This window comes from Centropristis striata, chromosome 6, assembly GCF_030273125.1.
Source record: "Centropristis striata isolate RG_2023a ecotype Rhode Island chromosome 6, C.striata_1.0, whole genome shotgun sequence".
NCBI lineage: Eukaryota > Metazoa > Chordata > Actinopteri > Perciformes > Serranidae > Centropristis > Centropristis striata.
The window spans coordinates 22,045,667-22,117,755 of record NC_081522.1 but is presented as its reverse complement, the minus strand read 5'-3'; the positions used below and the strand labels follow the sequence as shown (position 1 = coordinate 22,117,755).

The window sequence follows — 72,089 nt, the reverse complement described above, 5'->3', positions numbered from 1 at the left end:
CAGATAACCACAATGACGTTAAAGGACAATGTTCTTAAGTAGGATATACATTTCTTAAATTACCTAAGTGTTGTTAAACCTGATTTGGCTTCATTTTCACGGCTGGCTGCCATCCATGCGACACCACAAGCTGCCAAACACAGTTTCATCTCTAATAAAAGCTTTGTAAGTGATTGATTCAACAGCTGTTCTGTATGATCCACTTTGAAGAAATACACAGAATCTGTTATGTTTTACCAACATGCACCAATTTCCACAATGCACTCTACAGTCTGCACAATAGCTGAGCTCAGACACAATACATTCTCAGCAGGAATCGATGCATAATTCCCACTTCACTCTGGGGAGGGATCATAGGGGAAGATGGGGAGGGTGGAGCGCCACAGGGTAAGAGGAGGGGGATGGTGGGCTCATGGTGCACCGAAAAAAGGGAGCAACACCAGCTCATGGGATATTGATTTTGCTCCTCCATCCGTGTTTACTGCCCTCCTTCAAACTAATGTAAAAGAGGAGCATGCAGGAGGAGAAGGAGGAGAAGTGGGGAGAGAAAACTGTAATGTATCCTTTCTCCTCAGATTGATTTACAACCACAGCTGCTCTCTTTCCTGATTGTTATCCCTGAATTGGAGACCTGGTCAAACACACCAGGGTGAACTGAGCATTTTTTTTTTAAAGTTAATAAATGTTAAAAGAGTATTCAAGCTTTGCTAATCCTTTTATTCAATGTTGATTCACCACCTCAAAGAAAAACACAAGATGTGTTCTGACTAACACACGGAGAAGAATGTATGGTAAATGTAGCTGGAGGTGTCACTCCTCAGCTCCAACACTGTAAAAAAGCCATCTTGTATTTTTTGGCCTAAAACAGTGATTTAAGTTGGTAAAACTGGGAAATATAAATTATTGACATTTAGGGCAATAATGTAAGTTAGCACAACAAAGGAAGCCAGTTGTCTGCTCAAAAACAAGTTTGTGAGTTGTTGTTACTTATATCTTTAAGTTGGGGTTCAAAACAAGGGACAAACTCTTATTTCTTTGTTGTGAAATGCGGGAAATTGGTGAAATTCAGTCATTAGCGAAAGCTAGCGGCTAACTGATGCCAGCGGCTAACTGATGCTAGCGGCTAACTGATGCTAGCGGCGCTGCTTGTTACAGCTACAACAGTAGCCATTAGCGTATCAATGCTAACTCAAAATTGTGGTGGCAACATTAGCTGACATTTCATAGCGGTGTTACAATTGTGCCAATTCAGCACATTGCAGAAGTTAGCAGAAGAAAGGATTAAAAGTTATTACAATGTGTAAATTATAAATTAGTACAACTTACAGTTGAGTTGGCAGAAATCTGAATTCAGAGTTAAGCAAACTCAAAAACAAAACTGTAAATATTTAGTTTAATTGTCCAACTTAAAATTTTATCAAAGTTTGTTGCCTTGAAATTTTGAGTTCACCCAACTTTTCTTTTTTTGCAGTGAATATATTCTGGTTGCGCTGTTTCTTACTGTATAAGACACAGGAAGGTTGACAACCAGTGTGACTTTGACAGGTCGTTCAATGGTCCTCATAATTCACTCTGAAGGAGGTCAAGTAAAGCAACAGCTTCACACCCTCATCACTGGTGCCTGATGACCGAGTGGTCACATGGTATTAACTTAATTTATGCAGAAACAGTGTAGAAAATCCCAAAGGAAATGGACTGACAGCAGATCAATCATCTAGAGGAGAGTCAAAGTGTGATGTTGCTACTTGTGAATTTGACGGCTGGCTCTTGAGAATAAGGATCTTCAGGGCATTTTTTTTGTGCACTAGACCAAACTGTCGGCAAGCAAAAAACAATTTCAGCGTTATCTGGTTCCATTTTTCCAAGTGTCTGCTTTTGCCATGATCTTGTAATATGTTATTGGCTTAGTTTCATACCTTTAAAGGTATACTATGCAGGGTTTTTCTAATAACAATTTATAGACATATACAAAAAGACAAAAAGACTGGAAGCAGGGGCAGACAACTGGTCTTACTCTGTCTATAGGTGAAAAAATCCACCTACCAGAAACTCTGCAACTCATGAGTTATATCAAGTTTATTGTTTATTATGCTAAGCTATGATAAATTAAGGTAAGCTAATAGAGAGTAGTGTCGATCTTCCCAGCTAACTCTCAGCAAGAGAGTGAATAAATGTAATTCCTAAAATGATAAACACTTAAATGGAAAGATTAGCAATTAAGACAAACAACAACACTATGTGGGATTATTTCCTGTTACAAAATGCACACATTAATATTAAATCACTTAACTGGAGGCTAACAAAATGAAATCAGATTTCAGAGAAATGTTAAGTGTTCCTACACCGCAAAAAAAGAAAAGTTGGGTGAACTCAAAATTTCAAGGCAACAAACTTTGATAAAAATTGTAAGTTGGACAATTAAACTAAATATTTAAAGTTTTGTTTTTGAGTTTGCTCAACTCTGAATTCAGATTTTACAATTACAATTTTACATTGTAATAACTTTTAATCCTTACTTCTGCTAACTTCTGCAATGTGCTGAATTGGCACGATTGTAACGCCGCTCTGAAATGTCAGCTAATGTTGCGACCACAATTTTGAGTTAGCATTGATACGCTAATGGCTACTCTTGTAGCTGTAACAAGCAGCGCCGCTAGCATCAGTTAGCCACTAGCTTTCGCTAATGAATTTCACCGCTTTCCTGCATTTCACAACAAAGAAATAAGAGTTAGCAGAACTATTGTCCCTTGTTGTGAACCCCAACTTAAAGATATAAACAACTCACAAACTTGTTTTTGAGCAGACAACTGGCTTCCTTTGTTGTGCTAACTTACATTATTGCCCTAAATGTCAATAATTTATATTTCCAAGTTTTACCAACTTAAATCACTGTTTTAGGCAAAAAAATACAAATGGGCTTTTTTGCAGTGTAGTGCTTGGTGCATGTCCCAGTAATCACTTTTCTGATTCTGGGTATTTGCCTGGTGGATGTAAGGGAACAATGGTTCCTGGATGAAGGGGTTGCATTAATCCAGGAGTAGCTGAACCACTATGGGTGACAATGACAGTGACACTACTTCAGGAGTGCTGAAATGTGATTATGTATAAAATGTGCTAGCTATCAAAAATAATTTGAATAATTTTTCCATGTGAATTGCTGACAACAATTAGTCCGATTGCTAAACAAAGTCACAGCACATCCTGTTTACTTCATTGGCTATGTACAGCTAGTTCAATGGAAGCAAATACTGTGAGTCATGAATGCGGAAAGTGTGCAGACACTACCAAGAACAGCGATGACTGCACAGCTGCAGGGAACATAAAAACACAGTCTTGAAGATTCATGCTGACCTGATGCATCATGACTGAATCTTTCTTTTCAGGTATTTCAAGTTACAATGAGAAGAACTTGATGTAAATTTCTTTTGGCATCTTTTTTATCCTAAAGCCTTGAGAAGAGAACAGAACTGACCTGCGAACTGCCTATTCTCAACTTCATCATGAATGTCAATTCTTCTGCAGCCTTGTCTTTTAAAAGAACTCAACGGATGAGTCACCACAGTAGCTAGAATGACTAACTTATTTTTCACACTCCTCTTCAAATCTGTGAGATGTGGAGATATTCAAATAAAAAAAACCTTTATTCTTTGTATGGGACACTCAATAGCCTCATTAATTAGAGAGACTAAGAGAGATTAGAGTCTAAGACATAATAATTAGTGAGTCCGTTTCAAGAAAAATGATTTAATGGAACAAAAGAAATAATCCTAGCATAAAATGACTTTACGACTAATAGGCTGTTCTTCAAGTACTCTAAATCTACCCTGCTGTCAGTGTGATGAAAACATGACATGTAAGCCATATGAACACCCTGCTCTTCCCACTCTGGAGTGGAGGCATTCTCTTCCTTCAGCCTCCCACTGTGTCCTATGTGAGGTTGATCTGCCCAGAGACAGCACTAACAAGCCAGAACCACGGGGTAATGGTGTCTCCGTCACTGCTTAGGCAGCTATCCAGAGACATACAGTGCATACACACACAGGGATTCAAGGAATGAGAGAGTGATGGGGCCAGCAGGCAGAAAGAGAGAGAGAGAGAGAGAGAGAGAGAGAGAGAGAGAGAGAGAGACGGGTATGGAGGCTGAGTAAAAGAGCTGGGTGAAGGGAAAATATACACTGCAAAAAAGCCAACTTGTATTTTTTGGCTTAAAAACAGTGATTTAAGTTGGTAAAACTTGGAAATATAAATTATTGATATTTAGGGCAATAATGTAAGTTAGCACAACAAAGGAAGCCAGTTGTCTGCTCAAAAACAAGTTGGTGAGTTGTTGTTACTTATATCTTAAAGTTGGGGTTCCCAACAAGGGACAATAGTTCTGCTAACTCTTATTTCTTTGTTGTGAAATTCGGTCATTAGCGAAAGCTAGTGGCTAACTGATGTTAGCGGCTAACTGATGCTAGCGGCGCTGCTTGTTCCAGCTACAAGAGTAGCCATTAGCGTATCAATGCTAACTCAAAATTGTGGTCGCAACATTAGCTGACATTTCATAGCGGCGTTACAATCGTGCCAATTCAGCACATTGCAGAAGTAAGGATTAAAAGTTATTATAATGTTAAATTATAAGTTAGTACAACTTACAGTTGAGTTGACAAAAATCTGAATTCAGAGTTGAGCAAACTCAAAAACAAAACTTAAAATATTTAGTCTAATTGTCCAACTTAAAATTTTATCACGCTTTAACACGCTCTTGGCATCCAATATCTTCTTGGGCCCGGCAGATATATGCAGCTTCTCCTGAAGAATGCAATGTGCAAATCATAAGAGAAACATTGCACTGATAAACAGCACCGCCTTTAAATTTACTTGCAAAAGGTTAAGGATCAACAAGAAATCAACTCATATTAAGGCAATTTGAGTTTCCAGTTGGAGTTTTGGTCTACACCATTGATAAATGAACATTTTAATGTAAAAATATGTATATCATTTTTTATGTCTCAGCCACGGGGAGCTCCTGCAGGCAGCCTAAAGAGCCACATGAGGCTCTGGAGCCACAGGTTGGTCACCCCTGCCCTATACAGACATTTTTGGGGTTTGTGTGTGTGTGTGTGTGTGTGTGTGTGTGTGTGTGTGTGCTCCCTACTAGTCTAGTTCCCCACCAGCTGGGACTTGGACTGAGGGCAGATAACCAGTTCATATGGAACATATGTGTATCCACAGAACATATGCAAACACTGCAGAAATACACAAGCAAATCTGGCCAACTTGCATATACACACCTGCACACATTAGCATAAAGAAATCAATGACAAATACATGCTAAACTCAATATCTGGTAAAACAAATTAGGTTAAGGTTTTTGAGAAAAATAAACACTGACTGGATGAAACAGATGATACAATCTCCTCTAATCTACTGTGGTTAGATTGTAATAGATGTTTGGTCTTTTACAAGAATACCAAGAGTTAGCCAGAGATGCTTTGGCCACTCAGTCCCAGAAGCAATTTCAATTTCCATTTGTAGTTCCCATGGCCTTTCATAATGCAACTCTCAATTGTACACAGCTGGACTAGATGTGATGTTATTATTGTGGCAGGTTTGCGCTCTGCCATTCAGTCTCATATTCATAAAAGTACGACAGAGAGATAGGAGGCAGGACGGTGTGTTTTTCTGTGGAAGTAATATCACCTCCGGAAAATGTTCCCTCTGTCAAGCGAAAGCAAGGACAGAGAGACAGAAAGATGGACAGACAGGCAGGTGGGGAAGCAGAGAATACAATGGGTCTAGATGTTAACTAATGACAGATGACAAACAAGAGCACTACTAATGAAACAGTTGACACTTTTAGTGCTATGAAAATTAAAGTTTTACTACACAGGATTTACAAATTTTAATAACGAGGCACAAAGCACCATACTGTATGTTAGGTGACTACATGATCCAGATCCATGATCTGATACTAAAAAGATCCAGCTACTGGTATAGCATGCACCTCCACCCTCCTGGTTATAGTGATATACACTACCGGTCAAAAGAACACCCCAATTTTTCCAGTTTTTTATTGAAATTCAAGCAGTTCAAGTCAAATGAACAGCTTGAAAGGGTACAAATGTAAGTGGTGAACTGCCAGAGGTAAATAAAAAAGGTAAGCTTAACCAAAACTGAAAAATAATGTACATTTCAGAATTATACAAGTAGGCCTTTTTCAGGGAACAAGAAATGGGTTAACAACTTAACTCTATGGAGTCTCGGGCTATTTTGTCCATTTTTGAATTATTTTCATGTCTTTGTAAGTAATTTTGTGTCTTTTTTTGGTCATTTTGTGTCTTTTTTAGTCATTTTGTGTATTTTGGTGTCTTTTTTTAGTCCTTTAGTCCAACATGAAATGTGATTTTGAATCTTTTTTTACTTTCAAAACACTATCATGCTCAATAAAGATTTGTAAATGTTGCAAATGTGCATTCATTTCAGAGTACACTGAGACATTAAACTGCATAATTTTCAGTTAAATTCTGGAAAAGTTGGTGTGTTCTAAAACTTTTGACCAGTAGTGTATATAGTGATATATAGGTCTGTATCTCAAAGTTTATAGGGAATATGATTTGTCCTTTGGAGTCTAAATACTTTGTTTTTTATCACACTTTCTCCCTAATTCCCTCTCCTACACAGCCCATATTTTCTGCTTCTTTCTCTTCTCTGTCTCATCATATTCCTCCCCATCATCCGCCACATCACGCATCATCCAGTAATCCATAAGTGTGAGGTATCAGCTGGACAGTGCTCTGCTGCCGGCTGTATGAGGCTGTCGCTTTCTTTTAACATGCTGCTGTGAGCCGCATAAAGATCATTCTGATTCTGCATGCAAGTCAAAACAAAATGCTCAACTAGTCAAGCAGTGGAATAAAAGGGCATGAGGAAGAAAGTGGGAGATGCAAATATATAGCCATGCATGCATAATGCATCATAGGCTGAGTATGTCGTGTAATCACGTTTTTTTTATTTTGTGTATTTGGCTATACATAATGAGCCAACTGTTCAAGAAATGCCTGCTGATGGAGTCCAATGTTAGATCTCTGACATGACTTAAAATGGGAATTAATCTTTTCCCACACTGTAACAAATTGCTGTAAGAAAACAGCCAAATTGTGACAGTAACATACTGTTTTCCATTAAAAAATTATACTGTAGAAAACAATGCATTCTGGGCAATATTTGTAGGTAGCTTGCCGGTTCCCATAAAATATATGATATATATATATATGTGATATTTTCTAATTCTCTTCTTGTACACATTTTTTAATGGCTGCATTTTACTTAACTAACTCATTCAGTATATGATATATTAAAATTACTGAGGTTACAGTGAAGACAGCGCTTAATTCGTAGTAATTGGCTTTCAGACAGTAATATGCTCTATTTACAAAAAATGACTGCATTGTATACTGCAACAATATTGCAACTAGCTTCAGCACTATACTGTGTTTTAGTCTACTGTAAAAATAAATGAAATGCAGGATTTTACTGTAATTCAGTATGTGGTTTTATCACAGTACCATAGTGTAAAGTAGATAACAGTAAGGGAACTATAAAATTAACAGTAGAATACTGGCAACCCTGCTGCCAGTATTTTACTGTTAATGTACAAGACAATTGTTTACAGTGCATTTTTTGTAAAGCAAAGATTATGAATACAAGTTAAGTTTTTTCTAATGCATTATGTATTGTTTTTTTTCTTTATTTTACATATTGCATATACATGGTTAACGCGAAACGGTTAAAGTGTTAAAGTCAAAACTACATCAAGTTAACCTATGTAACATATGTGTTAATATAAGTTAATTACGTTACATAACTAAAAACAACAACAACAACAACAACAACTTTTGGGGTGCATTCCAATACACTACCATACTATTTAGTATGCCAGGAAAATATTTACTTTGTCCCAATACATATTGTCAAATGCAGTATGTCAAATATACCAGTGTGTCCGACTGTACATTTTGCAGCACGTAAGCTAGTATTCTTTTTTGGCAATTCTGACCGTCAATCCTCTGCACAGCATATACGAGAATATGAGCTAGAAGGTCAGAGTTCCTGGCACAGTCTTATAAGGAAGTAGTTCTCAACCTTTTTTGAGTCGCGACCCCCAATTTAACATGCATGTTGTCCGCGACCCCCGCTCACTGAACAGAATCTCACCTGCACAGTTCAGATCACCCAAAAAAAGAAACAAAATGACCACTAAAGACACAAAATGACCAAAAAAGACACAAAATGACCAGAAAAAGGAAACAAAATGACCAAACAAGACTCATAATGACCAAAAAAGACACAAAATGACCATAAAAAGGAAACAAAATGACCAAAAAAAGACTCAAAATGACCAAAAAAGACACAAAATGACCAAGAAGACACAAAATGACCCAAAAAAGACAAAAAATTACAAAAAAACAGACACAAAATGACAAAAAAAACAACACAAAATGACCAAAAATGTTGTGTTCAAAATGATTTGGCGACCCCCAGAAATCATCTCACGACCCCAATTGGGGTCCCAACCCCAAGGTTGAGAATAGCTGTTATAAGGAAGTAGAATGTTCCAGTTTTATGCATACTGTATACAACAGTACAAACTTTGTAAGGGCAGCATTACGTACTTAAAGCAAAAGGATGTATGCTTCTCTGCACATAGAGTTTGTCACTCTTTATACTAAGTCACCTGAATTCTCCCTTGCTTTGGTCATAATAACTACCACTAGGGGTCGCAGCCTAAAAGTAAATGTAGATCGATGTTGTATGGAGTTGTATTTTGGGAGAGGACAGTCTCATTATTGGATATGGTTGCACTCTTGAACTCAATAAATAAAAACAACTTAAACACATACCCAGAATATTCAAGAGATTATTAACCCTTTATCAGGCGAAGAACCGTATTTGGTAACTTCAGTTTATATCCAAAATGGTAATATTTCGAGAAAAAGGTTTCAAATTTACTAGATTAAAGTGGCAAATCTACGAGAAAAAAAGTCGCAGATTTAAGAGATTTAAAGTGGCGGAAAAAAACAACTTTTTTCTTGCAGATTCACCACCAAATCTCATAAATCTGTGCATTTTTTTCTCGTAGATTTGCCACTTTAATCTCATACATTTTTTTCTCAAAATATTACCCCCCTCTACACATTCCACAGTCCACATTCTGGCAGTATGTAATATTCTCCAATATTCTCTAGGGTTGAAATTTAGAATTTGCAAGTATTTCAATGAGTGCCCTAATAAGGGTTAAAGAATGACAATACTCCTTTCCTTAATTTAATTAATACGTTTTTTCCGACATGGAATTAGACATGGCTTAGAAGAGGAAAAACAATATATTTTATAACCTCTCAAGTATTTTCTTGAAACTGACCGACTTTTCTATTATACCAATCTGCCTTTGGGCTATGATTAGAGATGACCCTGTGTAATAAATGATGAGAATGACAGTTGATGAAAGTTGGCAGCAAGGATCAAATGTCCCTCACACACATGTGCAAAAACGTAGCCTTCAGCTCCTTCTCTTGACTCTAGCATTTCCATAAGCGACCTTGAGTTCTGAGCCCTGTCAGCATCCGCCTCTTGTTACAATGCATGCATTAATCACTGAATGTATAAACACAGCCAGTATGTATTATTCCGGCTTGATCACACAGCACCATTTTCCGCTTTAAATCTTTGGCATGCTTACTTCCAAAGTTGTCAATACACAGATAATGCATCCAACTGCACAGATACAGGAGTAGATATGTGCATAATTTAAAAATCTCCATATTTACAGTAAGTATTCATGTCCTTGTATCTTTAGAAATTCTTCCCTGAAATCCTTATCTTGATATTTAAATCAGTGGACAACTGAGCGAGCCACCACACGAACTGTTGTGGACAACTCTGAAGATCCAATTACTTAGAGATTTCTGAGAAAAATATCTTGGCAAAACACCAAGACTCCCAGAAGAGTTCCCTGAAAGTAATGACTGTTGCTATGCACACACAGGGTAGGAATCTTGAAACAATGAAAGCCAGTGGTGTGGGAGGTGGAGTGGGGTGTTATTGTGAAGGCTACTTGCAGAGTCCTGAGCTTGCAAAACAGATATTTGCCATATCCAGTGCTGTTTCCTACAGATTCACTGCACGTTAACAGCATAAATTATTCACTTTTAATGATAACTTATTCATGCCATGGAACCTATAGAATTATCGGAATAGGCACCGTTATACACCCACAACTAGAGGATTTAAACTAAATTACATTAAATAGGCTATATATTAAACTATGCCGGGTACCCTGAAGACCACACACCAACCCCTGCTGGTTCCCACTCCCCAATCTGACCCCACAGATACCCGCTGTGTGCATATTAACGCAACAAACAAGCGAAAACTCGTTCAGCGTAATTAGAGGGACACGCGCTGTGGCGATGCAGCTGATACACCTGCCCGCAGTGCGCTTGCCACGCCGAAGTGTGCAAAAAGCAACAGAAGCCCGTTGTCTCACCTCCTGTAATTGCTCCAACTCCTTCCTGAGAGTGTCCTGCTCGATCTCCAGGTCTGCATACCTCTGCTTCAGCGCCTGGTTCTCCTCCAGGACAACAAGACCGCACTCCGCAGCCCTGATCTTCTCCCGGTTCGCCTCGGCCAGTTCTTGGGTGAGCCGCTCCACCTCGGCCCGGTACTGATCCACCGATTCCCCGCAGACTCCATCGGCGGCCATCGCCCCTGTCTCTCTGACTCTCAGCCTGTCCCCCTGGTCGGTCTGCGGTTCCCCCCACCGTCTCTCCACCGGTTTGGACGGAGCCAAAAAGGCGGGCGGAGGCTGAGAGATGCTGGATATCCGCCCCCCTCTCCTGAGAGAGCCACAGCAGTCAGGAAACACAAAATCAAAATACGGATAATTAGATTTCTCTCCACAGCAACCTAACAACAGATATCACTGAAAGGTCCATGTAGATAGATGATAGATGAAGCCCTGCGACTTCAAATCAGGTCAGTGTCTTCTGTGTGACACTCAGCAAAACAGAGAGCAGCATTTCTGCTTATTCATGGGTGCAAGGGCGCCACCTGTCCTCTGATGTGAGACATAACATGCAAACCCCCCCTTCCCCCCCTCCATAGACACCTGCATTTGTGCAAGATAGACGGTCCTGCCTACTTTTTTTTTTTTTAAGTATACACTACTGGTCAAAAGTTTTAGAACACACCAACTTTTATTGGAAAGATAAAATTTAATTGAAAATGATGCAGTTTAATGTCTCAGTCTACTCTGAAATTAATGCACATTTAAAATTCTTTATTGAGCATGATAGTGTTTTGAAAATAAAAAAAAAAATTCAAAAACACATTTTATGTTGAACTAAAGGACCAAAAAAAGACACAAAATGACAAAAAAGGACACCAAAATCCACAAAATGACTTACAAAGACATGAAAAGAATTCAAAAATGGACAAAATAGCCCAAGACTCCATAGAGTTAAGTTATTAACCCATTTCTTGTTCCCTGAAAAAAGGCCTACTTGTATCATTCTGAAATGTACATTATCTTTCAGTTTTGGTTAACCTTACCTTTTTTTATTTACCTCTGGCAGTTCACCACTTACCTTTGTACCCTTTCAAGTTGTTCATTTGACTTGAACTGCTTGAATTTCAATAAAAAATGGAAAAATTGGGGTGTTCTTTTGACCGGTAGTGTATCTTTATTAGTAATTATGTTTCACAACTTATTCACATACAACATTTTCTCTTTTTTTGAACTCTTTGACTTTCCAAATGGACTTTATTACTGTGCAATATTTCTTGGCAGTGTGCAATAATTTGTGCAATAAATTGTCCTTCAATGTGCAATATATTTATGAACACTAAAATAGCATCATGGCAAATTGAATTGAAGACTGTGCACCTTACCTCCCTTTCTTGCCTATGTTTACATTATATCTACATTTACTTGCCTAAGTAGGTGTATGTTTATGTTTATATTGTATATCTTTTATGTATTTTATTTATTGTCACACTGCTTTCTGGAGTCAGCTCTTAAATTGATTGATTGATTGATTGATTGATTGATTGTCTTTATTTCGAACATGCAGGCAATAAAAAAACAAGTTTAAATATTAATAGATGAATAAATAAAAAACAAAACAAAAAGCAAAAAAATTGAAAAAAAACCCCAGACACTTTCTGCAAGCTCCAAGGGGGTAGGAAGAAGTAAAAAAAAACGTATCTAGTCCTACCCCTTAACGGGTCAGTATAAACATATATGAATAATCGATATAGTCACATACAAATATTATAAATAATTATATATATACATATACTATAAACAATTTATCTTACACTGTGAATACCTATACATGTATATTGTGAATTACTATATATATATAAATATTATAAACATAAATACAATTACAATGTATATTACAAAATTACAGTCTACATATGTCCATGCTACAGAGGCTTTTCTAAATTTCTGTACTTTGTAAAGATGATGTCTTTATATTTGTTTTTAAACTGTCTTATGTACATGTGTATAGTGACAATAAAGGCATTCTATTCTATTCTATTCTATTCTATTTTTTGTTTAAACATGTATCCCCCATTAGTAATGACAATAATAAGTAATAATATAAAATGGAGCAACAAGTATACATTATAATAATTAAAAAATGATATAGAAAATAAAATAAGAAATAAAAAGAGCAAAACAGACAGCAAAACCTCTCCTTTAACTTTCAATTGTTATGCCTTGCTCTGGGAAGCACCTTCACCGAAAAATATGTTAGATATTCTAGGTCCAACATAATTGAGAAATGGGGTCCATATATGATAAAATAAACCAATTTTCCCCTGGATCAGTGTGTCAAATATTCCATGGGTAAGAGGTCAAATATTACCTTATGCCAATCTAAAACTGTAGGTGGCTTATTTGAAATCCAGTTCAGCAGTATAGTTTTACGTGCAGCATATGTTAAGACATTCCACAATTTTTGACAATGTGATGATTTTATTTGTGGGTGTGGTAATCCCAACAACAGACACACTGGGTCCAGATCCAAGTCCTTATTAAAAACCAAATCTAATTTCATGTCCTGCCTACTTTTAGTATCCACACAGCAATCCACATAGCTGAAATGATTGCTTTACACACAATGATTGATATATGTATCATATAGATATCATAATAATAATAATTGTCAGTGGAAGAGGGAAAAAGAGGGATGTTTTTACTTTGCATGTACACTGCAAAAAAGCCAACTTGTATTTTTTGGCCTAAAACAGTGATTTAAGTTGGTAAAACTTGGAAATATAAATTATTGACATTTAGGGCAATAATTTAGTTAGTTAGCACAACAAAGGAAGCCAGTTGTCTGCTCAAAAACAAGTTTGTGAGTTGTTGTTACTTATATCTTTAAGTTGGGGTTCACAACAAGGGACAATAGTTCTGCTAACTCTTATTTCTTTGTTGTGAAATGGGGGAAAGCGGTGAAATTCGGTCATTAGCAAAAGCTAGCGGTTAACTGATGCTAGCGGCTAACCGATGCTAGCAGCTAACCGATGCTAACGGCACTGCTTGTTACAGCTACAAGAGTAGCCATTAGTGTATCAATGCTAACTCAAAATTTTAGTCGCAACATTAGCTGACATTTCATAGCGGCGTTACAATCGTGCCAATTCAGCACATTGCAAAAGTTAGCAGAAGTAAGGATTAAAAGTTATTATAACTTATAATGTAAAATTATAAGTTAGTACAACTCACAGTTGAGTTGACAAAAATCTGAATTCAGAGTTGAGCAAACTCAAAAACAAAACTTAAAATATTTAGTTTATTTGTCCAACTTAAAATTTTATCGAAGTTTGTTGCCTTGAAATTTTGAGTTCACCCAACTTTTCTTTTTTTGCAGTGTACAGTTTGATGCCTTTATAAATTCAATGTCAACTTTCCTTTTCATACAATTTAAAAGTGTGATATAAAACTTTATTTTAAAAGTTCAACTTCTGCTGTCTACTAGCTTGGCATGGTGTATAGCTGGTTAGCTGGTTAGCTTTTATGTTTGCATTGCATTGCTTTTAATAGAAGCTCATGCAAATGTTAATGAATAAATATGTTATAAAATTCTACATTAATTAATTCAATTTATTTACAATAAAATACATTTATGTTGAGAAATGTAATTGATTCACAATGAAAGTAAATGCAACACCAATCAATCAAAAGGTCAAACATCTTATTCCTTCAGTACGACTTTCTCTGTCAGAATATAACATACTTATATTGTACATGCACTGTAAAATGTCTGAATGCATTACTGACAGACTGGCAGTCACACAGCAAATACTTTGAACTCTCTCTTGAAACAGAATTCATTTCATAGAAGTCAGTTTTCTTTTAACTGAGCTGATAAAGGCACAGCCTTAGATAAAGACTTCCATTGTGTCACTGTTAGATAGACATCTGGGTCAGGAATCGTTGACAATGGAGTCGATTAATTCTAGTTTACTACACTGTAAAAAAAAGATAAACAATAGCTACTCAATAAAATTGAGGCAACAGATTGCACACAATATTATTTATTAAATCTAACTACGCTACAAGTTGAGTTAATAACTTAACAGGAAGTGCCTGTCAATTAAAACTAGACTAATTCTATTGTGTTGGATTCATTCAAAACTCTCTTGATTTAGAATTGCATACACATAAAGATTATATTTAATGTGATCAAAATAAGTAGATTCTATCTCAAACATTTTTCTATTAAAGTTACTTAAACAACTGCCTCAAAATCAAAAACGCATTTATATTTAATACATTTTATCCAATATATTAAGTAAAATAAATGACTACAGAATAATTTATTACAGTGTATATGCGTACATTGTATACTGGAATTTCAATTCCTGTTTAAGTTTTTAACAAATTGTTGCTGCATTTAAACATTTTACACTTGAATTTTGATTAATGTCAATTTTAAAGATAAAAATGTTACATGTATGAAGTTGGTGGTGTGAAATTTATGAATTCAATAATACGAAAAGTACGGAAAGCAATGTTTAAGTCAAGCCTGACACATAAAGTATTGATCCCAGTCACTTCCACAAAGTGAGGCATGCAGATTATTAACTACCACTAACAGCTTAACTCTGGCATCTGATCAGTTCTCTATCAGCCAATGTGTCCATATCAGTATCAGGACAAAAGTTGAATCGGTGCAAGTAACATTTTTATTGTATTAGTCCAAGGAAACTGAAATATTTGGGTTTTGGCCAAAACATATGATCCAGATGAAATTAATGTCTAGCAGTTCACTTTTCCATGTACACAGCAAAATCTGTAGTGTTGTTTTTCCAGTGTTAATAATTTTGAGTTAGTGGGTGTTGATTTTGGAGTTGTTTTAACACTTTAACACAAGCGAGTTACATGTTAACACCTGAGTTAGATTCACTTCAGTTGGAGTTGATTTTCAGATTTTGTCACTTGTATGTTCGGCTAAAGACAGAATACACTTTTAATGTATTGTAAAACAAAACAATGAATGTTAATTATCACATTAGTGAAAGGAAATAACATGATTTTAGGGTTATGTTAAAAATTAACACTCACAGTGAAAAGGAATAACACAATTTTAGTGTTGAAAATACACTTTAATGTGACATAAAATAACACGATAAAATTAACACTCACAGTGAAACACTTTAAATTAACACACGATTTGGAGTATTTAACACTATTAAAGAGTTAAAATATTAACACTTTTCAAAGTGTAATTTTAACTCGGAATCCGTGAGAACTATATAAACTCAGAAGAAGTGTTAAATTTAACACTCTGTGAGTTGAATTAACACTCCAGATTTTGCTGTGTACCCATCTGATATTTCTTAAAGGCCAATTTATAATCTCAGTAGCATAACCCACATATTGATATAACTGAGGTTACACAAGTGGGCTCAAGGTTTTTTTTTTTGATTGATTAATTCCCTCCACCCCGTCAGCCAGTAGAACAGCAAACACATGCAATAAAAATAGATATGATGGGGGTGAAACGTTCAACAGCTCACAGAGGCTTGTTAAATGTAATCAGTTATGGTTCTGTCAAGTGAGTTATGGTATTGATAATGAAGGTGATGCTGCATTATCTTTCTTATAATTGATAATTATTTGAAAAATGGCCAAGATAACACTTCTTGGAACAAAGGGGATGAAGCGGTTCATGTCATTGTTGAACCCTTTTCACAGAACAATATCCCTCTCCAGGTTCCACAGGGACAGCTGAAGTACAAGTGATTACATTATTTCAGGGAAGGAAGGGTTGTGAAATACATTTATAGTAGCCCGATGTGTAATATTGGTTTAACAAAATAAACAAAGATTAATAAAGGCAGCAATATCCACATTTTTGGTGCTTTTTAAACACATAAGTCCCCATTATTAATATACATCTACAGCATCAATACACAGTGAGTGTTTTTTTACCCCCAGGTGGTATTTCCCCTTTGATTCTAAACAACAAGTTCCCTAAATCACCCGAGCTGACCTGTCAATAACCCCGACTTACGAGCCCAAATTAAGATAAGGGCAGGTTGTCAGAAAGTCAAACAGATGAACTGTTTATGGTGGCGCCATATCTTATCTCAAGACAAGGAAGTGTGGTGTCATGAAGAAATCTAAATGCTCTCCTGCACAATAACACAGGACAATACAGCTCTCTACCAAGAAGCTTGTTGCTGTAGCAAGTGTCCTCAAACCTTGACTTGTACGAATACATCAGGACAGACTTATCACAAGGTTGTTTATTATTCTACTTCTTAAAGAATTTTCACTAGCACTTATTGATGCACTAATAGCTCTTTTTGCACAATACCTTGATTGTTTGTTTTTATTCTTCCTGAAAGTCGCTTTGGATAAAAGCGTCTGCTAAATCAGCTATTCTCAACCTTGGGGTCGGGACCCCAGTTGGGGTCGCGAGATGATTTCTGGGGGTCGCCAAATCATTTTGGAAGTCAGCTCTGTCTCCACTGTGTTAAAGTGTTCATGTGGTTTAGTCTTTTAGGTCATGTTGTGTCTTTTTTTTGGGGAATTTTGTTTCCTTTTTTTTGTCATTTTGTGTCTTTTTTTTGTCATTTTGTGTCTGTTTTGGTAATTTTGTGTCTTTTTTTGGTCATTTTGTGTCTTTTTTTAATCATTTTGTGGTCAATTTGTGTCTTTTTTTTTTGTCTTTTTTCGTAATTTTTTGATCACTTTGTATCTTTTTTTCGTCATTTTGTTTCTTTTTTTCGTCATTTTGTGTCTTTTTTGGTCAATTTGTGTCTTTTTTTGGGTCATTTTGTGTCTTTTTTTAGTCATTTTGTGTATTTTTGTGGTCATTTTGTTTCTTTTTTGGCTGATCTGAACTGTGCGTGTAAGATTGTGTTCAGTGAGCGGGGGCTGCGGACAACATGCATGTTAAATTGGGGGTCACGACTCAAAAAGGTTGAGAACTACTGTGCTAAATGACTTAATGTAAATGTAAATGTTTATTTCAAAGAAAGTAAACTGTTTTCAATAGCCAGCCAGGATATTCATTGGATATTCATTGTGAATGTCAACTTTATTGAAAAACAAGTTAAGTTATATGAACAACTTATTTCAGGTTATCAGCACAGTAACACATCTTACAATAAAAGATAATCAATTAACCCTTTGATGCACAACATGGGTCTAAAAGTGACCCAACAGAGTTTTTATGTTCTATATCTTTACAATAAATTATTTTCATCATTCAGTATTCCAGGTTTTCCTCAATTAGTTTGTTTTTGATCACCATACATCCTAATTTTATTATTTTTTCAATAAAATCATTTTTGGGTCACTACTCTTCTAATGCACAACATGGGTGAAAAATGACCCATATCCATTTTTTTTAGCAAAGTAGCTTGCTAAGCTAACTGCTTAGCTAACTTCTTGGCTAAGTAGCTTGCTATGCTAACTGCTTAGCTAACTTCTTGGCTAAGTAGCTTGCTATGCTAACTGCTTAGCTAACTTCTTGGCTAATTAGCTTGCTATGCTAACTACTTAGCTAACTTCTTGGCTATGTAGTTAGCTTAGCAAGCTACTTAGCCAAGTAGTTAGCTGTGTAATAATACAAAAAGTTTTTCTTCATAAAGTATGAGAAGCAAAATGGAAATAATGATAATAATAATAATAATAATAATAATAATGATTCAATCATAAAATAAGTTGATATCAAAAGATCACAAGAGCACAGAAACACACAGCAGCATTAAATAACATGAGATATTAATGCATTAGAAGGGGGGTCAATATGTTGTGCATCAAAGGGTTAAACAGTTATTAGAGTTTATAGATTACAGTCATATTACCAGAACTGAATCATGATCTTTGTACCACATGTCATTTAAAAAACACAGTAGTTTCATCATTTGTGAGAGGACAGACTGTGCTATCTGTCTGCTCCCAGTGGGTCAAAATACAGAGTCCTGTGATCTTGGGAATGTGTGTTGGTCAGCACTGCTGGTGTTGATGTGGCTCTGAGGAACAGCTTAGGTTGAAGAGGTTTAGGGACGCAGCATGGCAGCCAGCACACTGCCTGGAGCTGGGGCTTCGGTAAGAGCTGGGAGAGCAGCAACAAAGAAATATCAATCAGAAATCAGTGATAATCATACAGTATGATCACTTTTGATCAGATACATCATTAACCCTTTATCAGGCAAAGAACTATATTTGGTAACTTCAGGTACACTGCAAAAAAAGAAAAGTTGGGTGAACTCAAAATTTCAAGGCAACAAACTTCGATAAAATTTTAAGTTGGACAATTAAACTAAATATTTTAAGTTTTGTTTTGGAGTTTGCTCAACTCTGAATTCTGATTTTTGTCAACTCAACTGTAAGTTGTACCAACTTATAATTTTACATTGTAATAACTTTTAATCCTTACTTCTGCTAACTTCTGCAATGTGCTGAATTGGCACGGTTGTAACGCCGCTATGAAATGTCAGCTAATGTTGCGACCACAATTTTGAGTTAGCATTGATACGCTAATGGCTACTCTTGTAGCTGTAACAAGCAGTGCCGCTAGCATCAGTTAGCCGCTAGCATCAGTTTGCCGCTAGCTTTCGCTAATGAATTTCACCGCTTTCCCGCATTTCACAACAAAGAAATAAGAGTTAGCAGAACTATTGTCTCTTGTTTTGAACCCCAATTTAAAGATATAAGTAACAACAACTCACCAACTTGTTTTTGAGCAGACAACTGGCTTCCTTTGTTGTGCTACATTATTGCCCTAAATGTCAATAGTTTATATTTCCAAGTTTTACCAACTTAAATCACTGTTTTTAGGCCAAAAAATACAAGTTGGCTTTTTTGCAGTGTATTTCAAGAAAAAAGTTGCAAATTTACTAGATTAAAGTGGCAGATCTACAAGAAAAAAAGTCACAGATTTACGAGAAAAAAACTGGGGAAAAAAGCAACTTTTTTCTTACAGATTCACCACTTTAAATCTCATAAATCTGTGCATTTTTTTCTCGTAGATTTGCCACTTTAATCTCGTAAACTTTTTTCTCAAAATATTATTTTCGGCTGTTTTTTTACACATTCTGGCAGTATGTAATATTCTCCAATATTCTCCAGGGTTAAAATTTGGAATTTGCAGTGCCCTTTTAAGGGTAAGGTTAATTTCAGTATCATATCATATTATTGTATTTTTGAAAAAAAAAAAAAATACTGCATCTCATAACAATACAAAACTTAAAAAAAATAAAATAATTTTATGTAAGTTTAGTATATAATTATGGAAACAACTGCCTGATTACATTTGTTAATATGATGAACTTTGTGTGGATGAAATGGAAATCACATTAAGCAAAGTGCTTTAGTATTGACAGTTGGTTAAAAGACTTGATAGTTATTGTCAGTGGAAACTGCATGGGGATGATGGACCCTGAATCCTTATGAGATCATAAATTGAAAATAATCTTTATGATTGAATTGTACGGTAATTGTTCAGCACCGCACCATCCCCCCTTGTCTGTTTTGATCTGTACAGTTCATGGTCTTGTACACTATTGTTTCATGTGAAGATTGTTTATCATTGTCTAACGTATGATGTATGTTAGTGTTTTGTCCCCCGTCATTTACACGATCACCCATAAAGTTGGAATAAAATATATATATATATATATATATATATATTTTTTTTTTTGCCTCTTTTCATACATAACTTTTTGATTGGCTGAGATTCCATTTCTTGTGTCTTGTGTCTTATTTATGTCTTGTGATGTATTCTTGACAGATAAAGTTTATATCTTCTCAATCATTATTAAATTGATCTCTTCCAAACATATCACAATGAAAATGAAACCACAATGAACAGAGGGTTGTGTCTGAAAAATTATTCCAACTTCATGGGTGACCGTGTATTCGAATGCTAGAGCTACCAATATATATATATATATAAATGTATTGCTCTGTTGTTCCACAGTATTGAAATGTTTACTGTTTATATATATATTATATATATCCGCAATTCCGACTCCCTCCACGCCTTCAAAAACCAACTCAAAACAATACCTGAACTCATAATCTCTCATCTCTGTTTAGTTGTTTTCTTCTGCATTTTGTGTTTGTGTGTGTCTAATTTCCTGTCATGTAAAGCAACTTTGAGTACCTTTAAAAGCGCTATAAAAATGTAATGTATTATTATTATTATTAATATATATATATATATATATATATATATATACTTTGTATATATACATAGATCATATTTATTTATTTTTTCTTTGAAGAGTAGTTGTTATTGTGACTGGTATATGTACATGTACAAATTTTCATAATTTATTTTTGCTTTCATTTATATTAAATATTAGACTATAATTAAGATGGACCAATATTTTGTGTGGTGTTACCTCATAGTAAAGCAGCTGATGATTGGCTGGCTGTATGTGCTGGTTTGCCATCAGTTCTATATCCTTCAGTGTTTCAGCCTTCCTCCATTTGGCTCTGCGGTTCTGAAACCAGATCTGAAGCACAAATGACACATGTCAAATACATTCAGCTAGAATAACATATACTCACAATTTAGCCACATATATGTAAACAAAGTTAAGACCTATTTTGTTTTGTTTTTTGAGAACTAATCATCATCAATGATTGATACACATTTTTCCCTGTAATGTGTTACTGTGTGTGCCATTAGTTTTCTTTTGTTTAGAAATAAATATAGGAATAAATGAATATGTAAGTAAATAATAAATAATAAATGTGCCATGTAAGCAGCTGTCCAAAGACCATTACTGTTGTTTCATGCATGACTATTTAGTGTAATCACTATTCTTTAAGAACATTCACTGATTGGATTGGTAGATACCCCAGTTTGACTTATTGACTTTTTTACAACTAAAAAGAAATGCCTGCAATAATAAGCTTGCAAAAAATAATAAAATAATGTGGCCATTATTGATTGATTGACCAAACCTAACTATAAAAGGAATAAAACAACACAGGTTCGCCCAGGAAAATCAAATTCTTGCTAATGTGCAAATTGAAATGTTTAATAATAATAAATTCACATTATAAAATATTGCAATACATTAAATTTTACATGAATTAATATGTTAGTATTCCCATGGTGAAAGTATAACAAAAACTGTGACTTATGGACATCAGTGTGCATACTTGCTAATTTCTAAAGACTATTTACAAATGATACTAATTTCTAAAGACTCACAAAGATAATAAAAGTCAAACAAATAATCTCAAGTTAATTATGAGCTGATGAGCTGTATTTCCTACCTGTATTCGGCCTTCAGTCAGGTGCAGGCGGGAGGCGAGCTGGTCTCTGCTGTTGACGTCTGGGTAGTGACTCAGCTGGAAGACTTTCTCCAGCTCCTGCACCTGGAACGGTGTGAACGTTACCCTGGTTTGCCTCTTTTTCCTCTGACCTGTAAACAAAAACATTGTCAACAACACATTCCTCATGAACCATCATTCAAGTCAAGTCAAAGTTTATTTATAGAGCACATTTAAAAACAACCTCAGTTGACCAAAGTGCTGTACAGTTATTAAAATAGAAAAAATCATACACAACTGGGTATAAATAAAAACAATAAAAAGAATAAAATACTGAAAACAGTAAAACAATAAAATAAAATAGAATAAATCATACACAACTGGGTATAAATAAAAACAATAAAAAGAATAAAATGCTAAAAACAGTAAAACAATAAAATAAAATAGAATAAAATAGTAATAAAAACTCAATCCAAAACAGAGTTAGAGATAATTCAAACATTCTTCTTACTTCTATTTAATATGTTAATACTCACTCATGCAGTCTGTGGCAGCTTTTGGAGCCTCTTCAAGTAGTCTAATTTGTGGCGTTTCTGTGGACACAGAAAGAAATCTTTTTTTGTAATAATATTTTAACCGTAACTATGGCGATAAAACATAATAAAAACGTTAATAAAAACATACCTGAATCTAAGAGTTGATTAGATTTTCTGGTGTTCTCTTTGATGACAGACCAGTTACGATGAACTCTTTTCTCTTTCCGGACACACATTGGCCTCCGCAGAATTTCTTCAATCGAATGGGATAATTTTTTGTGTGGCTGAGATTCCATTTCTTGATCCATGCAGGACTCTTTTTCTGAATCTCCTCTATTCCACATTCCCATCAGTTTAAGCACCTCCGTCATCAGATGTTTCTTTATAGAACAGACTTAATTCACCAGTATTCAGGAACTCAAAATATCCCAAGCAGAACACCTCTCTCGTGCTCTGACTTCTTCTTCTTCTTCTTCTCTGGTTTCTTTGTTGCACTCTACCAGGTGAGGACAGTCAGCCTGTGTTTGACCTGCATCACATGGTCATGATGAGGGAGGAGCAACAGGCAGTATGTAACAGCATACTTCTAGGAAAGGGTTTTTTTTTCTTCTTTTTTTCTTCTTCTATCAGTGTCTCTTAATAAATTATAATTCAAGGCGTGCTCATTGTAAATATGTAATCTTGATATTATTATCTGCCCTTATCGCTCTTTCACACACAGTTTTTACTGCTTTCAGTGTAAGCACACTGTAATAAATTGCTGTAAGAAAACAGCCAAATTGTGACAGTAACATACTGTTTTCCATTAAAAAGTTATTATACTGTAGAAAACAATGCATTCTGGGCAATATTTATAGGTAGCTTGCCGGTTCCCATAAAATATATGATATATGAACTGTAGATGATATTTTCTAAGTCTCTCCTTGTACACATTTTTAATGGCTGTATTTTATTTAATAACTCATTCAGTATATGGTATATTAAAATTACTGAGGTGACAGTGAAGACAGCGCTTAATTCGTAGTAATTGGCTTTCAGACAGTAATATGCTCTATTTACAAAAAATGATCAAACAAACAATATTGCAACTAGCTTCAGCACTATACTGTGTTTTAGTCTACTGTAAAAATCAATGAAATGAAGGATTTTACTTTAATTCAGTATGTGGTTTTATCACAGTAACATAGTGTAAAGTAGATAACAGTAAGGGAACTTTAAAATTAACAGTAGAATGCTGGCAACCCTGCTGCCAGTATTTTACTGTTAATTTACAAGACAATTGTTTACAGTGCAGCATGAAAACAATTTCTTGCATTGTTGGGCAAAAACTCTCAGACATAATCTCTGTGGTTCTGTAGATTGATTAACACCTGCATAATATTAACTGTAAAACATATTTTAACTGTCGCTTCTCTTTCTTATCATCAGATTTATTGAAAGGCGTATCTTTATCACCTTGGCCTCAATATGCCCTCTCACACTTAGTTCACCTTCCAGACACAGTGGGAACACAAGCTGGTGGTGTGTCAAGTCATGTCATGTGTTTAGTATGTCTCCATCTAGTGCTGGGAGCTCTTCACTGCAGTCCTCTTTAACTCCCTGATAAGAATGTCACTTTATGTGTTTCAGGCTGAGTATGCTCCCTCTGCAGGGTACACTGTAAAAAAACAAAAACAATAGCTACTCAATAAAATTTAGGCAACAGATTGCACACAATATTATTAATCTAATAATACTATATAATAATACCACTATAAATCTAACCACGTTACATGTTGAGTTAATAACAACTTAACAGGAAGTGCCTGTCAGTTAAAAACAGACTTATTCTATTGTGTTGGATTCATTCAAAATTCTCTTGATTTAGAATTACATACACATACATATTATATTTACTGTGATCAAAATAAGTAGATTCTATCTCAAACATTTTTATATTAAAGTTACTTAAAAAACTGCCTCAAAATCAAGGACGCATTTATATTTAATACATTTTATCAAATATATTAAGTGAAATGAAATGACTACAGAATCATTTATTACAGTGTAAGGTTACAAAATTCTGGGAATTTTCGAAGTTGGAAACAGGAATTTATGGGAATCAACAGGAATAAACAGGGAATTTTCAAAATTTAAGGTTGTCCCTTAACAAAGAACTTACATATAGTTAGAGAGGAGAATATATTATAGTATAATCTTGACTAAAACAACCAAATTCCATGCAAATACACTTGAATATCTCGGTAACGCTTTATATTAAGGTCCTTGTAATAACCATTAATTAACAAGTAATAAGGCCCTTGTAAGTCCTTACAAGATGCTTATTAACATTATTGTGTGTTTATAAGCTTATATAAGTGTTAATAATGGCATTACAAACACCCATGACCCACCCATTATGTCTTTGCCATGCCTTTATTAATCTTATTTTGTTTGCTTATTGATATTAAAATATACTTTATTGCTCATCTATTATAAGTTAACTATAAGTTAACTATGCTTTTTGCAACTACTGGATCTAAAGCGAGAACAATGCCTTATTACTTGTTAATTAATGGTTATTAAGGACCTTATTATAAAGCGTTACCCAAAATTCTGGGAATTTTCAAATTTGGAAAACAGGAATTTATGGGAATCAACAGGAATAAACAGGGAATTTTCAAGATTGAAGGTTGGCCCTTAACAAAGAACTTACATATAGTTGGGGAGAATATATTATAGTATAATCTTGACTAAAACAACCAAATTCCATGCAAAAACACTTGAATATCTCTGCTATTCCTCAATCACATGCACATAGCACACTGCTTATTGCAGGGCTACTGAGACCACGCCCCTAACGAGGCCACGCCCCCAACGAAGCCACGTAATTAGACCACGCCCCCTACATGCACTGGGCATTCCTCCATCACATGTTCAATTCAACATTTACATGTTTAATGGGACTTTATTGACACTTTTCCTTTTTTTTAATTTAACACTTTGAATGTGACTTTTTTTTTTTAATGGGTGGGGTTGAGTCAGGGGGGTGAGTAATATTTAACTCAACATTCATGTTTTTGTTGTTAAATGAAATAATTGATTGTTTAATAAAATAATTAAAATTTGATGAAAAGTTCTACTTACAAATAAATCTGTTGAATGTCATGTATTTTTTAAATTTGGAATACTTCCAAAATTCCCCAGCTTAACTTCCCACACACACACACACACACACACACACACACACACACACACACATGAAGTTAAAAATGATTGAACTAAACATTATTGACAGATGCATAGTAGATACATTTTCAAATATGGTAATACATTTTTTAAAAGTTTTTTATTTTATTTTGTCTTACACAATGCACAGCTATAGAAACACTCATGCAATCATTTATTGGTTTAATACAGCAGAATTTCACTTTCACCATGTAGGTGGTGCTGCTTTCTACCTCTTCAGTCACTCATGAGTCAAAATGTGACCAATATGTGTCTTTTGTGGTCTGGTTGTAATATAATGTGTGTGGAGTCATGGGTATAAACGTAACACAATATGGTGAAAAATAAACATTTGCTGAATGAAGGTTTAATTTACTGTCATAGATGTGTGTGGAAACAAAGGTTCAGCTTATTGTTAGAGGTTTTTTAAATGTACCCAAAGCTCCATTCTTTGTAAAAATTAGCAGGGTCACAAGATGCAATAAGTCACTGGATCAGAAGAAACCACATTTGAAGAGCTAAAAACTTTTGACTAAGGCAGTACACTGCAAAAAAAAGAAAAGTTGGGTGAACTCAAAATTTCAAGGCAACAAACTTCGATAAAATTTTAAGTTGGACAATTAAACAAAATATTTTAAGTTTTGTTTTTGAGTTTGCTCAACTCTGAATTCAGATTTTTATCAACTCAACTGTAAGTTGTACTAACTTATAATTTTACATTGTAATAACTTTTACCTTACTTCTGCTAACTTCTGCAATGTGCTGAATTGGCACGATTGTAATGCCACTATGAAATGTCAATTTTGAGTTAGCATCGATACGCTAATGGCTACTCATGTAGCTGTTACAAGCAGCGCCGCTAGCATCAGTTAGCCGCTTTCGCTAATGAATTTCACCGCTTTCCCGCATTTCACAACAAAGAAATAAGAGTTAGCAGAACTATTGTCCCTTGTTGTGAACCCCAACTTAAAGATATAAACAACTCACAAACTTGTTTTTGAGCAGACAACTGGCTTCCTTTATTGTGCTAACTTACATTATTGCCCTAAATGTCAATGATTTATATTTCCAAGTTTTACCAACTTAAATCACTGTTTTAGGCCAAAAAATACAAGTTGGCTTTTTTTGCAGTGTATTTTGTAGTATGTCATTTCATTGTTTTGCTGATATTTGACTGTGTTTTTGTGCCGTATCTATTTCAGTCTTATTTCTATCACTGTATAGTGCCAAGTTAACCCGGTCTGTTACAGGACAAAGGATCATGTTTAATGTGGAATTCCCATTGACAAAGAAGGGGCATACTCCAGTTAATCAGTGACAACTTCTACCTCTAAGGTCATTGATTCTTTATGTTCCATATTTATTATACAATCTTAATGTGATGTAATGTAAACCTTGAGACAATGCTGTCTCATCTGTGCAGTATTACTGTAGCAGAATCTTATCAGGTCTTATTTAAAAGTGCATGTGCCGGGCTGTGCAGAGATATTTAGAGAGGCAAGAGCTCTAAGTATATATATATAAAAAAATCCTGCTTTAATAATGGATCTACTTGTAGTGCTTTTACGTGTAGTGCATTTCCAATTATTATTGTGAAAACTTAAATCATCTCCAATTGAAGTTGAATCAACATATTCAACTATGAATGTAACTAAAGTTAAACACACAATGATATAAGTTATTATTTTGGATAATAAAGCATACTTTTTTTTTAACCTCTCTCAAACCAGCAGATCCTGTTCAGTACTTTGCCCTCTTGTTGTGTAAAAGATGCAGTACTCTTAATATGGGATAATATAAATTATAAGTCTGTTTGATGTAATTAGAGGTCGAAGTCAAGTCAAAGTTTATTTATAGAGCACATTTAAAAACAACCTCAGTTGACCAAAGTGCTGTACAGTTATTAAAATAGAATAAAATCATACACAAATAGGTATAAATAAAAACAATGAAAACAATAAAATACTAAAAACAGTAAAACCATTAAATAGTAATAAATAGTAAAAACTCAATCCAAAATCAGAGTTAGACATAAAAAAGTCAAATAAAAGGGTAAAAAATTCAAAAGAAAGCCAAGGATTCTTGCCTAGCTGGGACTGAACGCCAAGGAGAATAAATAGGTTTTTAATAATGTTTTAAAGTGCTCAACAGACTGTGCAGCTCTGACCTGGAGAGGTCGGCTGTTCCATATAGGCAATGCAACACTTTACCTCCCTGCACTACATTGATAGACTCTAAAGTCACTTAGAGCAGTAGTTCTCAACCTTTTTGAGTCACGACCCCCAATTTAACATGCATGTTGTCCGCGACCCCCGCTAACTGAACACAATCTCACACGCACACTTCCGATCATACAAACTCAGTTGATATGACAAACTTTGGACAAATAATGAAGCAGACAACAACTAAAACATCTCTCTGTCTGTGCATTCATGTATTTTTTTATATTTTATTGTTACTTTTAATGTAAGTGCTTTGCTATAAGTTTAAAGGTCCATTCTGACCTCCTGAGTTGGTAACAGTCAGCTTCAAGCCAGAGACTCCTTGGAGTAGTAACTTGGTACTTTGGGATTTGTCAGAAAAGACACAAAATTACCCAAAAAAGAACCAAATTGACCAAAAATTACATAAAATTAAGCAAACAAGGACTCAAATTGACCAAAAAATGACCACAAAAAGACACAAAATGGCCCAAAAAAAGACACAAAATGACCAAAAAAAGGGAACAAAATGACCAAAAAAAAAAGACACAAAATGGCCCAAAAAAGAAACAAAATGACCAAAAAAGACACAATATTACGGAAAAAAAATTGACCACAAAATGACCAAAAAAGACACAAAATGACAAAAAAACCCACACAAAATTACCAAAAAAAGACACAAAATTACCAAAAAAGACACAAAATGACCATAAAAACATTAAATGAACAAAAAGACTAAAACACATTAACACATGAACACTTTAACACAGTGGAGACAGAGCTGACTTCCAGGTTGAGAATAACTGCCTTAGAGAGGCAGAGGTAAAAAGTGAGTGTGGTGGCAATTTCTGGTGAATAAAGCACAGAGTCAAACAGCTGTCCTCTTAAATTGAATGTTAGCTCTGCAGAGGACTCAAAGCACACCACAAGAATGAAATGGGCAATAAGCCCCAATTATCAAGGATAACCAATCAGAACAATAGATTAGTTGTTCAGTCTATAAGAGGAGCCCATGTAAAGTGTCATATGTCATTATCATTATCATTATGTTCCAACCCACAACGTCCATCACAAGACGTGACAGAGGCCCATCAGCTTCCTCAGGACAGGACATTGTGTTTAGTCATGATTAAATGAGAATATGTGGTCATCAGCTGTAATCATATTGGAAATTCATTCAAGAAATATAAAATGAGAAATCATATGAGACATGTAAGCAAAAATTTGAAATTTGCAGTCCACGAGTTATTCAATTACAGATTTGAATGATATCCTGAACATACAAACCTGATCTCAGATATAGTAGACTGCATTCTCCTTAGTCAAATAGATATAAAAACAAGTGACAGTGTGAAAAAACACCGAAACACATAAATTAGAAAAAAACTGAATTGATTCATCATAAGATTCACATATCATAGGCACATGACTTAGCCTATACATGTTTCTAATTTATATTCTTAGTGTACAGTAATACAAAAATTTAGAATTACATACACATAAATATTATATTTAATGTGATCAAAATAAGTAGATTCTATCTCAAACATTTTTATATTAAAGTTACTTAAACAACTGCCTCAAAATCAATGACGCATTTATATTTAATAAATTTTATCAAATATATTAAGTAAAATGAAATGACTACAGAATAATTTATTACAGCAACGAGTTGATTACAGCTGAAGCGTCACTATGAGAGCTACGTATTGAGAACCAGCAGTCAGGACAATAACATTATGTTGCGTGATGGACGATTTGAAGGTGACGCTGAGTTACGCTAAATTATGTCAATATAACATGTCAATCAGTCTCAAAAAACTCACCATGTAAACGTTCCCGCTGTGTGTGTCTGCAGCATCACTGAATGACCTTTGACCTGCCGCAGGTCATCATGTGACGTAAATGAGGGCAACAATGTTGTTTTATTTATAACTAAATTATTAATCAGCATAAATATTCGGTAAGGCTTTATAATAAGGTCCTTAATAACCATTAATTAACAAGTAATAAGGCATTGTTCTCGCTTTAGATCCGGTAGTTGCAAAAAGCATAGTTAACTTATAGTTAACTTATAATAGATGAGCAATAAAGTATATTTTAATATCAATAAGCAAACAAAATAAGATTAATAAAGGCATGGCAAAGACATAATGGGTGGGTCATGGGTGTTTGTAATGCCATTATTAACACTTATATAAGCTTATAAACACACAATAATGTTAATAAGCCTCTTGTAAGGACTTACAAGGGCCTTATTACTTGTTAATTAATGGTTATTACAAGGACCTTAATATACAGCGTTACCAAATATTCTTACTTATTCTTACTTAAATAATTAATACTTAAATACTAAAAATTACAGTTTTTTTTTAAATAAAATAATTTTCTATTTTGTAGCACTGTAAAAAATATATTTGTTTGTTTAATTCCGTTTATGGGACATATTGAATTCTGAAGATTTCTGCAACTTTCATGTTTCGTTATAAAATAAATATTGATTCACAAGCTCTTATATTTGAAATATTATATTTGTCATCAAATCTCAAAAATATTTATACTGTTCTCATTTAACCCTTTATCAGGCAAAGAACTATATTTGGTAACTTCAGGTAATCTTTCGAGAAAAAATATATTACATACAGCCAGAATGTGTAAAAAAATTAAAAAAAACATATGAAAATAATATTTTGAGAAAAAAGTTTACTAGATTAAAGTGGCAAATCTACTAGAAAAAAAGTCGCAGATTTAAGAGATTTAAGTGGCAAATCTGCGCGAAAAAACTCACAGATTTACGAAAAAAAAGTGGGAAAAAAGCAACTTTTTTTCTCACAGATTCACCACTTTAAATCTCATAAATCTATGCATTTTTTTCTCGTAGATATGCCCCTTTAATCTCGTAAACTTTTTTCTCAAAATATTATTTTCATATGTTTTTTTTTTTTTTTTTACACATTCTGGCTGTATGTAATATCCTCCAATATTCTCTAGGGTTGAAATTTGGAATTTGCAAGTATTTCAATGGATTTAAAGGAGCTGAAAACTAGTTTTGAGACGGAGAAAATGCCTTTTTAGATTTTAGCTTTTAGTTCACCTATTCATTATCTGCTTTCAATTTCAACATGTGCAACAGATTACTCTGTAAAACATCCCCTTTCCACACAGCGACTGCTCCTGTTCCAATTAGATTATGGAAAGTCACTCAGACACACATTTTAAAAGTACACTGTCTCTGGCTTAATGTGATCATGTGCGTCTGAGCTTGACGCAAAACTCAGATGTGACTGCCGTTCATTCCAGGCAGCAAGAAACAAAGAAAGAAAAGAATGTTTTTTTCTTTATAGTATTGGCTCTGCTTTAGTGATTGGACACAGATGAATTATGTTAGGGTCAGGCTCTGATTAGCAGTTCAATGAGGAGATCACAACAATAGCTATGCTTATTACCCAAAGTTCAACCGCTGTGAGTTCAGTGAGTTGATGACTCACATGAAATATACACATGCATAATATCATTCTGAGCCATCAGAAAGTGATATCAATACTGGAGCAAATCCCAGCCTTTCACTACCTGACATGTGATGGATCCTTGTACCGTATACTGCTCACTGTCACATGCACACCGAGCGGAAGACCTCATGATGTCCCTGCGTGGCTTCTATCTGTGCTCTGTAAGTTTCATGTGAGCTCAATTTCCTTCATCTATTCTATTTGGTGCATTTTTGAACCTATTCATTCTATTTCATCAGTCCATAACTGTAAAAACAACTCTTTTTTTTAGGGTATATGCTGTAAATTAAAACTGCTTCATGAAGCCTGAGCAAACTGTATGAAAAGAGCATTAAATAACCTTGTAAAAATACTTTTAGTTTTCTACTGTAGATTAGTTTCATGTGGAGATGATTTGCTTTATTTAAGAATATTTGATTAGTTTCTGTGCTAGTGGCATCACTCTACACTGCAAAAAAGCCAACTTGTATTTTTTGGCCTAAAACAGTGATTTAAGTTGGTTTAACTTGGAAATATAAATTATTGACATTTAGGGCAATAATGTAAGTTAGCACAACAAAGGAAGCCAGTTGTCTGCTCAAAAACAGGTTGGTGAGTTGTTGTTACATATATGTTTAAGTTGGGGTTCACAACAAGGGACAATAGTTCTGCTAACTCTTATTTCTTTGTTGTGAAATGCGGGAAAGCGGTGAAATTTGGTCATTAGCGAAAGCTAGCGGCTAACTGATGCTAGCAGCTAACTGATGCTAGCAGCTAACTGATGCTAGCGGCTAACTGATGCTAGCGGCGCTGCTTGTTACAGCTACAAGAGTAGCCATTAGCGTATCAATGCTAACTCAAAATTGTGGTCGCAACATTAGCTGACATTTCATAGCGGCGTTACAATCGTGCCAATTCAGCACATTGAAGAAGTTAGCAGAAGTAAGGATAAAAAGTGATTACAATGTGAAATTATAAGTTAGTACAACTTACAGTTGAGTTGACAAAAATCTGAATTCAGAGTTGAGCAAACTCAAAAACAAAACTTAAAATATTTAGTTTAATTGTCCAACTTATAATTTTATCGAAGTTTGTTGCCTTGAAATTTTGAGTTCACCCAACTTTTCTTTTTCTGCAGTGTAGGGATGGCAATGAGTTAGCTGCTTAGTTCAGACTGAACTATTAGATGGGTTACCCTGAAATTCACTACAGACATTCAGATGTCCCTGTGGTTATCCATGAATTTTCCCCTAGTACCACCATGTGGGTGATTTGTAGTTTTGATCGAAATGATCTCAACATTGTGTAGTACTTGGTTAATGAGGAAACCTTAATAAAAGGCATTCCCATCAGCCTCACTTGCTGCACATTGTGTTAAATGCTAATCAGGAGATGCTAGCATGCTAACACACTAAATGAAGATGGCGAACATGGTTTACACCTGTAGTGGAAAAAGTATTCAGATCTATTATTTGGGTAAAAGTTCTAATACCACACTGCACTACAAGTAAGAGTCCTGCATTCAAAACTTACTCAACTAAAAATACAAACGTATCAGCATAAAAATGTCAAAAGTATCAAAACCAGAGTTAGGGTTATGCAGAATGTACCCATTAGATTGTTATTCTAAATATACTATTAGATATTTTGTACTGCATTTACGTAGGCAGCATTTTTGTAGAGATAGGGTTCATTTTAACAATTTAATATACTGTTATGAGTTTGAATAACAATCTAATCACTTTAAATCATATTTTTTTTATGAATTTCGACCTGAAAAGTAAATAAAGCTGTCAGCTAAATGTAGTGGAGTAGAAGTATAAAGTTACATAAAATGAAAATACTCAAGTAAAGTACGAGTACCTCAAAATTGTACTTAAGTACAGTACTTGGGTAAATGTACGTAGTTTCATTCCACCATTGGTAAATACTAGACCTGCTTAACATTGACATATTAGCCCCCGACATTGTGAGCATGCTAGCATGCTGACATTAGCATTTAGCTCACCCTTACAGAGCTGTTAGCATGGTGGGAGATAGTCTGGTTTTAGACAAACAAGAATAAAATCTCAGCAATCTCAATGTCTCATTTAGTTTACAATGCGTGTCTCGATAATAAGTAATGGAATACATAATTCATTTGTTTTATTTATGTTTTTCTTATTTTCTGTTGGAGTGGGGTACAAGGTAAGGATGGTTGACAACTTCATCGTACATGTTTTTGTCACTTTTATTTATTTATTTATTTGTTTATTTAAATTTGCCAGTAATAGGTGCTTCGGTACAGTGTGTGTCTTAAAAACAAATACACAAACAAACAAATATTACAATTTATAAAAACTATATTTCCTCATATCCATAAGTTTTTTTTATTAGGTTATTTATTTTTAAGATCATTGAGATGATATATACTGATTTAAGATAAGATAAATAAGATAAGAAATACTTTATTCATCCCAGCAGAGAAATGTAGGTGTTCCAGCAGCCAACATACACACAACACAACACAACACAACACAACACAACACAACACAACACAACACAACACAACACATGTATACATACATATGCCACCTATACAGAACATGAGCCCACAATAAATAGCCTAGTATAGAAGAAGTGGAATGGATGGTCCATGTGCATTAATAGCTGTTACTCATAGATAACAGTTACAGCAAGTGTGCAAATATACAGGTGTGTAAATAAATAAACAGGTGTGCAAAAAAACGTGCAAAAATACAGTTTGGTAAATAAATGGTAAATTTACAGAGGACTGATGCAACAAAACAGATGAAAAACAATTAAATTAATGTGAGGTGCATTATACAGCCGAGGCATACACTTTCCATGTATAAAAGTATTAAAAATTCAAGAAATTGCAGAGGTAATAGAAAAATTGTACTTGGTATTGTCCAGATATCATGTGAAATAGCATTAAAGAGGCAACTGAAGGATGTGTCACAGATAGCGTCACACTATCTGTGAACTGTATCTCCACTTTGAAACAAAACGAGCCGACCACAATCTTGTGACCTGAAAACACACTTACATCCAGATACCAATAGTGTGAGAATCTAAGCTTCCTCTGCTGCCTTATTATGACCTCATAATGAAGTAGATGAGGGCTGCTATCAAACTCTTAATTTAGACTAATAATATAATTGAATCTAATATCATGTTAGGGGAAATAGAGCTTTACGGTAAATGAGTAAATGAAGTTAACATTTACTGAATATCTAGCAGTCATCAATAACAGCTTTGTAGCATGTGATTGGTTTGCAACATGTGATAGTTATGAAAGGTTGGCCTCCCAAAACAAACATTTGGTGTTAGAATTAGAAAGAAAGGAGGCTTGAAAAGGCAAGACGTAAGTAAGCTATGCCCTGAAGACTGGATTCCAACAATTCATAACCTCAGATTGCAGAAATTTGACTTAGGTTTTAAACATCAGGCCACAGCAACAAGTAAGTACGGCACTGAAGGATATCTGCTCTCTAGCTTAACCCTTTATCAGGCGAAGAACCGTATTTGGTAACTTCAGTGGATATCCCAAATGGTAATATTTCGAGAAAAAGGTTGCAAATTTACTAGATTAAAGTGGCAAATCTACAAGAAAAAAAGTCACAGATTTACAAGAGAAAAAAAAGGGGGGAAGCTACTTTAAATAGCTTTAAATCTCATAAATCTGCATATTTTTTTCTCGTAGACTTGCTACTTTAATCTCGTAAACTTTTTTCTAAAAATATTACCCCCCCCTCTACACATTCCACAGTCCACATTCTGGCTTTATGTAAATTTACTAGATTAAAGTGGAAAATCTACAAGAAAAAAAGTCGCAGATTTAAGAGATTTAAAGTGGCAAATCTGCGCAAAAAAAGTCACAGATTTACAAGAAAAAAGTGGGAAAAAAGCAACTTTTTTCTCCCAGATTCACCACTTCAAATCTCATAAATCTGTGCATTTTTTTCTCGTAGATTTGCCACTTTAATCTCGTAAACTTTTTTCTCAAAATATTATTTTGGTATGTTTTTTTTACACATTCTGGCAGTATGTAATATCCTCCAATATTCTCTAGGGTTGAAATCTGGAATTTGCAAGTATTTCAATGAGTGTCCTATTAAGGGTTAAGATGCCTGAAGAGCACTCTCAAGGATTTATCAAAGTAATAATATATTTTAATGCTCCTTCAGGCTTCCAGAAGGGCTCTTGTAGTAAGATTAAAAGATAGCAAAGAGTGTGTGTGTTTGAGAGAGACGGAGAAAGAGAGAAAAAATGTCATACCCTGTGTGAATGGTTATGTCCTACCTACCAGATGCTGGTTGGTCAGCTGCTGTTACTGTTATAATTGGGCTCACATGAGCTGCTGGTGGGACTCATTCAGTCAACAAGCGCAGCAGTCTCATGTCTCTGAACTCTGCTCCTTCCTATCAGACTGCCCAGCCCACCTCCCAGCTCTCTCCCTTTCTCCCAGACACTCCTGTCCTCTCTTGATTCACTTCACTTATATATATTTTTTTACTTTTCTGTTTTGTTTTCGGGCTCAGAGAAGCTGAAGCTGACATGGCTCCAGAAAAGGACAGTAATGGCCTTGACAACTATGCATTTGCAGTAAGTAGTACTTTTAATTATTTTTCTATCGGTAAATGTTTTAAAAAAGACAAACTTTAAGTGTTCTTCTTAATTGTAAAGCTTACAGCTATTTATGTAAATATAAATGTAGAACATGTCTAAGTGTTACTTAGTCATTATTTCTCCTCTTATCACTTAACTGTATAATACATGGGGTTTGTCTTTTGGTACCACGGTAAAAACGGGATGTTTTTCGTCAGTTAATAATTGACAACAGACAGAATAGCTAGCAAAGTAGCGTCATGGAAACATACGAATGTACTTGTTTGCATTCTTGCTCCTCCAAGCTTTAAATGTCATTATTGAAAGGATAAGTCACATGCTGTTTAAATAAATAAAAAAACCAGAAGGTTTCAGTCCAAATCAGACTTTTGTAACATAAATACAAAGATTTTTTTGTGTAAGAATTCTTGAATTCTCGAGATTCACACAATTGTGAATGAGTGTTTCAGCATTCCATTGTTGTTATTGTTGTTTTGCAACTTGACCCATATACCAAATCGCCACAATGCAAAAAACAAAAATCTGCAGCATGCCAACAGTTCAGTATCCTTGACTGACCTCTGTTTGTCTCTCTGTCGGACTTACTGAAGCTTGAAGGTCGCTTTTGTGATCTACCTGACTCAAAACATGGAGAAGAAATGGACTCGTCCTTGGAGGGAGACAACAACAAACTAGCGTACTGCGTGACAGATGTTCCTCCCTGGTACCTGTGCATCATTCTCGGCATCCAGGTATGTGAGAAAAGGGGTTTTAAAGCCGTGTTTGACTATATCTCTTCAGTAAAGCATGATTAATGTGCAGTTGCTTGATGTTATATAACAATATAAACATGACTACAGTGTCACATGAGGGTTTCTGTTTGACATTTCCTTCACGGTTGGTTAGACTTGGTTTTACAGCTGGGATAGTAAAGTCACTGAGAGTTTGTTTTATGTATAAAGCAGCTGCAGTCAGTCAGACCTTCCTCTGAAGATCTATTTTAGTTGTATTCGCCAATAAAACATTATTTCCTCTTTTACACTATCTAATGGCTTATCTGAATTTTAATCTGTTATTCGGAAATACATTTAATGCGATGAAAACAGATTATTCTGTCTGTACACAAGCAATTATGTTACTTTGAATCAGTTCATAACATTGTGGGTGACCACAAGATAAAAAATCTCATTACACTATTCAAGTAAGTCAGTGCTGTACTGAGTTCAGTGGAGCTCTCCAGGGTATGTTATTTTTTATTTATAAATCACTCATTGACCTGCCAACCCATGATATTTTCTAGTTAGCTTACCCAAACTCCAGGGTTGTTGGTCAACCCATAAACTACACTGTAAGACTTTGCTGTAAATGTACAGTCAAATTCTAACAGTAACTTGCTGTATTATGATTGTACAGTATATTGCTTTGAAAACAATGCATTGTTGGAGTTATCATGATTGCTCAGGCATTTCAATGGTCAAAATGATAGTTTTACAGGAATTTACTGTTTTCAGCTGAGCAGGTCTGGAAAATAAAGTTGTTATTTTTGAAAAGAAGAAAAGTTTTATTTTGTTTCATTTTAGTCTGGGCTGAAATAATCACAATGTGTTGTTTTTTCCAGTGAAGCAAATATAGAGTTTTCATGGATTAGTTGTAACATAATTTAGAGTTAAACATTTAAACGTCACCCTATTTTTTTCTTCGTTACGAGACAGTTTGTCAGTAAACGGACCTTTATTTCTATAAAACAGTAGAGGTACTGTAAATTTTACAGTAAATTACTGGCGAAACTGCTGCCAATAATTTACTGTAATTTTACAGTAAATTGTTTTACAGTGTATGCACACTTATGGTTGTCTAGCCCTGTGTTCATTTCCTCAAAAAACAGCAGTGTTTCCATTAAATTCAAATTTTAAAATTAAAGAAAATGTGAATTAGGGACAATACCATCAACTGGTTTAGAACAATTAAACAAAGCTGCATAAACATACTTTTGTCAGAAGATGGCAGTGTGATGTATTGCTGTAGGCTATAAGTAAACAGTCAAAGAAGTAAAATATTGTAAAAAAGAGGTTGCTAATCGGACAAGTTTGGCCATGAGAGAAAATATGTCTTCCGGAATTAGATTCAATTGGGCAACTTAAAATTGTCAGCTCGTCTTGACTGGGAGAGCGGAAACAGCTGATCAGTCATGTGAGTTAAATGTTTGCTATGTCAGAACTTATTTGGAAAAAGTGTTTCCATCTCCTGCTTATCACATTTACTTTTTTTTCCCCCCAAAAGACAAAACAACACCTTAGGCAAGTGTAAAAACTTTTATGCCCATTTTCCAAGATTTATTGAATTCTGGTGTTTCCATCAAGCTTTTCTCATGCAAATCTTAAAAATGTGAATAGAAATGTATTGATCGAAACGCAACTCTCGTCAAAATAGGCACAACAATTATATAACTAAATATTAGGTTAGAAATTACAATTTTTACGAGATTTAGGGTGACTTCCAGTATAAACCACACACACTTCTGGTCCTCTATCCAAATATAGAAACAGAGACAGAACATTTTGTTGGAGTAACAGCTACAGACATTGACAAAGTATGTACCTCTATTATCTAACAGTCCTTTACAGACTCTATACCAGACCTGGGCATTGGGCGGCCCGCGGGCCACATCCGGCCTGTTGCCTGTCCTTGTCCGGCCCGCGTGAGGTTTAGAAATTAGAAATCGATATAACCGCAGTGCTTTTATTTTGAAAAAAATGGCAAACATTAGCATTAGCACTAGAGCTAACAATCACTTTTACTATAGTTAAGACAACAAATATAGCCACTAATATATATGACAGAAGAAAATAAACTTTAACAAACCTTGTTTCCTGTCAGTCAGCCACTATAGAAGCCTTTTGATACTTTATATCAACTTTATATGAATAACTACGCACTCGTTATTATTTACCGTTCGTTTTTAATTTTTACCGTTCTACCTGTTATATCCTGTCACTAACTTTCAAAATAAAAGCACCAGTTTTACACTGGACGGCACCTTTTCAAAATAAAAGCATCACAACATTGTAAAACACCTTGAAAATGTACAAACATGAAAAACAAGCTATATAATACAAAAACATAAATAGGAAGCTTGCTAAAGGTCATTTACTGTTGTGTTTAAAATACATTGAAAAGTGATATAGTGATTGGAGTATTTACTACTTTTTACTGCTATATTTGATTTACTCCACATTAACAGTCTCATCATAACATGTGTTCCTATCAGTAGCAGCTCAAAACCAGATAATTTACTATATTTTATAAAGTGAGTACATTAACATTGAGCTGAATTCAGTTCCGAGTTTTGGTCCGGCCCCTGCAACCTTCGTGGTATTGGTCATGTGGCCCCTTTGGAAAATTAATTGCCCACCCCTGCTCTATAGGTATTGCACTTATACTTGTTCAGTGTGCCACAACTATGTACAGATATGTTTATGTTGCTTTTGTGCTGTACATCAAACATAAACTCAGTGTTTCTCTTTCCCCTGTTCTTGCTCTCTCAGCACTGTTTGACAGCGTTTGGAGGAATCATTGCCATCCCGTTAATCTTATCTCAGGGGTTGTGTCTACAGTTTGACGGCCTCACACAGAGCCACCTCATCAGCACCATCTTCTTCGTCTCTGGGATTTGCACTCTGTTGCAAGTGACCTTCGGCATTAGGTAAGGACGTCAAGGAGAGGTAGTTTATTAGCAGGGAGATGTTTTAGGACAACATAATCTAATCCCAGGGCCATTTATATTCACACTGCAAAAAAGCCAACTTGTATTTTTTGGCCTAAAACAGTGATTTAAGTTGATAAAACTTGGAAATATAAATCACTGACATTTAGGGCAATAATGTTAGTTAGCACAACAAAGGAAGCCAGTTGTCTGCTCAAAAACAAGTTTGTGAGTTGTTGTTACTTATATCTTTAAGTTGGGGTTCGAAACAAGGGACAATAGTTCTGCTAACTCTTATTTCTTTGTTGTGAAATGCTGGAGAGCTAACACACAAGTAAGCAACCATTAACTAAATCTATTAAAATTATACGGGAATTTTATTATGAGTTCTGCTGTGTAGTTTCGTACATCGTTTGTTGGAGAAGGCAACCTGCACATTTTCAACATTTAAACACAAACAGGTTCTTGGTCATTAGCGAAAGCTAGCAGCTAACTGATGCTAGCAGCTAACTGATGCTAGCATCGCTGCTTGTTACAGCTACAACAGTAGCCGTTAGCGTATCAATGCTAACTCAAAATTGTGGTCGCAACATTAGGTGACATTGCAGAAGTTAGCAGAAGTAAGGATTAAAAGTTATTACAATGTAAATTATAAGTTAGTACAATTTACAGTTGAGTTGAGGAAAATCTGAATTCAGAGTTGAGCAAACTCAAAAACAAAACTTTTGTCCAACTTAAAATTTTATCGAAGTTTGTTGTCTTGAAATTTTGAGTTCACCCTTCTTTTTTTTAAAGTGCACTCATTCAACAAGATAGATCAGTTCAGTTCCTTATTCATGTTGTGTTGGTTTGTGCTTCAACACAGAAATCCAGCAGTGACGCAGGGTGCATTAAAGTGGAATTAGCCATGCTGCTCCTTCTGATTAAACAAGCAGAACAGAATGACCTCTCAGCTTTCCTTCTTAACCTCTTTTGAACTGTGAGGCTGGCCAGAGTTGGCGTGCAGCCTTAACCATGAACAACACAGTATTCTACTGTGTGAGTGGGCACAGCTTCTATTTCAGGGATTAGCAGAGGGAAAGTAGAGCTTTTACATCAAGGGGCTTTCAGATGTTATGGTATTTTTTAGTTGTGATGAGGAAAAAATGGGTCAAAGAATGAATTACGTATTGACATAACTGATGGTTATAATGCATGTTGCCTTATACTGCATAAACTTGCCACAGCTTTTATATATACATATATATTTAGCATCAAAATCATGGAAAGTATAATTAAGTAACAACCTTTGGGCATGAAAATTGAAGCCAATGTGGAAGTCCCTTAAACCGGCATTCCTTCTAATAGCCAGCAGGGGGCGACTCCACTGGCTGCGAAAAGAAATCAGATTGCATAGAGGTTTATGAGAAAATGACTCTACTTCTCATTTGATTTATGACCTCAGTAAATATTTTACTCATATGTTTATGGTGTCAATCACTAGTTTTAAGTCTTCTTCGATACAGCATGGTGTTTATTTTGCAAATTGTGGTCCCATTTAGAGTAAAATAGAAGACGTTGCTACCCAGGTGACCTGTGTGTTTTCGTCTCAGAATTTGCCCCTTCCATAGTGTTCATGAAATAACTCATTAAAGTTAATTGTAACATTGTCTTGTTCACACCCTTAGGAGTGGGCTATTTAAAAAAATAATCATATGCACCCTGCTAATCAAGTTAGCTTTCTGGTACTATAATTAATTGAACACTGGTCACTTCGGCCTCAGAAAAAAATCATAGTGACATCCATAACACAAAATTGGAGGCTTCGAAATTATTTCAAAAACCAATGGGTGACGTCATGGTGGGCTACTTCCAGTTATTAGATGCAATCTATGAATATAACACAAATAGGATATGATACATTCTGATATAATCGGCCCAGTCTCACTCACAACTCGCTTTCTCTTGGCCCTTTGTGTCTGTTCCCGATGCACAAGGCACCCTTTAGTGTCTGTATGAGATTCATCGAGCTTTCCATTCCATTCACTCCACTGTAAACCCAACAATGTCCGTTCAGGATGGGAGAGTAGGGTGATGGGTGCGTTGAACAAACAAACAAACAAACAAACAAACAAACAGACTTTCACTCAGGAGACTGGTGTTCAAGTCCAATGTGGAACCAAGAGTCGGTGTTGTATTTGGAGTCAACATGCTTAACTGTGACTGGTAGCGCTAAAGTAGTTGTTTTTAACCCTTAATAGGGCACTCGTTGAAATACTTGCAAATTCCAAATTTCAACCCTAGAGAATATTGGAGGATATTACATACTGCCAGAATGTGTAAAAAAACCCATACCAAAATAATATTTTGATAAAAAAGTTTTCGAGATTAAAGTGGCAAATCTACGAGAAAAAAATTGTAGATTAATGAGATTTAAAGTGGTGAATCTGGGAGAAAAAAAGTTGCTTTTTTCCCACTTTTTTCTCGTAAATCTGCAACTTTTTTCGCGCAGATTTGCCACTTTAAATCTCTTAAATCTGCGCCTTTTTTTCTTGTAGATTTGACACTTTAATCTAGTAAATTGGCAACTTTTTTCTCGAAATATTACCTGAAGTTACCAAATATAGTTCTTTGCCTGATAAAGGGTTAAGCACAAACCTGGTCTTTTGCCCTAACCTAAATCAACTGGTTTCAGTGCCTCAAGTTAAGTATCAGGGTCACACAGATGAGCTAGGATGAGAACGCATTGATGTGGTATGATGCAAAACAAAGACTAACAGCATTCCTCTCACATAGTATTAAAGCTACTCAGTGTTAAGTATCTCATGACATACATACAGGAGAAATTATGTCATGTAATACATTTTGTTTGAGCCAACTACAAACTTCAACCATGTTTTGTTGCTCTGATCTTGCACATCTTTGTGCAGACTAGCTGAGTATTGGTGTCGCAGTAGGATTAGGGCAGGAATTTCCATGTTATTATGTTTGGAATCTAGCTCTTGCTAAATCCACATTCCCCTGGCTTAGCACTGTTGCTTTCTTGTCTCCCTCTAAATACCTGGAGGTCAGCTGTAAGGAGAACAATCGGTACGTTTAATGGCACACTGGTCCAGAGGCCAAAAGAAAACAATGTTTTTGTATCCCCCTAGGATAAAAACACTATAGACTCCCATGAAAGGAGATTTTCTAGCTGTGTGTCTTAAGCATTCCCTCAAGTTTAACAATATTGCTGACTATTCTGACTGAAAGAGTAAGTAAGTTCTGCATCTGCACTGCAAAAAAGCCAACTTGTATTTTTTGGCCTAAAACAGTGATTTAAGTTGGTAAAACTTGGAAATATAAATTATTAACATTTAGGGCAATAATGTAAGTTAGCACAACAAAGGAAGCCAGTTGTCTGCTCAAAAACAAGTTTGTGAGTTGTTGTTACTTATTCTTTAAGTTGGGGTTCAAAACAAGGGACAATAGTTCTGCTAACTCTTATTTCTTTGTTGTGAAATGCGGGAAAGCGGTGAAATTCGGTCATTCAAATCATCATCAAATCAAACTTTATTTATATAGGGCTTTTTTCATACATAGAAATGTAACACAAAGTGCTTTACAAAAAATAAAGATAAAAACAGACAATAAAAATGACAAAACCCACCCCTCCCTCCCCCACATACACACATACTAGCAAAAGCTAGCGGCTAACTGATGCTAGCGGCTAACTGATGCTAGCGGCGCTGCTTGTTACAGCTACAAGAGTAGCCATTAGCGTATCAATGCTAACTCAAAATTGTGGTCGCAACATTAGCTGACATTTCATAGCGGCGTTACAATCGTGCCAATTCAGCACATTGCAGAAGTTAGCAGAAGTAAGGATTAAAAGTTATTACAATGTAAAATTGTAAGTTAGTACAACTTACAGTTGAGTTGACAAAAATCTGAATTGAGTTGAGCAAACTCAAAAACATAACTTAAAATATTTAATTTAATTGTCCAACTTAAAATTTTATCAAAGTTTGTTGCCTTGAAATTTTGAGTTCACCCAACTTTTCTTTTTTTGCAGTGTGCTACAGTTTGATGTGCAGTGAGCAGCATAATGACGATGATTACATAGCAGATGACTTTAACTAAATTTCCCTCTGGTAGCCTGCAGCAGTCAGCCTTATCAGTCTCTCCACCTTCACATGATTTGAATCAACCATTTCATCATTATGTCAGTGAAAGAAACGAGCTACACACAGAATCCTGAGGTGGACTTGAGAGTAGTTGCACTTTTGTTGAGCAAATCTAACCTTTCCATCATACTTACGTTGTTGATTTATCTGCTACTCCAAGGTATCTTGCAAAACATGTGACATCAATCATGACGATATCTGATGATGTACACTACCGGTCAAAAGTTTTAGAACACACCAACTTTTCCAGAATTTAATTGAAAATTATGCAGTTTAATGTCTCAGTGTACTCTGAAATTAATGCACATTTGCAACATTTAAACTTCTTTATTGAGCACGATAGTGTTTTGAAAGTAAAAAAAGATTCAAAATCACATTTTATGTTGGACTAAAGGACTAAAAAAAGACACAAAATGACCAAAAAAAGACACAAAATGACAAAAAAAGACACCAAAAGACACAAAATGACTTACAAAGACATGGAAAGAATTAAAAAATGGATAAAATAGCCCGAGACTCCATACAGTTAAGTTGTTAACCCATTTCTTGTTCCCTGAAAAAGGCCTACTTGTATAATTCTGAAATGTACATTATTTTTCAGTTTTGGTTAAGCTTACCTTTTTTTATTTACCTCTGGCAGTTCACCACTTACCTTTATACCCTTTCAAGCTGTTCATTTGACTTGAACTGCTTGAATTTCAATAAAAAACTGGAAAAATTGGGGTGTTCTAAAACTTTTGACTGGTAGTGTATAATCTGCTTAAAATGCTTTTATCCTGACATCTCTGGCTCCCTTTTCATAATTACCCTCCTGATGTCTCTTTGACATTTCCAGACTGCCAATTCTCCAAGGTGGTACATTCACATTGTTGGCACCATCCATGGCAATGCTGTCCATGCCAGAGTGGACGTGTCCTGCTTGGACCCAAAACGCCAGCCTAGTCAACACGTCCTCCACAGAGTTTATGGAGGTGTGGCAGAGTCGAATGAGAGCAGTAAGTAAACCATATAATCTTTCTAGGGACGGTTTACTAAAGGAACTTTGGTTGACAGCTGGAACAAGATTGCTTTTTTAAAATGGTATTTTATTCAAACGTAATGGCCCACTGGTCGGTTTTGAACCTGAATGGCCTACACAATTCAAGTGTAAACAAATAAGAAAAAAAATGGGTAATGCTTTATATTAAGGTCCTTGTAATAACCATTAATTAACAAGTAATATGCTTATTAACATTATTGTGTGTTTATAAGCTTATATAAGTGTTAATAACGGCATTACAAACACCCATGACCCACCCATTATGTCTTTGCCATGCCTTTATTAATCTTATTTTGTTTGCTTATTGATATTAAAATATACTTTATTGCTCATCTATTATAAGTTAACTATAAGTTAACTATGCTTTTTGCAACTACCGGATCTAAAGCGAGAACAATGCCTTATTACTTGTTAATTAATGGTTATTAAGGACCTTATTATAAAGCGTTACCAAAAAATGTAAATGTAAAATGTTATCCATTAAAGACTGTTTCATTGCAAACTCTGAAAAGTGTTGCAGATAGTGACATGATAGCAAACACATTTTACTTAAAGCTGCAGTAATCAATATAAGATTAATAAAGGCATGGCAAAGACATAATGGGTGGGTCATGGGTGTTTGTAATGCCATTATTAACACTTATATAAGCTTATAAACACACAATAATAATAATAATAATAATACGCATCTTGTAAGGACTTACAAGGGCCTTATTACTGGTTAATTAATGGTTATTACAAGGACCTTAATATAAAGCGTTACCCAACATTTGTAACAGAAAGTGGCTATTGTGGTAGAAATAGTTTCAACTTGCAGTGAATTAAAGTGATTCCACATTTGATGCCATCTTACTTGTCTTTTTTCAGCTGCAGGGCTCCATTATGGTGGGCTCCCTCTTCCAGGTGTTTGTGGGTTTCTCTGGCCTCATCGGCCTCTTCATGCGCTTCATTGGACCTCTCACCATCGCTCCCACCATCTCTCTCATTGGACTGTCCCTGTTTGACTCAGCTGGTACCAGTGCTGGCAACCACTGGGGCATTTCTACCATGTGGGTAAAATTCCCAAACACTGTCTTTTTAACCCATAAGAACCCAGACCCAGTTATCCTTAAAGGATGTGTTCTATAAGTGGACCACATAGAACACATTTCTGATGTTTAAAAAACAAACAAACCCCCAAATGTCAAAGATCTGTGATGTGACATATACGTTACAATGGGCGTTTATGCTATTTATGTTTATGATATTTATGTTTATGATATTTCTTATTTTAAAATAGAAAAAAACTAGACACATTTTCTGCTTACAGAGACACAAATTTGCCTTTTTGTTTGCATCTCCATAACATATATCAAAATTGTGACTTTAATTTGTTCAAGAAATATGATTAGAACAAGCTAAATGCAATACAGGACACCCTATTAACGGATATAATTGTTAAATGGGTTTAAAGTTAGCCTCGTAACAAAAAATAAACTTTTAAAAATTAGCTACTTTTTCACATTTCTGTTCCCAGTCACAGCCACATTTTGGAGAAGTCACTTCTTCTCAAAGTCACATGACCACCACACCAGGGCGTTGAGTATACGTCAATTAGGGACTTAATGAGTTAATGTGAAGCATAAAGCTGAATATGAGAGATTATAGAAGATTTAAAGTGTTTGATACACGGGTGTCACCATTGGTTCTTATGGGTTAAAGTGCAAGAAAACCCCGAAAAAAATGCTGTTTCAAGGCTGGAATTATCTTATTTTCTAATTTCAAGGTCTTTTTGAGGTCTGTAAAAATAAATTCATGCAAGTTTTATGCATTTCTGCCAAAAATAGCTTTACTTATAAGTTATGTTAAATCTGCTTCCTTCCACACACACAGCACCGTTTTCAAAAAATAATAAGACCTGAAATCTGTGTAAGTCTTAATCTCTTGGCAGGTCAGGGAAATCTATTAAAAGTTCCTTGCCAAAGAACCTGCTAAATTGCTCTACTTTGCCTTATGTTGGTTAGAACTAGTCTTAACCCATTTAGGCCTAAAACGCCTGGAAAAAATTATTTTAAACCTATATTTGAGAGCTTATATTAATATTATTATTTATTAAATCTAACTACGTTACAAGTTGACAAGTTGTTTAATAACAAGTTAACAGGAAGTGCCTGTCAATTAAAAACGGACTAATTCTATTGTGTTGGATTCATTCAAAATTCTCTTGATTTAGAATTACATACACATAAAGATTATATTTAATGTGCTCAAAATAAGTAGATTCTATCTCAAACATTTTTATATTAAAGTTACTTAAACCAGTAGTTCTCAACCTTTTTGAGTCGCGATCCCCAATTTAACATGCATGTTGTCAGCGACCCCCGCTCACTGAACAGAATCTTACACGCACAGTTCAGATCAACCAAAAAAGAAACAAAATTACCACAAAAAGACACAAAATGACTAAAAAAAGACACAAAATTACCCAAAAAAAAAACAAAATGACCACAAAAAGACACAAAATGACTAAAAAAAGACACAAAATTACCCAAAAAAGACACAAAATGACCAAAAAAAGACAAATGACCAAAGAAGACACAAAATGACCAAAAAAAGAAACAAAATGACCAAAAAAAGAAACAAAATGACCAAAAAAAGATACAAAGTGATCAAAAAAGACACCAAATGACCAAAAAAAATACACAAAATGACCAAAAAAGACACAAAATGACCAAAAAAAGACACAAAATGACCCAAAAAAGTCAAAAAAATACGAAAAAGACACAAATTGACCACAAAATAATTTAAAAAAGACACAAAATGACCAAAAAAAGACACAAAATGACCAAAAAAAGACACAAAATGACAAAAAAGACAAAAAAATACGAAAAAGACAAAAAAAGACACAAATTGACCACAAAATAATTAAAAAAAGACACAAAATGACCAAAAAAAGACATAAAATGACAAAAAAAGACACAAAATGACAAAAAAAGACACAAAATAACAAAAAAAAAAGACACAACATGACCAAAAAGACTAAACCTATATTTGAGAGCTCATACCTGTGGCTTTTATAAGAAGTTTATTTGTACAAACCTTCAATAAAGTTTTTTTTTTTAAAAATCAACGTGTTGCATTGCAACACTCCCACATGTATTCTGCTGCATTTCATTGGCCAAGAGAGCGAAAATAGGTGGAAAAAACTAAAAGATATTACAAAACGCAACCGCTTTCCCGGCTTAAATGGGTTAATGAAGCTCCAAAGTACTGCAGCCCTACTAACACACTTCCTTTTATATTGTGAATAAATTCTTCTGTCTCTGCCTCACACAGGACGACAGCACTGATCATCATGTTCTCTCAGTACCTCCGTCACATCGCTGTGCCCTTTCCTACATACAGCAAGGAGAAAAATCTGCACACCTCCCGAGTCTACGTCTTTCAGATTCTCCCTGTACGTATCGAGTTGTCAGTCTGTTCAGGATTGAGATATATGTACTAAATATTGCATTAAGACTTTATTTCTTGTTTATGTGTCCACAGGTGTTGCTGGGAATCACTTTGTCTTGGCTCATCTGCTACATTTTGACAATCTACAATGTATTTCCTACTGAAGCAGACCGGTATGGATACCTTGCCCGCACTGATCTAAAGGGAGACGTTATGAGCCAAGCTCCCTGGATCAGTTTTCCGTATCCAGGTAAGAGACTGCCAACCTGAAGTGACTTTATAGTAATATAATAAAAATAACACTGTAAACAATTGTCTTGTACATTAACAGTAAAATGCTGGCAGCAGGGTTGCAACATTCTACTGTTAATTTTAAAGTTCCCTTACTGTTATCTACTTTACACTATGGTACTGTGATAAAACCACATAGTGAATTAGTAAAATCCTGCATTTAATTTATTTTTACAGTAGACTAAAACAGCTATTCTCAACCTTGAGGTCGGGACCACAGTTGGGGTCGCGAGATGATTTCTGGGGGTCGCCAAATCATTTTGGAAGTCAGCTCTGTCTCCACTGTGTTAAAGTGTTCATGTGTTAATGTGTTTTAGTCTTTTTGGTCACTTAATGTCTTTTTTTTGGTCATTGTGTGTGTTATTTGGTCATTTTGTGTCTTTTTTTGAGCATTTTGTGGTCAATTTGTGTCTTTTTGGTAATTTTGTTTCTTTTTTGTGTCATTTTGTGTCTTTTTTTGATCATTTTGTGGTCAATTTGTGTCTTTTTGGTAATTTTGTTTCTTTTTTGGGTGATCTGAACTGTGTGTGAGATTCTGTTCAGTGAGCGGGGGTCGCGGACAACATGCATGTTAAATTGGGGGTCGCGACTCAAAAAGGTTGAGAACTACTGGACTAAAACACAGTAAGGTGCTGAAGCTAGTTGCAATATTGTTGCAGTATACAATGCAGTCATTTTCTGTAAATAGAGCATATTTATATATATTTATATGTCTGAAAGCCAATTACTATGAATTAAGCACTGTCTTCACTGTAACCTCAGTAATTTTAATATACCATATACTGAATGAGTTATTTAAGTAAAATACAGCCATTAAAAATGTGTACAAGAAGAGACTTAGAAAATATCATATATATATATATCATATATTTTATGGGAAACGGCAAGCTACCTATAAATATTGCCCAGAATGCATTGTTTTATACAGTATAATAACTTTTTATTGGAAAACAGTATGTTACTGTCACAATTTGGCTGTTTTCTTACAGCAATCTGTTACAGTGTAATCCAGACACAAGGGAGAAAAAAAAGCATGATATGCACTGTCCTGATAGCAGCCATGGCAGTTAAAAAAGGCGTAATTAAATTGTAACATTGGTCCGATGGCCCAGTAGTCGGAAGAAATTATCTTTCTCTAACCCTAACCAAGTGGTTTTGTGTCTAAACATAACCACTCCTTTACCACCGTGTTGCGGTAACATGCAGGCAGTCACTGGCCTCTAGTGTGTATTTTCAAAATATTGGGCCTAGAGGTGTGCCAAATCGTATTGGTCACAATAATGTCAGTATTTTTTTTTTATGGTTAAAAAAAAAGCATATCATGATATTGGCAACGTTCTTACTTTTTGATGTAGTGGTTAAAGTTGTTTTAATCCCAAAAAGCTACTTACTCCCTGTCGCTAAACACATGCAGCTTTCAAAATAAAAGCACGGTGTGTTAAGAGAATCCACCACAGAATTTACAAGAAGACTGTCAAAATAAGATTCCTTAAATAAAACGTACGAGAACCTTTATTCTCCTTTACAAAATTTCATTAAAATATGCCCCCGGAATCACAATTTGGCTGTTTTCTTACAGCAATTTATTACAGTGAAGTTAATAGGAAAAGGTTTTACAGGCTTCAGTCATTCTCTTTCCTTATGTTTGAATCCAAACTTAGGTCAGTGGGGGATGCCGACTGTGAGCCTGGCGGGGGTCGTCGGCATCTTGGCTGGTGTGATTTCCTCCATGATCGAGTCTGTGGGCGACTATCACGCCTGTGCCAGGCTGTCTGGGGCTCCACCTCCCCCTAAACATGCTATCAACAGGGGGATCGGCATCGAGGGCCTGGGCTGCCTGCTGGCTGGAGCCTGGGGAACAGGAAATGGTACCACTTCATACAGCGAGAACGTTGGAGCCCTCGGGATTACAAAGGTACACTGTAAAAAAAGATAAACAATAACTACTCAATAAAACTGAGGCTACAGATTGCACGCAATATTATTTATTAAATCTAACTACGTTACAAGTTGAGTTAATAACTTAACAGGAAGTGCCTGTCAATCAAAAACGGACTAATTCTATTGTGTTGGATTCATTCAAAATCCTCTTGATTTAGAATTACATACATATAAAGATTATATTTAATGTGATCAAAATAAGTAGATTCTATCTAAAACATTTTTATATTAAAGTTACTTAAACTAGTAGTTCTCAACCTTTTTGAGTCGCGACCCCCAATTTAACATGCATGTTGTCCGCGACCCCCGCTCACTGAACAGAATCTTACACGCACAGTTCAGATCACTCAAAAAGGAAACAAAATAACCACAAAAAGACACAAAATGACTAAAAAAAGACACAAAATGACCCAAAAAAGACACAAATTGACCAAAAAAGACACAAAATGACCAAAAAAAGACACAAAATGACCATAAGAGACACAAAATGACCAAAAAAAGAAACAAAATGACCAAAAAAAGATACAAAGTGATCAAAAAAGACACAAAATGACCAAAAAAGACACAAAATGACCAAAAAAAGACAAATGATCAAAAAAGACACAAAATGACCCAAAAAAGACACAAATTGACCAAAAAAAGACACAAAATGACCAAAAAAAGACACAAATGACCAAAAAAGACACAAAATGACCAAAAAAAAACTAACAAAATGACCAAAAAAAGATACAAAGTGATAAAAAAAACTAACAAAATGACCAAAAAAGATACAAAGTGATCAAAAAAGACACAAAATGACCAAAAAAAGACACAAAATGATTAAAAAAAGACACAAAATGACCCAAAAAAGACACAAATTGGCAAAAAAAGACACGAAATGACCAAAAAAAGACACAAAATGACCAAAAAAACTAACAAAATGACCAAAAAAAGATACAAAGTGATCAAAAAAGACACAAAATGACCAAAAAAAGACACAAAATGATTAAAAAAAGACACAAAATGACCAAAAAAGACACAAAATGACCCAAAAAGACACAAATTGGCAAAAAAAGACACGAAATGACCAAAAAAAGACACAAAATGACCAAAAAAAGACACAAAATGACAAAAAAAGACAAAAAAATTACGAAAAAGACAAAAAAAGACCAAAAAGACTAAACCACATGAACACTTTAACACAGTGGAGACAGAGCTGACTTCCAAAATGATTTGGTGATCCCCAGAAATCATCTTGCGACCCCAACTGGGGTCCCGACCCCAAGCTTGAGAATAGCTGACTTAAACAACTGCCTCAAAATCACGGAAGCATTTACATTTAATACATTTTATCAAATATATTAAGTCAAATGAAATGACTACAGAATGATTTATTACAGTGTAAGACGAGCCTGAGTTATTAACTTCAACTGGTATATTTGTAGATTAGTTTAACCTCTAAAACTTTCTTTTGTCGGTTCTGTTTGCAGGTTGGCAGTCGTATGGTGATAGTAGCCAGTGGAGTCTTAATGGTTGTCATGGGTGTGTTTGGTAAAGTGGGCGCCATATTCACCACGATCCCGTCGCCTGTGGTTGGAGGCATGTTCATGGTCATGTTTGGTGTCATCTCTGCAGCAGGAGTTGCTAATCTGCAGGTACATGTTCTTAAAGCTCAAAGTAACAATCTCAAAGATTTTTATTCAAATAAATGTCTGTTAGGTCACTACCTATCACCGTAACACAATGGTGATTCAAACTTTGGCCTACTGATGAGAACCCCTGCATTTACAGCATTAGGCCCACCCAAACTGGATATCTGTGGTAACATTCTATTTAACCCTTTATCAGGTGAAGAACTATATTTGGTAACTTCAGTGGATATCAAACTGGGTCCCCATGTCTCTCTGTTTGGTCGTAGAACCACATGGATTTTTTCCAGCTAATCTGCAAAGAAAAAAATTGCTAGATTTATAAATTTACTAGATTAAAGTGGCAAATGTACAAGAACAAAAATCGCAGATTTAAGAGATTTAAAGTGGCAAATCTGTGCAAAAAAAGTCACAGATTTATGAGAAAAAAGTGGGAAAAAACAACTTTTTTTTTTTTGCAGATTCACCACTTTAAATCACATAAATCTGCAAAAAATTTTTTATCGTAGATTTGCCACTTTAACCCCCTAGCCCGGATGTTTTTTTTTTTTTTTTTAACACATTCTGGCTGTATGTAATATCCTCCAATATTCTCTAGGGTTGAAATTTGGAATTTGCAAGTATTTCAATGAGTGCTCTATTAAGGGTTAAAGTGGTGAAAAAAAGTTGAATTTTTCCCACTTTTTTCTCGTAAATCTGCGACTTTTTTCGCGTGGATTGGCCACTTTAAATCTCTTAAATCTGCAACTTTTTTTCTAGTAAATTTGCACCCTAATAAGGGTTAAAAATAATAAGCAGAGCACACCCAGCAGTTGTTAGTCTGATGGAGAGAACCCAACAGTCTCTTTCTTCAACTCACTCAACTGTGTGTAAAGCGGCATGTTGTTGGTTTTTATTTTTAAATCTTTGCAAGTAATTGGCTAGTATGGCCAACAAACACAAAACAGAGCGATAACTACAGACGATGAAACTGAAAAAAAATGTGAAAGTGAGCGTGAGATCCAAAAACACACTGATGATCATCATGAATTGTTGCAAGAATAAAATGGAGATCTTCGAGATTGAAACATGCTTTTTAGCGAAATTTATTTATGTTTTACTTGAATATGCATGACAATATTACTAACGTTTATCATTTTTCATCACATTTTTAGTATACAGATATGAATTCTTCTCGAAACATCTTCATTTTTGGCTTCTCCATGTTCTCCGGTCTGGTCATTCCAAACTGGATATTTAAGAATCCCAAAGCTATTGCTACAGGTACGTGAATAAAATGCCACTATATACAGTACAGGCCAAAAGTTTGGACACACACCTTCTCATTCAATGCGTTTCCTTTATGATTAACTATTTACATTGTAGATTCATCGAAACTATGAATGAACACATATGGAATTATGTACTTAACAAAAAAAGTGTGAAATAACTGAAAACATGTACGTCTTATATTTCAGATTCCTCAAAGTAGCCACCCTTTGCTTACTAGAAAATAAGACGTTTTCAGTTATTTCACACTTTTTTGTTAAGTACATAATTCCACATGTGTTCATTAATAGTTTTGATGAATTTACAATGTAAATAGTCACGAAAATAAAGGAAACACATTGAATGAGAAGGTGTGTCCAAACTTTTGGCCTGTACTGTAGCTAATCAATATTTTTTACATAAAAAGCGTCCTACTTAAAATTGATAATTTTATTTTTTTTATTATTCCATTCTCTTATGTTCAGGTGTTGTTGAGCTCGACCAAGTACTGCAGGTACTTCTGACAACCAGTATGTTTGTAGGAGGTTTCTTTGGTTTCATACTGGACAACACAATTCCAGGTATTTATAGCAAAATAACATAAAAAAAAAAAATGCAATGCATAATCTTGATAATTTGACCAGAGATGCAGCACAAATGTCAAGTGAAGAGTCCTCATTGAGTCTTCAGTAGACCGTAATAGACAATTTAACACATTTAACATGTGTCCAACAGGATCAAAGCATGAACGAGGCATCCTGGCGTGGAACAAGGCTCACGAGGACGACTCCGGCAACACGCTGGAGAGCGGAGAAGTCTACAACCTTCCCTTCGGCATCAGCTCCTACTTGTCTTCCTCCTCCTGGCTGCGCTACATACCGTTCTGCCCTCCCGGAGAGCCCCGCTCCCTGGACGGATGCAGAGCAGACACCAGTTCCCTGGAGCCGAAGCAGCCACTTGGAAACCCAGAGCCTTCACCCATTATCATTGGAGTTGCCCTGTGAGTTGTGAACTCACTTCATCATGCCATTTTGGGGATTTCCCCCCCAAAAAACAACAAAAAAACATCAGAGGCAGCTTAGTTTGGACCACCTGTCCTTTGTTAAAGACACTGTACTGTAACAACATGGTGCAAATGTGCTTTTTGGAGTCACATTTGAAAATGATATATGGACTCTCTTATATAGGGAGGGGGTTGGGTTAGTGTTAGTTCAAGTCGAATTTTTTTGTAAATTATTAATGGTAAAAAGCAGAAATTTATATATAATCTTAAAGACACTTTATTATGTACAGTAATTTGTATTCACAGAGTGTGCCACTTGAGTATAAACGGTGATTTCTTGGTTTGCTTTTGCTTTGTTTTATTAGATTCCTTTAGTTTTATCAGTCTTACAATGCAATCACAACCAGGTGCTAGTGAAGAAACACTGAAGAAAGATGTGAATGTAAGAAGATCCATGATGTTCCTCAGCATATAAATCCAGCGTATAGTTTCATATATATATACAGTACCTCATGTTTGAATTAACTTTGCTATGACAATCAATATCTTATTAATTGTGTCATAATCAGTACCTGCACTTTACCTATTTGTGGCAACAGTTTGTGACAGGATGTTTTTCTCAGGCTCTTTCTAGCCCGCCACCATACAAGATGCAACATTTCCTCAATGCACAAACAAGGACAACCTGGTCTCACAGGAATCCGTGAAATAGCCACGGAATCACTCAAATTTCAAATTTCTTCACGACAACGAGATTATGTACATTCACTGAGTGAATATTTAGAAAATAAAACATATATTTCTTGCTAGAAATGTCATCAAAACTCATTTTTATGCAGAAGCTAAGTCAAAATATTGATTTTTTTCACAAAAAATGTGAGAACTGTCCGCCATGTTTTTTGTTCTGACTTCCGGAATCTTGAAAGTCACATGACTTGGACACAAACCCATAGGAACTCTGCATTGTAGCGAAATCCGTGTGTATTTCACGGAAAATTTGAGTGATTCCGTGGCTATTTCACGGATTCCTGTGAGACCAGGTTGAAGAAGGACCACCCATTAATCTCAATGGATATTTTCCTTCCAACAAGTTTTTATTATTAAACTCCAACACAGAGCCATTGTGTATCACTTCAGTTTGTCCCTGTCAGATCCTTCTTGATTGCTTTGTACAAGCTAACAAATGACTCAGTCCACATGTCTCGATGGTATTCAGAAGTGGAATTGAACATCTCGTGTGCGGTGTATACCAAGGTCATCAGGGTGCGTTCAAAATCGTCCTGATGCAGGTGACCAGTGTACTCTGAAAGGTCAGAGATGAGCCTAAATACAGCTGTTAGCTTCCTGGGAATGACGTCCTCACAGATGACTTCCAGCTTCCTTGTCTTGCGGAGGGAAGCCAGCTCTGCATCTTGTACTGAAAACTCTCCACTGTCCTCAAAGTGTACGCCAGCCAGCAGGATCTAGTCGACGGAAAAGAGAAGAAATTACAAGAGTACATTATTGAGGTTGATGTGCTGATTTTAAACGTATTTATTGATGAATTTTTCTCACCTCAAACAATAGATGCACATCGCTAAATGAGTTGTGAAAGGTGGGGTTCAACACACTCGCCACCCCGCGCTTTATTCTGCTTGCAGCTGGGAACAAGGCTGGTGGGTAAAGAGAGACACACTTTAAGAATGTAACATGGTACAAAAGCGGAGACTGTTTCCTTTGCTTCCAGGTTTCATCACGTTTCTGTCTCGTGATTTGGACCCGTGTTGCTTCTTGAATCAGTTAAGGTAGAAATCCCTGTGACAACCAATTTAAACACGCTGAAATGTTCCGGCACACGTGAGACCCAGGTTCATCGTTCTCTCACCAGGACATGCTGCAGTTAATCTATATTTTCAAACTGCGATCTCTGACCCACAGATGACTTCTATCAGCAGGGGATGAGACGTGACCTCAGACTTCAAAGGCAGCAGAAGAAGAAAAGGTGGAGCAGCACACGAATCATACAACAGGCTCCAGATGATTTCAGCATGCAGTGTACAGGCTTAGCACTTCATCATAATTTTAACAGCATGGGAAGAGCAGGATGTTAACATAACAGATCTTGTGAGCTCACAGGCGACAACCTTTCCCCCTACTTGTTTATTCTTGGAGCATGAGGAAGAATATGCACTTGACACACTAATAGAAACTGAGCTCATAACCTATTTCCTCCAACAAATTCTGTAAAAAAAAAAAAAAATGCCTGGACAATCTACAGCTACATGCTAGCAGCTCTTTGAAACTACACATTATGGTTTGAGCTAAATGCTTAGGTTAGCATGCTAACATGCTCTAAATCAGGGGTGGGCAATTAATTTCCCCAAGGGGCCACATAACCAATACCATGAAGGTTGCAGGGGCCGGACCAAAACTCTGAACTAAATTCTGCTTAATATTAATTTAATCGCTTTATAAAATACAGTAAATTATCTGGTTTTGAGCTGCTACTGATAAGAATACATGTTGTGATAAGACTGTTAATGTGGAGTAAATCAAATATATCAGTAAAAAGTAGTATATACTCCAATCACTATATCACTTTTCCATTTATAACTGTAAATGGCCTTTAGCAAGGTTCCTATTGGTGTTTTTGTGTTATATAGCTTGTTTTTTCATGTTTGTAAATTTTCTAGGTGTTTTACCACATTGTGATGCTTTTATTTTGAAAAGGCGCCATCCAGTGTGAAACGGGTGCTTTTATTTTGACAGGATATACCAGATAAAAACGGTAAATAATAACGAGTGCGTTGTAATTCATATAAAGTTGATATAAAGTATGAAAAAGGCTTCACACACAAGACATTTCACACAAAACCACATGAGACTGCAACAAGATAAGTCAGGGGATCTTCAAAGTGATTATTAGAAGATCATCAAAGTCAAAGGGTTTAATCGTCTGGGGACCATGAATGTACGTATTTCATGACAATCCATTCAATATTTTTGAGAAACTACAGTCAAAATCAAAGTTGTGAACCACTGATTGAATAATAATATAGGCGACACGACAGCTAAGCCAAAACATCTAGAACACCTGCCTTGATAGCAGATGGGTCATGGGCAAAACTAAAAAAAATCAAAGAACACATCATATACATTTACCAAAAGATGTTAATTTAAGTAGTTCTTATCACTCAGATGTATGTTCAACTGTGGATTTTTTCTTCTTCCTCTTCCGGACGCAATTTCGTCCCGCTACTAGTCCTACAACTTGAAGAGTTGCAGGACAAATTATATATCAAAACATGCGGTTTAATTGGGATCGGTGTGCTATTACTTTTCTCTACAGAATACGAATTTTTCGCGATGTAAGTCGCGAAAAACTGCCCAAAATTTTGCATTGAAATGAATGGACTTTGAATGGAATTTCACCTAGAGACTCCATTTAAACTTTAAACAATAGACACAAGTCTTGTTTATTGGTGTATTAATCCACATTTCGATAGGTCATATAGTTTTTTATCAATCCCTGTTCAATGACCATGATCATTTTTGGAGAAATTCTGAGATTATAATGGGTGTGTATTGCACGGAATGTTCGTGTCACAGTGTGTGACATCATCGCCAGAGTGTCGAGGGAGAGAATAAATTGTCAAAAAATAAATTTGAAAACTGCGCTCCAGGCCGCAAATTCCACTCTCCAGAGATAATTTATACATAGAAACGTAGGAAAATTTGTCTTCTCACTCACAATCCTCTGCTAAAGCTGTCAGAGTTATAGTTTGGGCGTACGATGCACAGATGCACCACCAACACCACCAACTGCCTCATTGGCTCCCATATTAAAAACGCAGGAAGATTTTGGAAAAAGGGAGATCTAACAATTTTTTTAGATCGCTCTAACAAAGCTATTTTTTCACTTTTCTGAAAAAAACAAACATATGTAGACGGTCAGGAAGAGGAAATTTTCTAGTTGTTACTTATACTTGTTATTTGAAAATTTTTAAAGGGAGAGAAATGTCATGATTGACAACTAATTGCCCTGTGATTGGTTGGGTAGGTGTTTGGGTGGGACCTATGTATCACAGCTCATTTGGCCATCACTGATGTGGAGACTCTACCTCCAAATGGCATCACAAATGCAAGATGGTAGCGCTTATATCTGGGATATTTTGGCTTTATTTTTGTACATTCTATGGGCTGTATCCAATGTCATGGAAGATATTTCTCTCCATAGCTGAAGGGGTTGACCCAACAAATGACTGATATCACCATCCATCAAGAAAGAAAGAAGAGACTGACAAAAGGAAATTAAGACCAGAAAGATATTTTGAGCAGTGGTTTCACTCACTGTCCAGCATCTTCAAAATTCTTTGCTGGCTGTTTTTTTTTATTAATGCATGAAGCTAAGGCAGTTTAAATGTCATATGGGACAGAGGATGGGCTTCAGGTTACAATGTTGGGTAGATAAAAGGAGAGCAGATGGTGGAGCTCATACAGACATGCATGCAGACAGAAAGAAAAGCTACCCTGTGATGCAGGAATTCAGAGCAGTGGTAGAGTGGCTTTGACTGAACAGGATGGTGTTGTTTCATGTCATCTATTTAATGTGCAGCAGTGAAAGAAAAACATTTAAACCTGAATAGTTTTGTCTGGAGTAAAGATGTTATCATCAGCTCTTGGTGAGATAAAGACAGTGGAAGAGAATTTGAGACTTCACTCAAGAAATCCATGAAACATCCAATAAACATCTAGCCTGGCTAACACCAGACTAATCACAAATGAGATTAGTCTGGAAACCAGCCGTTCATTTCTCCGTAGAGGAGGCGTGGTTTACGATCCTCCGGAGCCGTTTATTGGGCGCTTAGAATGTCTATCAAAAGCGTCTGTAGGTAGCTCTTAGCCAATCGTATCAGTTATACCACATGACGTAGTAGAGTGACAGAAATTGATGCTTACATCTATGGTTTACATAGCCAGACTAGCCCATCTCTACTTTGAGGCTAAAATGCTCATTTCTGCTTCTGCAACGTTTTTCTGCGGGGCTAGTAGCGGCGCTAGTAGCGGGGCTAGTTGGTAGATTAGTAGATTAGACTTTTCCCAAATCCTGTCGGAAGCAAGGCTAAAACATCCTTTTTCGTGGTGAAACAGGAGTCTGCTGCAGCCATGTTGGATCCGTAAGAAAACTACAAAACTACAAGTTTCCGTCTGCCGAGTAGTACGCATCATCGTCTTGACGTCCCTCCCCGTTCTGTGATTGGATCCCTAAAACAGGGCTAAGAAACCTCCCTGGTTTCCTGACTGCCTGGAGGTTTGAAATGAAATTCGAGCGTGCAAGGCAGTATGGGTATACCCAGGCTAATAAACATCCATGTCAATACCAAACTGCCAATGACATGATGACATTTTAATAGACTTCTGCAGGATCAAATAATCCACACAAGCCAGTCACAATGTTTAGATAATGATCTCTAAATTTAATCCGGCCAAAAAGGGCTCGGACTATTTATCAGTGTTGCCGTTTTTTTCTTTTTTTCTTTTGAGTCCTCAAAATCTCTGATTGTTTTCAGAGAAAACTAAATTAGTCAGGATGTTATCACACACTAATACTGATACGGCCCGCATTATGTGGATGTAAGTGGTAATCCCAAAAAAATAAAGACTAATGAAGATCATGAGCTCCCTGTGCTTTGATCACATGATGCCCGGCCAACGTCACATGCCCGGCAGCTCCAGCTGGCAGAGAGAGGTAACTGTTTGGAAAACTTGGACATACCCAAAAATCACACATCATTACACTGCACACAGTAGTCATGTGTTTACCAGCTGAACTCAGCTGCCAAATATGTACTCCGGGTGATTCCAGCCTTCCATGATGAAGTGCTTCTTATTGCTGCTTGGGTATTATTCTTGGATGTAGAAGTGTCCAAAGCCAAAACCAAGAAACCACCAGAATTGTTGCACCACAGCCATCAGTGTGTCATAGCCTCTGTTCATGCCTGTAAGTGTGTTTTCACTGAGAGATAGAACCAAGAAGCAAATCACAAAACACCCCATCTCATCAGATGAAAGGAATGCCCTGAGCATATCAGCAGTATGCTTTTCATTTACTTGAGGAATATGAGTTTCCTCTCTCAGATCACTTCTGGAGCCTCCCGTTGTTTTCCTATTAGAAACAGGTGCAGATGTCTGAACCTCGTGGCTAGATAAGAGTCAAAGTCAATGGTGGTTCTACACAGGGGCCTCCAGGGGCCACTGCCCCTGTGAAGAACCCCTTGGCCCCATGCTGTGGCCCCTGTGTCAAATTAATAATAAAATGATCAATTTATAGCGATGAATGACGGAACAATTCTTACCTATTTTTTGTTCAAACAATATCTCATTGTACACTAAAGCAGTAGTTCTCAACCTTTTTGAGTCGTGACCCCCAATTTAACATGCATGTTGTCCGCGACCCCCGCTCACTGAACAGAATCTCACGCACATAGTTCAGATCACCCAAAAAAAGACACAAAATGACCAAAAAAAGGAAACAAAATGACCAAAAAAGACACGAATTGACAAAAAAAAGACACAAAATGACTTATAAAAAGGACACAAAATGACCAAAAAAAGACACAAAATGACCCCCAAAAAAGACGCAAAATGACAAAAAAAAGACACAAAGCGACAAAAAAAGACGCAAAATGACAAAAAAAAGACACAAAATGACAACAAAAAAAAAAAGACTCAAAATGATCAAACCCCCCCCCAAAATGACCAAAAATGTGTTCAAAATGATTTGGCGACCCCCAGAAATCATCTCGCGACCCAAATTGGGGTCCCGACCCCAAGGTTGAGAACAGCTGCACTAAAGGAACCCATAATGTGTACATTGTATAATAGTTTAATTGTGCAATAAAAGCTAAATATAAAGATCATTCTCACTGTACTGCACTTTCAAAAATAAAAAAAAGTAATTGTGCACAAAAATGAGAAATGTAATTGTTGTGCAAAAATAACTGTTAATGTTGGTAAGTCTCATTGCTTCAATCAATGCAGTTCTTCCAAATATGAGACTTTTAGCTAAAATAAATGAATGCTTAAATATCATTTTTAATGTGCCCCTCTGATTAAACACTGGCCCCCACAGTAAAACTGGTCTAGAACCGCTACTGGTCAAAGTGAAATGTGCTGGAACTTGAAAGAGACAGCCTTTAACTTTCACTAAAAGTGAATCATATGGTATTTTATTTTTTATTCATCTATATATAAATATAAAGGTGTAACTGGGATTCTTTTGAAAAAGATAATGGATTCCTCAGGACATATACATTTTAATGTAGTGTGTTTTTAACTGTTGTAACTATTATAACTTTGGGACATTAACATTTGTTTTCCAATAAATATATTAATACATGAAAAGATTGAGTAGTGGTCATGCAGGGAGGAGAAATGTCTGAGATAAAAATACGTTCTCATGTCCAATACAAATAATGAGGTCATTCCCATTACACAACTATGCTTTTACAATAATTTGGTAATTTGTTTTCAGTAAAAACTTGAGTTTGGAAGTGTGGGAAGTGAGTTTGGAAAGAAAATAAATAGATGGATCACTCCTTTTCCGGTTTAATATTACAGTACAGCTAAACCAAGGAACGCCCAGTGTAGAGCCAAGGATAGTTCACATGCTGTTCTGAAATTTTTTTTAAAAAAATTGGATTTTACATTTATTTATTGATTGATTGATTGTCTTTATTTAGAACATGCAAGCAATAAAAAAACAAGTTTATATATTAATAGATGAATAAATAAAAAACAAAGCAAAAAAGCAAAAAAAATTGAAAAAACAGACACTTTATGCAAGCTCGAAAGGGGGTTGAAAAACGAATGAAATTATAATAATAATAATAATAGTACTAATAATAACTGACAAAATGTTATTCGATATCATAAGCTCTCCTGCAGCCCAGACGCACATGCAAAAAAACAATAATAAAAAAGTTAACCCTATACTATTGTTAAATAATAAAAAAAATTGTAGATAATTGCAATAAAACCTTAATAATAAAACCTTTCGGTAACGCTTTATATTAAGGTCCTTGTAATAACCATTAATTAACAAGTAATAAGGCCCTTGTAAGTCCTTACAAGATGCTTATTAACATTATTGTGTGTTTATAAGCTTATATAAGTGTTAATAATGGCATTACAAACACCCATGACCCACCCATTATGTCTTTGCCATGCCTTTATTAATCTTATTTTGTTTGCCTATTGATATTAAAATATACTTTATTGCTCATCTATTATAAGTTAAGTATAAGTTAACTATGCTTTTTGCAACTACCGGATCTAAAGCGAGAACAATGCCTTATTACTTGTTAATTAATGGTTATTAAGGACCTTATTATAAAGCGTTACCAACCTTTCTTCTCTGAACCTTTCCGCTCTACATTAAATCAAGTCTTACCTTTAGACCGACTTCGTGTGACACCTGTTCTGATGCAGCAGTAGAAAAGAGCGATGATGGCCATCCTCCAGGGCAGCATGGTGGTCTGATCACTAGCAGTGTTAGCTTCATGCAGGTTTAGGACGGACAAGATGTCTCAGTCTCTCCTTCCACTGAGTCTCTGCCTGTTAGCTCCCACTCTGTCCTCTTGTTGCATTTCTTCCTCTACAGAGAACGTAATGTCGGCTTGTGCACCTTCTTCATCCCTGCTGTTCACTCTGTTCACTCCCTCAGTCCTCACTAGGGTTTCTCTCCACCTCCCATCCACATTTGATCTCTCTCTCTCTCTCTCTCTCTGTCTCTCTCTCGCTCTCTCTGTCTGTCTGTCTGTCAGTCTGTCTGTCTCTCTCTCTTTCAATTCAATTAAATTCAATTAAATTCAATTCAATTGGTTTTACTGGCATGACGTAACAATGTATATATTGCCAAAGCAAGCATCAGAAAAAAGATAACAAGATAAGGAAAGCAATATTTACATAAATTATTATAATTCTGTTATTCATTTTAAAACAAAAGAAAAACTAATAACAATAAAAGAAAGAAATATTTACAATCATTGAATTACAATCAATATATAATTTATACAATCTAACTGTCCCAGCAAAAAAAGAAGAAAAAATAAAATAAAAAATAAAAACAAAACAAACAACAGCTGTGTGTCACTTGCTGTCCCTCTCTCTTCTCTCTCACTCTTTCTCTCTCTCTCGTTTTATGTTCTGTTGTAGAGAATGAGCTGATTTTTCGACTTTGTTTTGAGTTAAATTATTTTGTTGTTGTTGTTTAAGCTATTCTTTTTTAATTCTTTTTTTCATTTTTGAGAATGCAATGTGATTGTATTTACAAATTGTGTTAAGAAAATAAAGAGGTTTTGAAAATTCTCTCTCTCTCTCTCTCTCTCTCTCTCTCTCTCTCTCTCATAAGCTCATACTCTCTTTTCATGCTTCCAGCTGGTTGTCATCAGGTTCACAGACACTCTTGTTTCATTAAATCCTTCTGCTATCACCGTTTACAGGTTTTTTTTATGACACTTCATTCTCTTTGTTCTTTCAATATTTTCATCTCTAGCTGCCGCATTTATCATTGTGGTTTATGTTTCTTCTTCTTACTATCTTTGTAAAGTTTTTCAGTCATCTTTATGTGACCCTGTTCTAGGTTATAGCTTTTGGCCCAGCCAAAACCTACGTTTTTTTTATGCAACTCATCAGTTCATGAAGTCATGCTCCTCTTAAAGGGATAGCTTTTTCAACTGGGGTTGTATTAGGAACATATACAGACAATAGATGGAGGTTGGAGTTTAATAAAAGCAGAAAGGCGAACTGACATATAAGCAATGTACAGCTGTGTGGACGGGGGCAGCAGCAAAACATATTTAAACCACCCCAAAAAAAAAAGACCGCCTAAAATTAAATCCTTATTAATTTGAATGTATGCTTTATTTATAATATTTTCACAGCTTGCTGTAAAACGGCTCTGTTCACATCGACATGAGCGAATCCGAACTAATCCTCTTAAACACTGAAGTCACACATTAACACAAAGAAACTAACTGCAAGCAGCGGTAGACCAGCAACTTCTGTGTTCTGCAAGGTAAAATGACCGTTTTGTCAGTGGAGTCTGGTGGATTTTAACCCTTTATCAGGCAAAGAACTATATTTGGTAACTTCAGGTAATATTTCGAGAAAAAAGTTGCAAATTTACTAGATTAAAGTGGCAAATCTACCAGAAAAAAAGTTGCAGATTTAAGAGATTTAAAGTAGCAAATCCGCGCGAAAAAAGTTGCAGATTTACAAGAAAAAGGTGGGAAAAAAGCAACTTTTTTTCTCCCAGATTCACCACTTTAAATCTATATATAATATATATAAATATATGTGTAAAAAAAACAAATGAAAATAATATTTGGGAAAAAAGTTTATGAGATTAAAGGGGCATATCTACGAGGAAAAAAATGCAAAGATTTATGAGATTTAAAGTGGTGAATCTGTGAGAAAAAAGTTGCTTTTCCCCACTTTTTTCTCGTAAATCTGTGACTTTTTTCGCGCAAATTTGCCACTTTAAATCTCTTAAATCTGCGACTTTTTTTCTTGTAGATTTGCCACTTTAATCTAGTAAATTTGCAACTTTTTTCTCGAAAGACTACCTGAAGTTACCAAATCTAGTTCTTTGCCTGATAAAAGGTTTACAGAACATAGCTAACAGCTTCAATTCCCCCTGTGTTAACGTAAACAGGGCATAGTAACCTTGTACAGCGGCTGCATTCTCCTGATATCACAACATTACCTGAGATTCATGGAATCACAAGAAAAAAAAAAATCCATCTGGTCATGCTCCAAGTAATGCTTTGTGTCACAGTCACCAGCGGTTTGGGCCAATCAGCTGCTGGCAGCTATGGGTGTGGTTTAGATGTGTGTAAGGACACGAGAGGCAGCAGTGTGTTCATACCAGGCGGCAACCTCCATGTCTGAGCATGGAGGCCAACCAGGAGGTGCCTTAAGCCGCAATCCACCGAAAATTCCAGCAGGGGGCGCTAAGTTTGGCTGCAAAAGAAATCTGCCCATTCATTTCAGTGCAAAATTTTAAAACTTCTGACTTGATTTATTACCTCAGAAACATTTTTCAGGACAACACTATGGTCTCAATCACTAGTAAAAAATCATCTTTAAGACAATTTGATGTCAATAGTTCTAATAATGGTCCATTTAGAAGAAAATAGAAGATAAAGAATCGTATGATTTGGGGCGGGGCTACCTTTGATTGACAGGTCACTAACAAGGCGAGCCGTCATCATGAGAGAAGCAGAGCAATGCGTATCCATGGCAACGTGTCAATAAAGTTATATTTAACTTTATATGGATAGAAAAGAGGACGTTTACCGATTTGGTCTCATAACTTTGACCCTTCACTGTATTTTCACTTAATGACTTAATGACTTAATGACGTTTATTTGAACGTTTTGTTCAGTAAAAATGTCTTGTTCAGTGTTTGGTTGGACTAACAGACACTCCAAGGAGTCTCTGCTCAGTTTTCTGAGGTAAGAAAGATACATTTTGTTTTTGTTTTTTTGCTAGCCAAAACTAACATCCCAGTTAATGCTCCAGTTAATGCTAACATGAATTAGCAGCAGCTTCTCTCAGTCAGGTTGAGGTGTAGAGAGGCTGTAGTCAGTGATCAGATCCCTCTCCTCCTCCACAGTCCAGATATGGTCTGCTCCCCGTATCAGAAACAAGATGGCGACGCAAGATGGCGACGAGTGTAACGATGAACTCGAGGCTTCCAACGGGCCACAAACCAATGGGTGACGTCACGGAGACTACGTCCATTATTTATATACAGTCTATGGTTCATACACTGACTATGTGTAGATATCTCATACAGCCCCCAAAATCTAAACTTTCCCTTTAAATTTGGATGTTATATAGTTCATTTGCAACCAGCAATCCATGTAATCATGTCCACTATACACAGTGATTATTCTGCCTCAGTTGAGCTATCTGTCACTGTCATTTACAGTCGTTCAGCCCTGGAAGAAGCTTACATTTTGTGTCTGTTGAGCACAAACACAATGTGGGAGTACATTTAACTTTGCTTCTATTTGTGTCGAAGATTTGATGGGGTGAGCCAGCATGTTCATTGTTTCCTTGGAGCCATGTTTGTGTACCTATAAGGTCAAAGTTATTTCTGTTTTTACCAGCGTGTTCCCTCAGTGGGTTGCATCGTGTGTGCCCGTGCCAGGATGACCACCGGCAAACAGCACAGTTTGTGTTTTTCAGGAGGACAAATGTGGAAAGTTTACACTACTAAGTGATTATTTCTAATTATACAACGCACGCACCCCGAGCACTGGACAGAAAACATATGCAGAAACCACAAAGAAAGACTTTGTTCACTGCTTGGCACAGTCCACCTTCTCCACAAGCCTTAGGAACAGTTAATAGAAGCGCAACCATATAAAATAACTTTTATTTGTTTTAACACTATTTTAACATCAATTTATTTCATTTGGGCATGCACACTGATGCCAACATGTGAGCATGCTGCAGTTACAGATGCTAGAGGTCATTTCCATACATCTGGACCTCAGGAACGCACATGTGCTTCTGTGGAAGTCAGAACAGGACAAAGCTGCTCAGACTAACATGTAGCAGTCGTGCTGCTGCAGAGGAATGCAGACGCAGACTGTGCTGAAACTGGCAAGAGACCTGTGGCCTCTGTGAAACCTCCAAGAAATACAGCTCAACGACTCGAACAAGCATATTATTCTTTCAATGGCTAAATTCAATGAAAATGTTATTCTAGGCTGCACCCCCAAATAATTTCCTTTCTTTAACCGGTGTACTTAGTGAGTGACTCAGAGATGGATGGAGCTCTGTGTTAGGACTGGGTTTGTATTCTATCTATTATATCAAAAAAGACAATGAATGGTTTCCTTTAACTATTTGATGCACAACATGGGTCTAAAGTGACCCAGCAGAGTTTTTAGGCAAGGCAAGGCAAGTTTATTTGTATAGCACAATTCAACACAAGGTAATTCAAAGTGCTTTACATACACATTTTATGTTCTATATCTTTGCAATAAATTATTTTCATCATTCAGTATTCCAGGTTTTCCTCAATTAGTTTGTTTTTGATCATCATACATCCTAATTTCATGTTTTCCTTTATAATTTTTTTAATAAAATCCCTTTTTGTGTCACTACTCTTCTAATGCACAACATGGGTCAAAAATGACCCATATCCATTTTTTAGCTAAGAAGCTTGCTAAGCTAACTACTTAGCTAACTTCTTGGCGAAGTAGCTTGCTAAGTTAACAACTTAGCTAACTTCTTGGCTAAGTAGCTTGCTAGGCTAACTACTTAGCAAACTTCTTGGCTAAGTATTTAGCTGAGTAGCTTGCTAAGCTAAAAAATTAGCTAACTTCTTGACTAAGTATTTAGCTAAGTAGCTTGCTAAGCTAACTACTTAGCTAACTTCTTGCCAAGTATTTAGCTAAGTAGCGTGCTAAGCTAACTACTTAGCTAACTACTTAGCTAACTTCTTGGCTATGTAGTAAGCTTAGCAAGCTACTTAGCCAAATAGTTAGATATATAATAATACAAAAACGTTTTTCATCATAAAGTATGACAAGCAAAATGGAAATAATGATCTGTTGTTATCAAAAACAAGATATTTACTTGGAATATTCAATCATAAAATAAGTTAATATCAAAAGATAGAGCACAGAAACACACAGCAGCATTAAATAACATGGAAAATGAATGCAGGTCATTTTTGACCCATGTTGTGCATTAGAAGGGGTCTCAATATGTTGTGCATCAAAGGGTTAAGTGATAATGGGTAATGAAATGTGATCACTAACGCTACACTGTAAACAATTGTTTTGTAAATTACCAGTAAAATAATGGCAGCAGGGTTGCCAGCATTCTACTGTTAATTTTGCATTTCCTCTACTGTTATTTACTTTACAGTATGTTATGTTTATGATAAAACCACACACTGAATTACAGTAAAATCCTGTATTTAATTGATTTTTACAGTAGACTAAAACACAGTATAGTGCTGAAGCTAGTTGCAATATTGTTGCAGTATACGATGCAGTCATTTTTTTGTAAATAGAGAATATTACTGTCTGAAAGCCAATTACTACTAATTAAATACTGTCTTCACTGTAACCTCAGTCATTTTAATATCTGAATGAGTTATTTAAGTAAAATACAGCCATTAAAAATGTGTACAAGAAGGGACTTAGAAAATAATAAAATATACAGATTTTTAATGGAAAACAGTATGTTTCTGTCACAATTTGGCTGTTTTCTTACAGCAATCTGTTACAATGTCGATATGTATAACTTGAGCTTAACAACAAGCAGTGCTGGAGAGAATAAAAGTTTAAGACAGGAGAACAGGACATGCCTGTGGACTGACAGCAGCTGTTACACAACCAAAAGGAAAAGCATCACATAGTTGTGACTGTCATATCCTGCTGAATGTCTGCACTCAGTGACTTATCATGAGGAGGATTCACAAGTGTCTCAAATCTTAATTTATGACTCACAATAAGCTATGTGGTGATAAAATGCATTAAAAGTGGACAGCAGTTGGTTGAATGTAACATAAAGTTAGAATAATTTTGTCTCTGATAATTGTGGTTTCATTTTCATTGTGATATGTTTGGAAGAGGTTTATTAATTAAGTCTTAAGAAAATATTTCATGATATAAAATATTTTATATCTATATAACGTTATATATAACTTTATTGACACGTTGCCGTGGATACGCATTGCTCTGCTTCTCTCCTGATGACGGCTCACCTTGTTAGTGACCTGTCAATCAAAGGTAGCCCCGCCCCAAATCATACGATTCTTTATCTTCTATTTTCTTCTAAATGGGGCCATTATTAGAACTATTGACATCAAATTGTCTTGAACAAGATTTTTTTACTAGAGATTGAGACCATAGTGTTGTCCTGAAATTTTTTTCTGAGGTAATAAATCAAGCTATAAGTTTTAAAATTTTGCACTGAAATGAATGGGCAGATTTTTTTTGCAGCCAAACTTAGCGCCCCCTACTGGAATTTTCAGTAGAATGCAGCTTAAGGCACTTCCTGGTTGGCCTCCCTGCTCAGACACGGAGATTGCCGGCTGGATTGTAAAGAAGTCTCAATGTCTTAATGGTCTTAACAGTCAGTTTCAAGTCTTCTTCAACACAGCATGATGCGTATTATATAAATGATGATCCCACTTAGAGTAAATAGACGATAAAGCAGGGTATGCTTTAGATAACTTAAATTTGACACACTTTACTTCCAATACTTCCACTTTGCCACTGTATGTCCATTCTCCACATTATTGAGGGTAATTAATAGTGTACATATAAAACCTGTGATCATCTTATAACATATGATACACTGCTGAAGATTAAACAACCCAAGAATGTGTCAAACAGACAAAATTAAATCCACATTGGCCCTCTGCAACATCAAAATGTTGCTTACACATTAATGCATCAGTAATTAACCAGAATGTAATATTACTACCACTTTTACTTGCTTAAAAATAAAAGAACATAAACACAGTGACTTGCAGTATTTTGAGTAGTTGTTGTATGACTTAAGGAATGGATTTGACCTTTTATCAGGCAAAGAACTATATTTAGTAACTTCAGGTAATATTTAAAGAAAAAAGTTATAAATTTACTAAATTAAAGTGGCAAATCTACACGAAAAAAGTCGCAGATTTACGAGAAAAAAGTGAGGAAAAAGCAACTTTTTTTCTCGCAGATTGACCACTTTAAATCTCATAAATCTGCGCATTTTTTTCTCGTAGATTTGCCACTTTAATCTCGTAAACTTTTTTCGCAAAATATTATTTTCATATGTTTTTTTTTTACTCATTCTGGCAGTATGTAATATCCTCCAATATTCTCTAGGGTTGAAATTTGGAATTTGCAAGTATTTCAATGAGTGTCCTATTAAGGGTTAAAGTGGCGAATCTGGGAGAAAAAAGTTGCTTTTTCCCCCACTTTTTTCTCGTAAATCTGCAACTTTTTTCGCGCAGATTTGCCACTTTAAATCTCGTAAATCCTCGACTTTTTTTCTTGTAGATTTGCCACTTTAATCTAGTAAATTTGCAACTTTTTTCTCAAAATATTACCTGAAGTTACCAAATATAGTTCTTTGCCTGATAAAGGGTTAAATACTTCTTTTACTACTGAGAGGAAATCAGTGAGTGATTCTGGACGCAGCACAGGCCTTTCTCATGACAGGCACTTTAACGTGTCACACACAGGTGTAACTAATAATGTTAATTATGGCTGCATTCCTTTTGTTTTGCCAGTGTCAGGGCCTTGGTATTGAGCCTGCTGGCTTGCTTACATGGCTTAGTGTACTTAAATGGAACAGAAACATATTAAATGTTACTTGTAACACCTGGTGTTCCTGCTATAACAGGTTAAATGTCAGGTGTCAAAGAGAATGTATAAAATTAAACATTAAAAACAGTATATCACAAGGTTTGAGTTTTCAAAGGGACATTCCAACAATTTCACACATGAAGTTCAGGTAACTCATCTTGAGGAGTCTTATACAGTCTGTCAAAACAGTTTTTTGACCTTTGACCTTATGGTCAGAAAATGACCCTGGTCATGTCATAATAGTTTTGGCTAGAGATTAACATTCACAAAAGATAGCAACAAACTATTTATGGAGTTTACAATATGTTATCAACAGGCGGCAATCTCCATGTCTGAGCATGGAGGCCAACCAGGAAGTGCCTTAAGCTGCAATCCACCGAAAATTCCAGCAGGGGGCGCTAAGTTTGGCTGCAAAAAAAATCTGCCCATTCATTTCAGAGCAAAATTTGAAAACTTCTCATTTGATTTATTACCTCAGAAATTTTTTTCAGGACAACACTATGGTCTCAATCGCTAGTAAAAAATCATCTTCAAGACAATTTGATGTCAATAGTTGTAATAATGGCCCCATTTAGAAGAAAATAGAAGATAAAGAATTGTATGATTTGGGGGCGGGGCTACCTTTGATTGACAGGTCACTGACAAGGCGAGCCGTCATCAGGAGAGAAGCAGAGCAATGCGTATCCATGGCAAAGTGTCAATGAAGTTATATCGTTATATAGATTAAAAAAGGACGTTTACCGATTTGGTCTCATAACTTTGACCCTTTCACTGTATTTTCACTTAATGACAGTTTATTTGAACGTTTTGTTCAGTAAAAATGTCTTGTTCAGTGTTTGGTTGGACTAACAGACACTCCAAGGAGTCGCTGCTCAGTTTACTGAGGTAAGAAAGATACATTTTGTTTTTGTTTTTTTTCTAGCCAAAACTAACATCCCAGTTAATGCTCCAGTTAATGCTAACATGAATTAGCAGCAGCTTCTCTCAGTCAGGTTGAGGTGTAGAGAGGCTGTAGTCAGTGATCAGATCCCTCTCCTCCTCCACAGTCCAGATATGGTCTGCTTCCTGTATCAGAAACAAGATGGCGACACAAGATGGCGACGAGTGTAACGATGAACTCGAGGCTTCCAACGGGCCACAAACCAATGGGTGATGTCACGGTGACTACGTCCATTATTTATATACAGTCTATGGTTATCAAGCAGGACGGTCTTATGAAAGACAATTGCATTATGGGAAATGTAGGATCCAGGGTTTTTGGAACAACTCCCATGTTAGGGGCTGCATTTTGTTAAATTTATCACATTTAAAAAAAAAAAATCTGTTTTCCATAAGGAAACATCAATGAAGGCAGATTAGTCAGACTATGTGTGAACTGCCTAAATTCTGTAATAGCTATACTTGTCCACTAGATGGTAGTATTCATCTGCAT

The 72,089-nt window shown here is 35.6% G+C and overlaps 4 protein-coding genes across 5 annotated transcripts in view; 1 reads left to right on the top strand and 3 right to left on the bottom strand.

The window, feature by feature from the left end:
• Positions 1-11,130, bottom strand: part of bicd1a (bicaudal D homolog 1a) — a 65,678-nt gene extending 54,548 nt beyond the window's left edge. For both annotated transcript variants that reach the window (XM_059335187.1, XM_059335188.1), the window contains exon 1: positions 10,532-11,130. In XM_059335187.1, coding sequence (XP_059191170.1) covers positions 10,532-10,747 — 216 coding nt within the window. In that variant the 5' untranslated portion in view covers positions 10,748-11,130. The remainder of the gene's footprint in view (positions 1-10,531) is intronic.
• Positions 11,131-18,133: 7,003 nt separating this feature from the next.
• On the bottom strand, positions 18,134-27,740 carry LOC131973030 (ALX homeobox protein 1-like). Its single transcript, XM_059334867.1, has 4 exons — positions 27,719-27,740; positions 21,812-21,960; positions 20,926-21,039; positions 18,134-18,632 (listed from the first exon to the last, which is right to left on the bottom strand). Exons 1-4 carry the CDS (start codon positions 27,738-27,740, stop codon positions 18,462-18,464), a joined length of 456 nt encoding a protein of 151 aa, XP_059190850.1. The 3' UTR covers positions 18,134-18,461.
• A 4,924-nt stretch (positions 27,741-32,664) lies between these two features.
• slc23a4 (solute carrier family 23 member 4) lies at positions 32,665-54,884 on the top strand. The gene is made up of 13 exons (XM_059335610.1): positions 32,665-32,747; positions 35,785-35,848; positions 36,463-36,603; positions 39,397-39,554; positions 44,535-44,694; positions 45,606-45,787; positions 48,054-48,174; positions 48,264-48,420; positions 50,123-50,376; positions 51,872-52,036; positions 53,185-53,293; positions 53,764-53,859; positions 54,014-54,884. Exons 1-13 carry the CDS (start codon positions 32,671-32,673, stop codon positions 54,280-54,282), a joined length of 1,953 nt encoding a protein of 650 aa, XP_059191593.1. The 5' UTR covers positions 32,665-32,670; the 3' UTR covers positions 54,283-54,884.
• A 123-nt stretch (positions 54,885-55,007) lies between these two features.
• On the bottom strand, positions 55,008-62,932 carry LOC131973582 (protein FAM180A-like). The gene is made up of 3 exons (XM_059335611.1): positions 62,713-62,932; positions 55,836-55,933; positions 55,008-55,744 (listed from the first exon to the last, which is right to left on the bottom strand). The coding sequence occupies exons 1-3, from the start codon at positions 62,789-62,791 to the stop codon at positions 55,415-55,417; spliced, it is 507 nt and encodes a 168-aa protein (XP_059191594.1). The 5' UTR covers positions 62,792-62,932; the 3' UTR covers positions 55,008-55,414.
• Between the last annotated feature and the right edge of the window lie 9,157 nt (positions 62,933-72,089).

Coding starts and splice junctions, on each gene's coding strand:
- LOC131973582 (XM_059335611.1), bottom strand. CDS start 62,791: ATGCTGCCCTGGAGGATGGCCATCATCGCTCTTTTCTACTGCTGCATC. Junction 55,934..62,712: donor CACACGAAGTCGGTCTAAAG/GTAAGACTTGAT, acceptor TTTACCCACCAG/CCTTGTTCCCAGCTGCAAGC. Junction 55,745..55,835: donor ATGTGCATCTATTGTTTGAG/GTGAGAAAAATT, acceptor TCCGTCGACTAG/ATCCTGCTGGCTGGCGTACA.
- slc23a4 (XM_059335610.1), top strand. CDS start 32,671: ATGGTTTACACCTGTAGTGGAAAAAGTATTCAGATCTATTATTTGGGT. Junction 50,377..51,871: donor GAGCCCTCGGGATTACAAAG/GTACACTGTAAA, acceptor TTCTGTTTGCAG/GTTGGCAGTCGTATGGTGAT. Junction 52,037..53,184: donor CAGGAGTTGCTAATCTGCAG/GTACATGTTCTT, acceptor TCACATTTTTAG/TATACAGATATGAATTCTTC.
- LOC131973030 (XM_059334867.1), bottom strand. CDS start 27,740: ATGGAACAGCCGACCTCTCCAG. Junction 21,040..21,811: donor TGACTGAAGGCCGAATACAG/GTAGGAAATACA, acceptor TTTGTGCTTCAG/ATCTGGTTTCAGAACCGCAG. Junction 18,633..20,925: donor ATCAGCTGCTTTACTATGAG/GTAACACCACAC, acceptor CTGCTCTCCCAG/CTCTTACCGAAGCCCCAGCT.